Source organism: Anarhichas minor, unplaced genomic scaffold, assembly GCF_050575085.1.
Source record: "Anarhichas minor isolate MPS153535 unplaced genomic scaffold, ASM5057508v1 ptg000003l, whole genome shotgun sequence".
Lineage (NCBI taxonomy): Eukaryota > Metazoa > Chordata > Actinopteri > Perciformes > Anarhichadidae > Anarhichas > Anarhichas minor.
The window spans coordinates 16,197,873-16,269,666 of record NW_027466449.1 but is presented as its reverse complement, the minus strand read 5'-3'; the positions used below and the strand labels follow the sequence as shown (position 1 = coordinate 16,269,666).

The 71,794-nt window shown below is 42.7% G+C and overlaps 2 protein-coding genes across 3 annotated transcripts; one reads left to right on the top strand and one right to left on the bottom strand.

Moving 5' to 3' along the window:
- Positions 1 to 14,033: 14,033 nt before the first annotated feature.
- Positions 14,034 to 38,723, bottom strand: LOC142958856 (fibulin-2-like). The gene is made up of 17 exons (XM_076099843.1): positions 38,668 to 38,723; positions 34,992 to 36,433; positions 26,590 to 26,704; positions 26,029 to 26,158; positions 24,984 to 25,179; positions 23,959 to 24,177; positions 23,146 to 23,256; positions 22,511 to 22,615; positions 21,612 to 21,743; positions 19,375 to 19,512; positions 18,464 to 18,604; positions 18,088 to 18,216; positions 17,424 to 17,549; positions 16,939 to 17,055; positions 16,722 to 16,850; positions 15,684 to 15,807; positions 14,034 to 15,032 (listed from the first exon to the last, which is right to left on the bottom strand). The coding sequence occupies exons 2-17, from the start codon at positions 36,337 to 36,339 to the stop codon at positions 14,675 to 14,677; spliced, it is 3,618 nt and encodes a 1,205-aa protein (XP_075955958.1). The 5' UTR covers positions 36,340 to 36,433; positions 38,668 to 38,723; the 3' UTR covers positions 14,034 to 14,674.
- Positions 38,724 to 44,972: 6,249 nt separating this feature from the next.
- On the top strand, positions 44,973 to 70,124 carry nup210 (nucleoporin 210). Of its 2 annotated transcripts, none has more exons than XM_076099830.1 (40): positions 44,973 to 45,583; positions 45,884 to 46,023; positions 47,461 to 47,592; positions 48,241 to 48,337; positions 48,521 to 48,671; positions 49,096 to 49,228; positions 49,361 to 49,519; positions 50,479 to 50,547; positions 50,650 to 50,756; positions 51,199 to 51,339; positions 51,456 to 51,593; positions 51,808 to 51,963; positions 52,285 to 52,483; positions 53,360 to 53,505; positions 54,512 to 54,724; positions 55,447 to 55,620; positions 56,217 to 56,409; positions 56,669 to 56,775; positions 57,201 to 57,305; positions 57,828 to 57,929; positions 58,578 to 58,706; positions 58,928 to 59,055; positions 59,149 to 59,284; positions 59,383 to 59,445; positions 59,899 to 60,078; positions 60,163 to 60,243; positions 60,386 to 60,517; positions 60,796 to 60,954; positions 61,274 to 61,365; positions 61,499 to 61,673; positions 62,253 to 62,428; positions 63,530 to 63,750; positions 64,067 to 64,203; positions 64,858 to 64,972; positions 65,523 to 65,669; positions 66,677 to 66,927; positions 67,013 to 67,217; positions 68,043 to 68,162; positions 68,468 to 68,545; positions 68,938 to 70,124. In XM_076099830.1, the coding sequence occupies exons 1-40, from the start codon at positions 45,417 to 45,419 to the stop codon at positions 69,030 to 69,032; spliced, it is 5,649 nt and encodes a 1,882-aa protein (XP_075955945.1). In that variant the 5' UTR covers positions 44,973 to 45,416; the 3' UTR covers positions 69,033 to 70,124. The 2 variants fall into 2 exon arrangements, with proteins under 2 accessions (XP_075955945.1, XP_075955942.1); XM_076099827.1 differs by having other exon boundaries at positions 68,040 to 68,162.
- The last annotated feature ends 1,670 nt before the right edge of the window (positions 70,125 to 71,794 follow it).

Here is a 71,794-nt window from a genome sequence, read left to right as displayed (position 1 = left end):
AGTGTCGGTGCACTTTCACCGACTACACGAACGCGTCCGCCTCTTGCTGCCTGCTTTTTTTCTGTGCGATTTTTCTGTCCGTGTTACCTGCACAAAAAAAAACTCCTGACCCACCAAGAAGATGCCCACAAAATGATATCAGAGATACTTCACACAGCCCTTTGTGGTGAACTCAGCTCTAACCAAAACATTCACAGTTCAATAGATCCTCTTGTGAACGCTGTAAGTGAGATAGAGGAGCCTTCCCGGCACTGTCACAGCTTTAATGAGCCTTCACACAGGGAGAAGAAACAACAATAATGAAAGACTACCTTAATGAAACAATGACTGGGGGTTTTCAAATTGGGATTACCCTCTCTCATTAAAGACTCATAACTAAGATCCATTTCCCAAGCCATCTGATTCATCAACTGCTAAACTATGCCAGAACAAAGGTGGATTTCATAATATCTCACACGTAACAATTAAAATACACTTCATGGGAATAATAGGAATATTGAAAATAACAGGGATGCATTGTGCTTTCAGATCAATGATGCTACCTCTAAATGGGCAAAAGCCCCGACGACAAAGCTTGAAAAGCTTCCTCAGCTTATAGCCTTAACCTTAATAGTGGCACTGTGGGGACACAACATAGAATTAAATGTAATTATGAAAAAATGTTTCCAACCCAAAGAGGTGCCTGTGAGAGGGAAACCAGTGAAGCTGTATTCATTTCACACAGCCCCCCGGGTGCTTAGAGGATATGGCAGTCCTTTATTGGCAGCTGTTTGATCAGACTAACGGCGCTCCTTAGCTGAACCATATAGCTGCAGGTCTGATCTAAACTCCTCATCAGATTCAAAGGAGACGCCGCGTCTCCAATGCACTCCAGGCTCCTTCCATAAACACAGCTGAACTATTCTTTTGAGCGCTCCTCGCTTGTTACTGGCCTCCATTTGTCTTACGGAAAGCGGAAGGAGTCTCAACCGAGCCCTGAGGAACACCGCCGGGCTTTGAAGCAAATTCGACATAGTGGTCAAACAGTGGAAATACAATTTCTGGGTCTGTGACATGATGCCATGGGGCCCAAAAAGAGATAATTTCTTTCCCCATAGACTTACATTGGACGTCTGTAACTCAGCGGATACACTTTTTTTTTGCGTGAAAAAATAGCCAAATAGAGTTATTTTGAGCCAGAGAACAAGGCTGGACCAAAGGCTGGGAGGTGGGATTAAAGAAAACGTGAGTGTTTTCATAACAATGAATGGGAGCCCTCCTCCAACGCTGTATCCTCTCTTCAAATCCATCAATCTCAGAACCAATTCTGACAAGGGATAAGCCTCTGGGGGCAAGGAGACTATACTCAGTGGGCCAAGACTTCCTTTTCCTGTGCGCTGCTCATTTTTTAGAGTACGATTAGCAACTTGAGATACGAGACCAGAGTTGGAGTTGAGATACGACGTGTACGACCGGATTATTTCAAAAGTAGCCAGTTTACTAATTTTAAACAAATAAAAAGTGTCAGACGATGGCCGTTGGTTTCCCAGATTGAATTTTGGATGATGTGTTCCGCCTCTGTTGCTCTCCACCTGCATTCAACCAAAGCCTGCTCGAACGTGATTGGTCAACACATACTCGGACTACAAACGGTAACCAGAACTCTTCCGACGCCAAAATCTTGTCCCGTTGCTTCCAGGTTCTACACGTGAATGCAGAATCTGTTTAGACAGCCAACAAACGTGGTACAGTAGATATGACATAATCTTACCCGCAGTGTGTCACTGTTGTATCTGCCAGTAAGGGTGTGAAATTTTACCGTGAGGGCATCTGATAGCTCGTAGATCGATTGTGGCTGATAGTCTTCTTGCAGTGCATTGTGGGAAATAACAGGGAAAGTAGAGGGCAGCAAAAGAAAGAGAGAAATAATTCACACTGAATGGAGGTGTAGCTAGCATGGCTCTGTTGTGGGTTGATCAGGGTTATCAGAACCATAGTAGATGACCGATAACTGAGGTGTGGTGTTGTGTAAGTGTGTGTGTGTGTGTGTGTGGGTGTGTGTGTGTGTGTGGGTGTGTGTGTGTACCTGTGCGATCTGAATGACTGCACAACAAAGAGTCTGAATGGATTTAGTCAAAGCTCAAACTCTGATGCAGCTGCATTCCGGGGGGTTTATGATGTGAAACACCAAAGGAAAGGAAACAATGATCACATTCATGGGTTGTCATTTTCTTCCACTTTTATCTGAGGAATTTGTTGAGTTTTGTTTTTTCCTCCCCCTTTTGTTTCATAACGTAATGCGTCCACCTTATCCAAAGTGGGCCTTTGTTTGAAGACTATGTTTAAAAAATACTAATAAAGTGCATTACCTCTACAGTAGCATCCGTACTTGCATAAAAGGTAAAGATGTACTGTAGTTATGTACATAGGCCTAAAGTATTTCATGTGCATGGATTTGAGTGTGAGAGCCTCTTAGCTTAATTGAGAATCATGCAATAATGTACTTTGTATTTTAGTTAAAATTTCCATTAAATAAGGTGTTTTTAGTTTTGTTACTCCACTTGGATTTTGGCCTTCAGCTTGCAGAATGACGTAGGTGTAGAGTTTCTTCTTACATTAATCTACTGTGCTCCCCTCACATCTGAAGGTGACGACATGTACCTGTGACCAAAACGTCTTTGGACGCCAATCACAGTCCAGTATGTAATTTACACAAGTGTGAAACTTCAAGCCTCTAATGCACACATACTGAAAATGGAGTTTTCAGTGAAATAGGACACTATGCAGCAGTCAAACTTTGAAGTGAACAATATCTGCATATTCATAGATTCAGGATCTTTCTTATTTTTACCAAAGTAATTATACCTTTTTTTGTGGAAAAACCATATCAGACACAAAATATAATTCCAATTAGAGTATTTTACACATCTTAAAACATATTCAAATGACTTAGAAACGACCTATTCATCATTGTCCTTTTTTTTGGAGTCGTAGGTGTTTTATTAAAATGGGGAAAAAACAGCAGAAGATTGAAGAAAAATGAGAAGAGTCAGATGTGGAGGTGAATAAAAGCTTTAATTTAGTTGTTTTTATTTTGATAAACTTTGTTTTATGATACAAAAAGTTACAGAAAATGCAGTTTTTGTGTTTTGAATAAATTTGCAGCCATTAGTTAAATTGGCCTCTGCATGTTTAGCTCTCATGTTAGCAGTAGAGTGCTGCAGGGATGACGCATTTTAGATCAACCTGGAAGTTAGAATCACATTGGTTCACTCGACAAAAAGCCAATGGGATTTTGGATTATTGCAGAAAATAAGCTCTGTGGCAAACAAACATTCATGATGCTTACATGTTCTAGTTCAAGAAGATAATCTTCACAAATAAACACCACTTTTTAGATTTTTTAAGCGTGAATCTAACAAACTACATCACGGTCGCATGACTTCAGTGTCACCACAACGAAGCTAAAGGCGGACAAGTCAGAGTCATGATGTTTAGTCTCACATTTCACGAGTGGGATATTTACTAACAAAATATGTAACGTAGATACAAAATGCTAATGTCTCTTAAGCTAACCAGAGACCTTATTTCAGGCGTCTAACCAAAAACTCATTCAAAAAATGAATTGACTTTGATACGAGGGAACCAAAAGGGCAAAATTGCTGACTCATTTCTGGGTTTAGGACTCATTCCTGCAGCACTCTATAGTAATATGTTAGGAAGGAAAGAGCAGAAAGCCACTAAATGTTGTTCTGTGGTACTGGTCATCCCAAACATCTCCATTAATTTGTACTGAAACAACATCCCCCACTTCTAACTGCAACGCTATGCCATTGGATGCATTGTCCTCAAGATCTGTGGATGTGGTGTTACGGTCACCAGCCGTGACCGTGAGACGTCCGTTCTTTACAAGTCTCATAATCATACCACTATCAGTGTGTGCTACATGGCCAGTAAATCTGAAGTAATACACTCCTCTCACTGGTGCAGTGAAGTAACCTAAAACACAGGCAGAAAAGAACAGTCACAACTGGTAGAAGTGAAGAATGAAGCCAAGTGGCCAAAGGAACACGATCAGACTACCTGTGTTTGGGTCGTAGTGGTTTCCAATGTTGGTGAAGACATTTTTGAAGGTGAGTGGAACATACTCTGAGCTGCCAGTGTTACCTTCACCAGATGTCAGAAGGGAGGCAGAAAAAGCCACTTTCCCCACTGTGGCAAAGTTAAAGAACACACAATCAATTCTGAATTACTTTACGTCGCCTTCTTCCTGTACACATATACTCACACATGCACAAAGCACAAACATTTACCTTTATTGGAATTCTGAAGTTCCTGCAGTGCAGCATCTTGTCCTGAAATCATGACAAACATTCATGACCATGTGCACACAAATCATCACACAAATCATGAACCCTTAAAGGTGCTAAATGTGACAGTCAAAGCTTTAATATGGCAGCAAACAAATAATGTATGTGATGTCTACCTGAGCCGAAAAGTCCCTCTTCCTCTGTGTGTGTTTTAATCTGAGCTTCTTCTTGTGCGTGCTGTTAGTGCATGTTTGTGCATGTGAGCGTGCACTACTGGTTAGCAGATAGCTGCTTCTCTGCGCTGCTGTCATGTAACTGTTGCAGCTGGTAATGCCGTCCCGACCAACGGCGTTGTCGTGGAATTGAGCACCAACCCTCTGGTTCCCCCTCAGGTGAACACCGTTAGGTCTGTCAGTACTTTAGCCTTTGTTTGTACTGTTGGGGCTAATAGCAGCATTAGCTGCGAGACGCTGGCTCAGCCGTCGCCATGTTGAGAGCCGGTGAGAGGCAATAGAAATGCTCCTAATCTTTAGGGCCTGATCAGAGAGAGAGAGCGTTTTGCAGTTTGTTGCTTCTTCTTTTGTTGTTGCATGAAAACCAACGAATGAGTGCTAACAAACTTAATACAAACAATGAACTGTACGCTACCTAACAATAGTTAGTAGAACACAACTTACCCAAAAGTACCGCACTAATTTGCCGTCTGCTGTTTTCTGCTCAGATCATATTATCTACAGTTGTTAAAGTGATAGAGCTGCTGGTATCAATGAGGGAAAAAACCGCAATAATGTTGAGCACGTCTCCGCTCTGAGTTGAATTTTTTCCAGCTCGAGGATGCTCCTTTAAAATCGTCAGGACCATAGAGCGAAAATGACCGAACGAAGCGCAATTACAAAACGCTGCCACAGGATCCTGAAACGCGTTCTGTCTGATCTTTACCTTCCTGCTGCTTCTCCAGCTCCTCCACGTGGTGTTCACCGACTGTCAGTCGTTGCTGCAGAGTGCTGAGCTTCTGCTGGACGACTGCAAGCTGTGCAGCTTGAACTAAAGTGACAGAAGAAATGTGACAAAAAAGTGGAAACATGGAACAAAACGAAAATATCTCAGTTATGTTTGGCTGCAATGTGTTTACCGTCATTCTCCATCTGCAGTTCATCTGCCAAGCTCTCAGCAGCCGTCATCCTGGCCTCCAAGGCTGCAACAAGACTGCTCATGTAAGCTCAGCTACATCTATTTTGTTATAAAGCCACTTTCCCCACTGTGGCAAAGTTAAAGAACACACAATCAATTCTGAATTACTTTATGTCGCCTTCTTCCCGTACACATATACTCACACATGCACAAAGCACAAACATTTACCTTTATTGGAATTCTGAAGTTCCTGCAGTGCAGCATCTTGTCCTGAAATCATGACAAACATTCATGACCATGTGCACACAAATCATCACACAAATCATGAACCCTTAAAGGTGCTAAATGTGATAGTCAAAGCTTTAATATGGCAGCAAACAAATAATGTATGTGATGTCTACCTGAGCCGAAAAGTCCCTCTTCCTCTGTGTGTGTTTTAATCTGAGCTTCTTCTTGTGCGTGCTGTTAGTGCATGTTTGTGCATGTGAGCGTGCACTACTGGTTAGCAGATGGCTGCTACTCTGCGCTGCTGTCATGTAACTGTTGCAGCTGATAATGCCGTCCCGACCAACGGCGTTGTCGTGGAATTGAGCACCAACCCTCTGGTTCCCCCTCAGGTGAACACCGTTAGGTCTGTCAGTACTTTAGCCTTTGTTTGTACTGTTGGGGCTAATAGCAGCATTAGCTGCGAGACACTGACTCAGCCGTCGCCATGTTGAGAGCCGGTGAGAGGCAATAGAAATGCTCCTAATCTTTAGGGCCTGATCAGAGAGAGAGAGCGTTTTGCAGTTTGTTGCTTCTTCTTTTATTGTTGCATGAAAACCAGCGAATGAGTGCTAACAAACTTAACGCAAAAACAGTGTGCAAAATGCGTCACTCTCATTATCGACAATTACAAAACACCGCCTCAGGCCAAAAGGCGCTCCGGCTGATCTTTACCTTCCTGCTGTTTCTCCAGCTCCTCCACGTGGTGTTCACAGACTGTCAGTCGTTGCTGCAGAGTGCTGAGCTTCTGCTGGACGACTGCAAGCTCTGCAGCTTGAACTAAAGTGACAGAAGAAATGTGACAGAAAAGTGGAAACATGGAACAAAACGAAAATATCTCAGTTATGTTTGGCTGCAATGTGTTTACCGTCATTCTCCATCTGCAGTTCCTCTGCCAAGCTCTCAGCAGCCGTCATCCTGGCCTCCATGGCTGCAACAAGACTGCTCATGTAAGCTCAGCTACATCTATTTTGTTATAAAGTGAGTCCTTTATTACAGTGTACCTGTATTCTTTATCTCCAAGGCCTCCACTATGCTCTCAGCAGCTGTTACTCTGGCCGACAGGTAACTCAGCTCTACTTTCTGCTCCACCACCATTTTTCTCAGATTCCTCAGTTCAAGCCAGACAATGGTCTGATGCACCAGCTCTTGTTCACCTCCATCAGCTTCAGTCCCGGCCCTCTGTGTCTGAGCCGTGTCATCGTCGCTGCTCTGTGTCTGAGCTCTGCAAAGATGGCAGAATATCAGTACCAGTAAGAACACAGAGGAAGTCTTCATCTTCGTTTGGCTGTTTGCCGTCTGTGGCTCAGCTGTGCACTTGAATGGCCATTTATGGGTGTGTGCGAGGTCAGATGTGTCAGGTGGGTGGTGGGTCTGCCAAAGCTGTGAGAAAGCAACACCTGTAACTGTGAGTTACATGGCAGGTGGTGGAGATAAAAAGGATTGTGACTTTAACATACAGTGCATTTTCCTAAAATGGTAACCAGCCATGCTGACAGTGTTCTGCCAAGGTTTTGAGATATCAGTCAGCAAGTTCTTTGCCGCCTCCTCAGTACAATGGAAGTGAAAAATATATTTAAACTAGCATTACCGCTCACTGGTCATGTTGCAGTTTACATCCATGTCTGTCCAAAATTTCATCACTTCATCGTTCTATACCATTTGTGTGAAATTGTCATAATTAGCATATGACTTCTTGAGTTACGTATTTTAGGAGGTCACAGTGACCTTTGACCTCCAACTTGAAATAACCTTCAACTGCCAAATAGAGTGCTGCAGGGGTGACGTATTTCTGCAGACCAACCCTGGAAGTTAGCATCGCACCGGTTCCCTTTACAAAAAGCCAATGAGATTTTGCTATTCGCTTTTGGATTATTGCAGAAAATAAACTCTAATGCCAACTGTCATGCTAACTCATTACCAGGTTTAAGGACTCATCCCTTCAGCACTCTATTTGAGGACATTCCCTTCAGGCAGTGGTCGCCAACCCGTCGGTCGATCTCGGAGACTTTCCCTGTCGCTCTCCAAAATAAAATAAAAATAAATTCAGAAACACATTGGGCCTCATTCTCGAACATTTTCTGAAGTGTCTTCTGAAATGTTTTCGTACGGACTTCGGAAGACCAACGTCAGAAAAGATCTCCGCCTGATTCATGAACGCCTGAAAATGGGTTCTGACACAGCCGAAGTGTTCTCAGCTGTGCTCCCCGAATGAGGATTCTTAATAAATTGAACGCGCGTTCTCGTGCACCTGGATTTGCATACAGAAACGCCCCGCCAGCTCCTTATAAGGGCATGCAACTGAAGAGACGTGTGCACAGTCGACAGACTCCACAGGCAACGCGAAAGCAACTTCAGACTGATTAAAATCATGTCAAAAGCGGAAAGCGAGCACCGGTCGAGTAAACTGAGACCTAACTTCACCGGTGCAGAGGTGCAGATAGTGTTGCAGAATGTAGATGTGTCCTTACTTACATTAGTTGCACTGACTGAGAATTTTGTCAGTGTTGTGTTGTAACTTCAGTTGATAAATACAACAGTTAATATTGGAAGTTCATCCAGCCTGCTCATTGCAAATGTGTTTTTTCTTGTTCATATTGTGTGCGGTTAACAAATAATTTCCTTTTTATGTTGCACTGAAATAAAGTAATTTAGTGTGTTCTTGGTCACATCAATTTGAAAGCTGGACCAAAGTGTTTGATTTCATTCAATTACAATTAGGCCAAATAAAAAGCCTCAAGTTGTAAGTACAGTCTGGACAGTCTTTTTCTCTCAACGCCTCAATAGGTAGATCTTGCCTGTCACCAAGGCAGAGGTCAGGGATCTTGGGCTTAAAAAGGTTGGTGACCACTGCCTTAAGGCCTTCACAAGAACGGACCTGACGGACGGACAGAAACGGTGTCCCTGTTACTATAGTATAATAATAAAATAATCCACAGGGCACCCTATGCATATATGCATGTGTATTTGCACTATATCGAGGCAGAAAACAGATAATCTCAAAACCTGGCCGAATAAAACCAAAGCTAAAGCGATATTTTTGCAACATGGGTAAACTGAGCGATGAACTAATTTCATTGCCACACACAAACAGTGTCTGATATAATTGTCCGCTCTGTGTCAGAGAGGAAAACATAACTGACAGGACTCAGAACTCATTCTCTGTCATACCTTTGCAGTGACACTGTATCAACATGATAAGACTTTCCACTGGTGCTTTTTTCCCCCTTCTGTCAGCCAGGAAAATGGCTCTATGTCAGGTGAAGTTGTTTTCCAGAATCAACTGGATCTGGAAATATCTCAAACACCTTGAGTGCAAGCGGGCATCCTTAGAGTTCCCTAGGCTACCCGCAAGCTATTGTGAAGAGTTGGGGAAATTTCCCACTGCAACAAGACCATTATCTGGGCATGTTGCTTGTGAGTCATAAGCGTGTGCATCAGTGACAAGTTAGACAATTAGACAGAAATAACAACAAATCAACCTGTCGTTAAAAACAATAAAATAGTTCTTGAAGCGTATAAAGTGCAGAGAATGACATGATTTATGCTGATTGCTGCTTGTGTTTGTGAGTAAGAATATTGAGCAGCTGTCAGTCAGAAAGAAACTGCTCATCAGGATTCACACCAGATAAACACACTGACATCAATCTAACAAAACACAGCCAGCGTTGAGGTGGTGGGGCAGGAGAACACAGCTGAGTAGATATACTGTACGGTTTCATGTCTAATAATTTAAGAATAGGCAGAATACAATCTCCCAGAATCCTGTTCTCACTTTGCTTTCTATATAAATGACAGACCTGACTTTGCTGAAGGGGTGAACACAAACAAATGTACACATCCCACAGAAGTTTTAAAGAAGAGTTTTTTTGGAAAGAGAACACAGGGTTTTTCTACCCTGGTGCCGGAGGGGCCAGAGATAAAGAGAGTAATAGTTAGACTGCGGTCACATCGGTATGCAGACAGTCATGAAAGCAGCACAGTACCTGTTGCATCTTGCAAATTCATTTGCTGAATATTGTGAAATTTCGCCACTTAAATTGGGGAGGCCCTTCTTTTTTGATCACAACTCAAGGGATTGGTGGTAGGGTTAGATAAACACAAACGGTTCGGATTACAGATGATCTACCGATATACTCTTGTCTACTGATGCATTATCATTTTCATCAACATCATCATCATCAAAGAGGCAAATTTAATTATGATGTCTAGATGCTGAGGACTGAAAAATGGCACCAATGATTTAGTAAAATCTGGTTAAATATCAGTTTGAACTCAAGTGCATGCCCTGTATAAACTCTACAATGCTTATGTTCTAGTTCTGTCCTCATCAATACACCATTGTCTGATTTTTAAACTGGATTGTATTAGTTTAAATAGCCTACATGCATGTATCCCTGGTGCCAAACAGCTGGTTGTTTAATCGTTCACCCAAAACAAGGCTAAGAGTCTGCAGCCACGCTAGCTAGCCTAGCTAAATGCTAACAACAGCATGCTAACAAGCTAACAATAATGCTAACATGCTTACATTGATAATGCTTAGATGCTGATGTGATGGAGGTAATATTTGCACCTGTCATGGTGACTACGTCAACTTCTTATATATAATATATAATCTGGACCAAGTTTGTAGACCTGCTGACATTTCTGCCACTGCCACCAGCATAGAAAACACATTTCTCACATGTGTTTATCAAACTTAACTTAAGCTTGCTTTTATTTACCCAGCATTTTAGATATTGCACTGCAACATTTAAAAATGTAAAGCTAGAAAATTAAGTCTAAAGCTTGTCTTTGAACGTCTCCCTCAGTGGAGTTTAGCTCAGCTGTCATCATGTGACCTAACCGTGGAAAAGGAATATATTACATTTAAAGAAACAGCAAAATAAGGCTTATTGTCCAATGCCGTTAGCACCACGAACTGATTTATATTCACTTCCATTGAAGTGGGTTGTCAGGCATATCTTAAAACAGCTACACATCCATCCAAAACTAACAGCATGTCTACACACCGAGAACCTTTTTTTTTATTTTACACTTTACAGACACATTTCATACTATACAGCCCCACAAATGCATCCGTATGCCGAGTTAGTCCATACAGTACAACCAGAAACTAAATAACACGGTTTGTGGTGTCAAAAGTCACACATGCCGAAGATGTCTGGCATTACATTCTGTCAGAGTGGCAGTTAACAAGGCAAAGCATCGTCTGCGGCTCCTCTCCCATTGGTCAGAGAAACTGTTTCCAAGGTGTTGACCTGTGATTAGGACTCCAGTAAATCTTCCCACCCAGGGAGCCTTTGGAGAAGAGCTTCGCCTCAGGTCGATACGATCCTGCAGGGATGAGCTTACCTTTCCTCTGTATCTGCCCTCGGGGCTAAATCTCTAACCTGGATCTAACTTCCCTCTGGCCGCCTCACGGGTCAGACTGGAGGCAAAAAAGTCATTTTTTAAAGGATCGGTTAGATTTTTCTCTGCATTCGGCTCGATCGATTCCATTCCAAAAGGTGGAATATTAGGGATGTGGTGCAATATCTGCTGAAGTGTGATAAGATGACACCTAGTCAGAGCTATCAGGCGCCTCAACGTGGCAGGCAACCTCACATACCTTCCTTCATTCACCTCTCAGGCAAATTCCTCTCTCGTTGTCTTTCTGTCTGCATTTCTCAGCTCTTTCTTTCTTTTCTGAAGGAGTTAAGACAAACTTGAAGTCTGTTCTTTTCTATCCTTAAGTTTAACTTTAACAGATGTTTTCTCCGAGCTCGCCCTGTGCCTTTTCATTCTCAGGCCACACTGATGTGACCCAAACCATGGAAATCATATTTGCCGCATAACCTTTTGATAAACTCATCTATTGTTTACTTTTCGCAGACCGAGCTCTCAGAGGCAACTCTGTTGTCTCCTGATGTAATCGAGCAGTTCAGGCAACGATCAATCATCACAGTTCCACTGTCAATATAATTGCTTATAATAGAAATGTTGACACATAACATAATCTACAGGAATAACTCTTATCTGCGGTGCAGGGACGCAAATTGACCAATCACACAGGCTGTGCTTCAAGACCCACATCTGACCCAGCCAATCACATGGAGCAGCGGGAGTCCGGGAGGTTGAGTCTGCTCGCTACTGTAAGAAGTGGGCTTGACTGCAGGTAGTCGACCTCAGCCCAATCTACTGATGCATACTTCCCCCTGTTTATGGCAGGCAGGGAAGAGGGAGCGCTAGCCTGTGCTTGTCTGCTGCTGAGAATGCCCATTAACGCTCGGTTTCCCCTCAGGTGATGACCACCTGAGCTATCAAAGACACACCCCTCACATCACCCCCCCCCCCCCCCCCCCCCCCCTGCCTTTGCTCCGACCTCCACCCAGATAAATACTGTACAGTCGCTTGTACAGTAGATTGCAGTGTATTTATTAGCTATTTTTTACATCTTCGTCATCATTATCATCACCATTTCCTTTTTTTGATTCAGCACAGATTGACAGAAAGCACAATTTTAAGTGTGTTTTTCAAAATATGTGCTCTTACATCTCAGACTCGAACCCCAAGGAAAATGGGCCACCGGTGCAGGATTGTAATGAGCATCTCTGGGTTAAAAGGAAACCAGTTTGGGTCTGACACAATGGGTTAACTTCATCCAGTTTTCACCAAGTTTCTTTTCATATTACTGGGTTATTTAATAATATATTTGGATCCAGTGAACAAGTTCAAGTCTTAACACCAGTGTACAAGACTAACCCTCAAACCAACCCAGTCCTGGGTGGTTTTTAATGGGCACTGGGTTTCAGCTAAAAAACATCTCCAATGTGGACGGAGTGTCTTGTTTAAGGGCATGTCATCATTTACTTCTGACAGAAGGGAAAGTATTCCCCACTCTTTATCTTAACCCAGATTTCCCCAGAGCGTCCGTCACGTCCCCTGCAACCAATGACTTTGACGCAGAAATTCTGCCGCATCACATCATTAAAGGCCTATGTCTAATTAAACAAACTCAAGATCTGTTATAGTAGATATCTTTGCAGGCCTAGTGAGCTTTAACAAAGTGAGTACAGTCTCTTCTGTAACGATCCAGTCCTATAACTCTCTTACAGCCCTTCTTCATTTGTCCGGGACATTTCAAAACTTCCTGTCAGTGTCCCTCAACCCATAATAGATGTGTGTATCTTCCCCTGTCTGGGATGCGTGATTCACTGTCCCTGAAACACAGCACCACCTAATCTTGAAGAGCAGATAAAGCTAATTAGGGGAAAGAGACATCAATCACAGCTCTAGGGCTCGTTATGTTCTGTGCATACCAAGAGTGCATCTCACTCACTGGGTGTGTTTGAAAGCTTGAGCCAGTCACACACACACACACACACACACACACACACACACACACACACGTAGCTATTATTATGAGTTATGTCGGGAGGAACGTCTTAGACTCGAAGACTGAGAAAGTATTGAATGTTTCCTTGTTGTTGGGAGTAACCGGCTATTATCGTTTTCACCAACTGAGGAGTAAGGGACTGAAATTAGGGCAGAAAATCACAGAAATCAGTTTCTTTTGTTGGAGTGACCTTTGACAGTATAACTCATCTGGGAGATCAGCAAACTGGCGAGCAGCTCTGTTGGGATGTGCAGCACGCATTAATACAGCTGTCACAGAGACACGCACACCCTTTCCTATGATTACAGGAGGTCTGGGAGGTTCACTGAACTCCGAGAAGGGGGCAGAAGATCACCTCATAGCTTAAAGAAGAGCATATTACAGCATATTAAAAAGAAAATCACACTTTAAATTATTTATGCTTCAACTGGCTCAAATTTCTTCACTATTAATAATAATTCGGTGCACCTTTCTCTGTTTTTTAAGGCTTTTTCTGTTGTATAAGTTCTTTGGGAGGAAGCCAAAACACTAGGGTGTAGATCTGCTTTCATCCTGTAGGTGGGAGTGTAACTCTTCACATGTTACAATCTGCAGGGGGATGGAGTTGCTGGAGCCAACAATATGTTACACAAACATACAAGAGGACTGTAATCATTTCAACTTAAGATATCAAACACGATCATTGCTTTTATTAGCCGTCGTAAAATGTGCGAGCGTCAATCAGCCGTGTGTTGATGGATGGCGCTCGTGGTGGGTTCACTAGCAAGGTGTGAACAGGTATGTAAATAGGCATGGATATCTACTGTGTGACATGCCCCAACAAGAGTAGATTATATAGTTTAACAACTTCACAGAGGAGTAATGTTCACTACAGCAGATATAAGCTGCGTATAATCAGAGAGTATAAGTTTGTCCAGTGAGAATTACAAATAATTCCTCCTTATAAATAAAAGTAGTCAATACTCACCAAATCACATTGGTGTTTTTTATTGTTTTACTAAAATACTTTGCAACTTGTAAATCTAGCATAAGAAATATAATACATCCATTTATAATGTGTCTGATTACAGGGATACAAAAATACACCATATAGAGTCAAATTATATAATATAGAATACTTCGAAGACAAAACAAAACAAAAAGCAGCGCAGGGGGAAAGAAAAGAGACATAGTCGTTTCGGCATTGTCGTGGAAACTCTTTCAAAACAATTTCTTCTGTTTTCACCACAGAGCAGAATGTGAGCAGAGATCTGGGAGACAAGTCTCTCAGCTTTAAGCCAATGTTATTATTTGGGATTCAGATTTGAATGGCTTTTTGAGAGTATGGAATGTGTTTTGGAAATGAATGACATGCAGAATAGCAATTCAAGTGAGAAATAAAGAAAAAAAAAGATAATTACAGACTTTTTTATGCAATTGCGGTGAAAGCAGACACTGATGTAAAGCAGTTTCTTTCTGAATATTCTACTACTCTAACAGCAATGTTTGGATATTAACTTCAACTGGAGGAGAGAGTAACTGCTCAAACCAATCACGGCAGACAGTGGTGCACTTTATGACGTTAAATAGTGATAGGAAAAGGTCCTTAGTGGCCACAGCACATCTCCAACGGTTAGAGTGAGTTGGCCGTGATGAAGACGAAGATCTTGGCCTGGAAAGTGGTAAACGTCCCCTGTCTCCAAAGCTTCATCTCCACGTTAACTGAGAAATCCCGCGGGGCCTCAACCTGTCGATTTAAGTACACGGCGCCCGTGTAGGCGTTCAGCTTCCGGGTGCCGAAGTAGTTCTCCTCGTTTCCCTGCGTGATGCTGACGATGACGTTGTCTCCCGAGTAGGCGGGGGAGGGTCCGATGCGGAAGATCTGAGCGGGGATGACGATGTTGGACTGGAAGCTGATGTAGTAGTAGGTGATCCTCAGAGGGGAGTTTTGACACTCCAGGTAGTTGGGACAGCTGATCCGCTCACAGCGCCTACAGGGGACGAAAGGATGCCCAGGCAACTTTATTTGGAGGGCACTCTTTAAACAAGGCAATTCAAAGTACATGATTTATTATCTTATGGGGTCATAAGATAATATGATGGGGTCATCATCAAATCAAAAATAATCTCCAAAAAGAAGAATGTACATGAATTAAGCTGATTCCGCACAAATTAAGAGAGATAGACCTTTATTTATTGTGAAGGAAATACTTGTAGCAAAGATTTCTCAAAAATTACATCAAAAAAATAAAAGAGTAATAAATATAAAGTGCATAAGAAAACCAGTGCCTACTAGAATAACAACAAAAGATGCATATAGTTAAATAAGTAAACTATCTAGAAAAGTAATATTGTACATGAGCAATGATATTGATTATTAATAATAATTTGCATTTAGTAATAAAAAGTACTATTGTACATGAGCTTGTGCGTGATATCAGTTAAACTGATTGATGCCATCTAATGCTGACTGTCCTGATCTACTATAAACTGATTTCTCTTGTGATTTTACTTCCTTACCTCTTACAAATATCCTCCTTCATATGCATCATACAAACATAACAGACTATCAAGCCCATGAAAGATCAGTGAGGCATCACATTGATCACTGGAATGGATTTCTAACTGACTTAATCGCTTACGTGTCGGACACTTTGCGGTAGTTGGGTGGACAGTCGAGAGAGATGCAGCGGTACCCTCCTTGGATGTTGTAGCAGGTCTCAGCAAGAGAGCAGTTCTGGGCCCCCGTGGCACACTCGTCGATATCTAAAGCACACAGTTAATGCACAAGGGCTGGTTTACTGCCTGGAGACGAGGAGAGGCGTGTTAGTCACGGCACAGTTGAACTTTTGAGGAAAAGCCTCATTGCGGAAACATGTAAGACAAGAACTAGTCCTCGTGGGGGGAAACTGCTCAAGGAAGAAGAAAAAAAATGAAATTAGCAAAACAATATTTCAAGGCCAATAAAGTTTTACAGTCCGTGTAATTATTGAGCCTCTGTAAAAGTACCAATTAGATTTATCTGAGCATAACCATCACTATACACTCTGTGAAGAGTTAAATGGGTGCTTTTGAGAATCCGGAGTGTATTTGAACCGGGGTGAGAATAGTCACACAGCAGCTATTTACGCCCGGCCAAGTTGAATATGATAATTAAGTTAGCAATAGTTAGGTAGCCGAAAGGCTTTGAGATTCAGTAGTAGTAGTTGTAGTAAAAGTCATAGTATAGTATAAATAGCAACAAAGCTTGTGTACGACAAATGTTGTGGTGGATGAATGGGACAGACTCAAGACGATCACTCAGGATATTGGTGTTTGACTCCTGTGAGAAGTCTAGTTTTTATTATTTTCAGTTTTTTTATTATTATTATTTACCATTTTCGAGTTACAGTTTGGTTGGGTTTAAGAAAACTAAACATGTGTGCCCGGGCCGGGCGCCGACAACATTGTTGGCTACGGACACCTGCGTGCTTGTCTCTGCCATGCTGTATACACACCCGGGTGTAAACAGCCACTTTGGCTATCCCTCCCACGTGCAAATAGTATTGTTGTGCTCTGACACCTGCGTGCTGGAGCTGAGTTTCAAAGCAGAACGCAATATGGTTCACTTGTAATGAAGCAGCTACATAACAGCGAGTGCATGCATTGTTTTTTTAGTTTTTTTAAGGGTTGGTATTCACCTCTGCAAGAGCGTCCGTTTGGAGACATGGTGTATCCATATTCGGGACAAGCACACTGGTAACTGCCAGGAACATTCACACACTTGTAGGTGCATAGATGGCCGATGCTCTCGGAGCACTCGTCCATGTCTGGACGGACGACAAGGAGGAAGTAAGTCACGTGAAAGTGATTCATAAGCTAACATGTACATTAGTGATGTGTCCTAGCGTGCCCCACCTTCACAGGTGTGCCCGTCCTCCCTGAGGTGGTAGCCCTGTCTGCAGTAGCACTGGTAGGAACCATAGATGTTGGCACACTCCTGACTGCATGGGCTGGCCAAACACTCATTCACGTCTGGAGAGATTAGAGGTTGGAGCTCATTACTGTCACAATTCGTTTGATCAAAGGATTTCCAATGTTTCCATCCTAACATATAAACACGATGTTGTTATGAAGCCAATTATGTTTTTTTTACTGGTTTGCGCTTGAAGGCACGGCATGATGTAGAGTGTAACACTGACACCCATCACCGCCATCCCTCCTCAGCAACATGTATCTAGGAATCTGCACTGTTCCTGCACGTACACAAAAGCTTTGCACACCAACAAAGCACGTTCATACACACATATTTTCACAAAAAACATACAACCACATGCACCGACACGTACATACACGGACGCACACACTCAGGCAGGCGGACGCTGATACACACACACACACACCTTCACAGTTCTTGCCATCGCCGGATAAGCGGAAGCCAGAGGTACACGAGCACTCAAAGGAGCCCGGGGTGTTCTCGCAGGTCTGGGCACACAGGCGGCCCGGGTAGCGCCAGCACTCATTTACATCTGAGAGGAAGAAGCAGTGTCATCATACCTCTGCAAGTGTGTACTGCATTTGTGTGTTTGCGCGCCCGTGTGTGTGTCGTGGGCGCGTGTCAAACGAGAGAGTGCGATGTGAGGCGGGCCAGCTGCCTGCTGATAGTCTAAACACTTGAGCGGAGTCCATTATTATCAGAGTCACAACACAGTGAATCACAAAACAGTGGGAGCAGCGGGGGCCAGGGACGGAGTCCTCTGCTGCAGGAGACATGATCGGCCCGGTGGCTGCCGCAGGAGCCAGCAGCAGAGCCTGGGTAACGGCAGCAGCTCTACTGCAGAATAATAAACAGGAGCTGCCAGAGTGGGCAGGCGAAGACGAGGGGTGGCTGTAAAGTAGTGTGAAAGGTGTGCACAAGTGATGGAGGGCTGAGAGGAGGGAGAACAGAACGAGCAGGGGAGTAAGGGCAAAATATTTAAAGCACCGCTTTTAATCTCTCTAAAAAAAACTTGCATTTGCATTAATGTGCTTCTTCTGCATGACGGTGCATTTAAATGTCCAACCTACCTACACACATCCTCCTGAATGAGTCATACTGATAGCCCGTCTGGCATTCACAACGATAGGAACCGGGCAGATTGTGGCACAGCTGGCCCTCTCCACATCGATGCAGACTGCCCTGACACTCGTCCACATCTACGAGACACACATGAATGGAAAGAAAAGATGGAAATGAGAATGATGACATTCAGCTGCCACCACTTCATGAATGAATTCATGTTTTGTTGACTCTCCTTCATGTGTGAAGTAATATGATTTATTCTCTGCTGCACTGGAAAAAAAAAACAAAAAATGATGCTCTTACTTCAATCACACCTACGTCTTCAAGTCTGTATATCAAAACCGTTACACATCCTTCATGTGTGACAACTACAAATCATACCAACGCATCTGGATCCGTCAGGACTGGCGTGATAGCCGCGGCTACATATTATCTTCCTCTGGCAGATGTAGGATCCCACAGTGTTGATGCAGTTGAATCCCAGGCTACATGGCTGGGCCGAAGCGCCACACTCGTCAATATCTGTTGCAGAGAGAGAGAGAGAGAGAGAGAAAGAGAAACAGAGGGAGGGAGACGAAGATGAAGACAGAGTGAAGACCCAAAGGCACAAAGGCAGGGCATGAGAGAGCAGAGGGCCGCTCTTTAGCCACACCGAGATATCAAAGCAAACGCACATCACACAGTCGCATTCAATTCGGTTAACTTTGTTATGTGTGTGCGTGTCTGACATTTTCCTCAATTCGCTCATTTCTCAGAGCATTTTCTCTTGCACTCCTTTTCACAGGGGCGTCGGCTGCCTCGACATGCCCCAGTTCCTGCCCCTGGGGGCTAATTCCACAGCATCAGTTTGTACTGGAGGAGGACAGAGAGTTGGCTTTCATCCACCCCTCTGCAGCCCCTAACAGCAACCTGTCTGATCTCCTGTCTGTGTGGCATTTAACCCCTCTGTCACCGAAGCCGCGTCGATTCACCTGCAATGGCGTGAGCTACGACCTACATGGACTATGATTCACCTGTGGGGGAATTTAGTGCTCTTCCTGGCTCATTCACTCACTCTCAAAACAAACAAAAAATACTGATGTTAAGAAAAACAAAAGGCTGAAGCCCCTTGTTTGCTTGCTATATACGATTTATCCCTCACACAGTGTCACATATTCATTCATTTGTTTGTTTCCCCCTCAACAAACATCAGTTTATTTCCTCTATTAGCACAATTAAAACCAGAAACAATATGTATAATTAAATGCAACCTCGCTGTGATAGACATCAGCAAAACCCCTGATTTTCCTCACCCATACAGTTGCCCTGTACGTCCCGGTTAAAGCCCACAGGACATCGAGGTTTGGGGTTGCACCGGAACGAGCCCTCGGTGTTCACACACTCGAAACCGATCCCACAGTTATGGCTCCGCTGCACACACTCATTGATATCTGAGGAAGAAGAGGAATAAATGAGCTCTTGAGGACTGAGTAAATGACTAATTGCATTTAAAACCCAAAACAAATGATATCAGTTTCAGTCTAATGTGTTAACTACAGTGCAAGCTGCAATATACATTGTAATGCCACATTTCACCACTGAGTGGCGCTGTGGTTAAATGGCAGATTGTACAGGTACTCACTTTTCATGCTGCTCATCTGTCACAAAGCTTTCCCTGACATTGCTCAAGAAGTTAATCAAGAGTAAAAGAATCGTATTTCAACTCAGGAATCTTATCTATACAATCAACCAAAATGGCCCGAATTATTTCAGCTAGATGAACACACCTAATGAGTTAAAACCAGCAGTGGCCCTCTGCAGTGTGTGAAAGAATATTGCAGTATTATTCCACAAGAGTCCTCTTACATCTGTGGCCGTAGGACGAACCGAAGCTGGAGGGAAATCACAGTCTCAAAGAAACACAACGTGTGGTGCATATGTGTGTGTATGTGTGTATAATGCACGAGCGCCTTGTATTTTCAAGCAGGTTTGCAGGATTTTATCTCCGTAATTGCTGTATAGAGGCCTAAAACAGCTCTGGGAAGCAGCCCTGCTGATATCGGGTCGGTCTCTAAACAGCAGTGATTGAGCATGTTGTTCCTGTCACAGAGTCGGCAGGAGCTGAGGGAGCCCCACACCGACAGAATGATACATTTGGCTGAAATGCCATCAAGATTCTATGTACAAGGACACTTCTTTATGAAAAGAAAAGTTGTAGACAATTTCAAAGGATTTGGGTTCTTTTCAGCCACGCTAACGGCATGGCATGGCTTTATGCAGAGAAACGTCGGTTGGGTTGCTATTCAACTTCAAGGACTTGTGATTCCCAGACAATGAATCCTAATGACTTTGGTGATCCCCTGACTTTTAGAGATGAGGTTTAGAGATGTGACTCTGTCTGAAATATCTCAATGACTGTGATGTAATGATTGCCATTACATCACCCCCCCCCCCCCCCCCCCCCCCAGGACGAATTGTAATAACTTTGGGGATCCTCTGACCTCTCATCTAGTGCCGTCAAATCAAATGTTCAAGACTAAATACCTAACGAAAGACTTTCCCATCAGCCTCAGCGGTGCTGATTACCAAACGCTAGCATGCTGACAAACTAAACTAAGATGGCGAATATTTTTAGCTGCTAAACATCAGCAGCTTAGCATTTGTGAGCATGTTGCAATGCTGGTGTTACAGCCTCACAGAGCTGCATATAGACTCTTGCTCTCGTTTGCCTCTATTTCTAATGCTTTGGGGGGGTTTTTCTGTCTTTTTAAAATATTTGTGTTAAATATATTCTGGCAATTGAATGAATAGCCACACAATTTTTCCATGTGTGGTAATGTTGCTTCATTTGTGAGAGGAGGCAAAAGGAGCATTTCACTACAGTCTCTTATGAATAGGGCGTTTTGTTTTTTCTCCGCACTGTATGACGACGACCTAAAGTGGCAGCTGTTTGGAAGCTTCAATTAAACATACTTTCTTGTTAAATGTTCATTTTGCCTGATTGAGCATTCTTTAACTTGACAAGGAGCTGCAGATTAGCTGTATTTCCCTCGCCTGAAACCCATCTGCAGTAGCAAACAGCACTTACAGCACATCTAAAACTCATCTCGGGGGTCCCTCTTCCTGAACACTGCTGCTGCTCTGTGAATGAGACCTCGGCTCAGCCACAATTTATGGGGCATGGAAATAATGAGAAGTATTGTGAAGTTTACTATTGCATCTCAAAGTTGAGCGCCACCCACAAAGGCAAGCCAGGCAGCTCTTTATATTGAGAGTTAACAGCAAGCAAATACTATGGAAAGACCTCTCTGGAGTACTATTTATTTTTATTATTCCTCTTTGTCTGTGTGCTCACATGAGAATTTAAAAACTAAAAAACTAATTTTCAATACTTACTTTCAATGGGTGGTCTAAGCAATTGTTTGCCTGAACAATGTGTTTTTCCGTACATTGTGAACATGCAGTAATAGGAATGCTCTCCTGCTGGTATGAACAACATATTCACTGCGGGTGGAAGTGAATACTACGACGCTGATAAGAGGCGGTGTACCTTCACAAATGCCGTTGTTGATCTGGTATCCCGGGGGACAGGTGATCGGTCTCTGACAGATATAACTCCCCGCAGTATTCACGCAGCGCTCACCCAACTGGCAGACATTCCCGGACAAACACTCATTTACGTCTGGATGTAAAGGATAAAAGACAGTTGTGTGAAGAGAGAAAACAAATAATGAAAAGTGCACGCTGGATGAATAGGTGTAGGATAAGGAGCCGTGGTCTGTGTGTAGCAGTCAGCGGTTAGAAGCGGATTAAAGAGACAGGTAGGACCCTCTTCTGGGAGAGAGATTAGGGGCAAAGCCACGAGGTATAACATCCACACAATGAGAAATTCGTCAACACACTGAGCTACTCTCTGGGTCGCAGCCCCAGTTTGCGGCTGACAAGCAGGAGACGGACCAGTGGACATGGCTTAACTTAAAAATACATCCCCAGGGAGACAGCTTAGACAGAATAGAGCAGGAGCTTATCAGCCTCACAATAAAACAGCCCACCACCATTCTGAGAGGAAATAAAGGATAAATATGGGATGCAGTTGGCCACGTTATCGGGATAATGCATGGATAGTTGAGATGATGCCTCCGGTAGAGTCTCAGTTCAGGAACAACATGATATATATATACAGTATATACAGTATATATATATATATATTCCAGAAAGAAAAACATTGTGACGCAGACCTGCACATCTAGAGGCCATGATTAGAGGAAAATAAGAATCAATGGCAGACAGTCATGCCAAGAAACTCTCCGCGACTGGAAGCAAACTACTCTGACTGAAACTAAGAGCCTTTTTTTTTCACTTCTATAATTGCACGAAATTTCCACATGCCCTGCTGGTGTGATGTGAAGAAAAGGTTCCCAGCATTACAGCTACATTTTAGTTCCTTACCCTCACAGGAGCGTCCGTCAGCCGTCACCAGAGAGAATCCTGGGAAACAGGAGCATTGTGGCCTTCCGCCCACTGAGGTGCAGTATTGCTCACATGGGCCGTTTCCTGAAAATAATACTGCGTGGTGAGGTTAAAATGAAATATTCTGTACTACTATTCCACACAACACCAACAGAGGAGAGCTGGTCGGGAGACAGAACATGATTTACTGTGTTGCAGGTTGATCCCTGACCTGGTCATATTGTATTTCCTACTTTTGGCCCACAGTGTGGCAGGCCCCCACCCTGGTGTCATGGAAACCAAACAAGACAAACAAGACTTGACCCCGCGCAGATTATGATACGGAGGAGAACTGGTGAGAATGAGCACCCGATGCTGAAAACAAACTAACCTTTGTTGCTATCTCACCACTTGTGTTTGACATTTTCAGCACAATTACAGCTCACGATGGAGGGTGAGTTTGACATAATAACATTTCAATCTATAGCAGCCTGTGCTGTCCTCTAAACATAATTTGGCTGCATGAAGAGGCATGCTCCAGTCTCCCACTAAGGCGTAAGGTTGACCGAATGTGCTCGTTGTGGGCTGTCGGGCCTGCAGCTCCCTGTCCGCTTATTAAGCCGAACGTCTCTAACCTTCACAGGGGTTGGATGGGACGGCGGGCTGGGTGGGAGGCGGGAGAGGTGAAGTGGGCTCCACCGCCGCTCTGTCGTCCTCCTTCAGTCTGTTCTCCTCGTCCACCGTCTCTGCAGAAACATGAATAACCCCGTCACAGGAGCGAGGATTTACACTGCAATCAAGAATTGCAACTCTCAGTCGTCTGCGGTCTTAGTTAGAGGCTTGAGCCGACGGTATGAGGCCTAGTAGATACAGATGAGAGATGTAATATCAGAGAAGGTGAGACAGGAAAACAAGCTGCCTGGAGACAAACATTCGGTTTTATTTTGTGAGCCCCAACCCTCACTGTAATTTGCTGGGAGCTCTGACATTAGTGTCCTGTTGAGACAGGCTTGTGTTGGTGAAAGGCACTGTTGATTAAAGTCTGCTGCACTGCAGGCAACATTAACTGAAAATACATCGAAAGCGTACACCTGAGCGGACCTTCAGTTTGTGCAAAGAGTGATTTACAAATATGTTTTTTTTCCCCTTTAGCTGAAAAAGCTTTTCGACGACAGCAGAGATGTGATCGGGTGAGCATTGACGTCGGTACAGGAAAGGGATGTTAGTGTGTGATTAAAATAACTATTACTAGGCAGTATCAGGGCTGGCAGACAGGAAGGAACTCAAAGAGACCAGGAAAATAATACACTGTGAATGTGCAGAGAAATTAGAACGCGGACTGTAAATCATATTTTAAGGAGCAAATGGCACATTTCCTGTGCTCTAACATCGCTGGAAATGTCTGCTAGCGCCGTGTGACAAAATACAATCGGTGGTGTTCATTTTACCTTGTGCACAAGTGAAAGCATCCTCTTGCAGCGCGTATCCAGGGAGGCACTCGCAACGGTAAGAGCCTGGCGTGTTGACACATCTGTGGTGGCAGATACTGCCCTCGTATATCAGGCACTCATCCACGTCCTCAAAATCAACAGGACCCTCCACTGCATTCTCCCCGTCCCGATCCTCACCGATGGAGAAGGCCTCTTTAGGGTACGGGCTGTCGGATACTACAGCACACAGAGAGAGAGAGAGTGGCAATACAACTCTATGATATGAATAAATGCATAATACTGTTTAACATAGTTTTATAGCTTTCCTGAAAGCTATAAAACATGATGGCCACAACGATTAGGTGGATTTATTTTCTTGTTTGTTGCAAACACAAAACGTCTTAAATGAGTTTGCAACGCCTTGGATGGGCTCTTAAAAATACACATGCAGCACGGCAATATGCAACAATACAAGTTACAATAAGATGCGCAATGTTCTGATTGATAACTTAACGGAGGATGTCTTGCTGTATTTCTCATGTTTCATCCCAAATGCCGCAATCCCAAATAGGCTGGGCAAAGTGTTTGTCATGAGGTGGAAATAGAACCATAAAAGAGAAAAGAAAAAAACCTAATGAAAAGCACCTGATCACCCATGATCAGAAGGCAGATAACTCTTCGTTTTCACCTTGTAGTAGCCAATTCAAATCAGTGCAAGACTATTTACACCAACATGGTGATTTACTAAAAAGGGATTAAATGCAATGCCAGGCAGACAGGCATTAGATCTCTTAGGATTAAAGCACAGGGGTGAACTAGACTACTATACTTTGTTCTGGGAGGCCAATGAGGCGCAACCTTTTTCAGCAGGGTTGGGGGATCCTACTACAATGCTTCCTTTCAACGAAAATGGATTGTCTATTTGAAATCTGTGCTTTTTCCTGGCAGTGCACTGGAGTGCATTACAACAACACCCTCTCCCTTGGCATGGAGCATGCAATGCATTCACATTCTGGCGTGTGTGTGTGTGCAGATGACAGTACTTTTTTTGGGTTGTGGAGTGGAGTCGAGAGCGGGCCTCTCTCTGACGGAGTGCCAGCCGTCTTGATTGCTGCTCTCCTCCTTCTCGCAGCATGTCAGAAAGACGTGTCTGCAGTGGAAGCCCAGGTACTGGTGGGCTTGACAGCGATGCCCCTCACGGAGAAACTGCAGCCCCAGAGAGCAGCAGTCACAGCACTCCTGCGGGTCACACAGTTAGTCGTTTCACATGTATTCATGGATCATTGAGCTCTCTAGAGTAGCCGCTGTACATTCTATGAGAAGGATTACAATCAGCGGTCCATACTGTTTGCATGGTTTGCTTTTAGCGTGTGATGTACTGTGGTTGTAGATGGCCTGATATTACTTAATCTACAGGGGTCCCACAAAAAGGTGATGAAAACCAATATTTAACAGCTGCACTGCAGCATAGCGTCGATAATGGGCTCATGCTGCGCAAGGGCCTCTGAGCAGATGAGTAAGTATCCTTCAGCACACGGGTCACATGGCAAATGTGTGTCTCTGGGAGTCTGGGCGACCACAATAGAGTTACTTAGTCACTGTGACTTCATGCACATTGACCGCCATAATAGCCTTGTGTCTACTGCTGCTAATGTTTTACCAGATTAAATTATCAGGCCACGTTTCCACTATTTCACAAAGGCCAAACAATTGATATCTGACATTTCCAAATGCTGAGGTCTGCTTTGAAGCTAGTGAAGCTTCAGGACTGTGGGAATCTTCAGTTGCAATTGGCCCTAAATCATTTTTACCTAAATTAAATAAGGTAATTGAATAACAGGGAATTGGCACAACAGCAGTAATGCTCAGGGGAGGTATCGTGAATAAAGTAGCTCAAACAGAGAGACTCTCACTGTCCGGCTACAGTACCATCTGTGTTTTCAATTCTACATTGACGAATGCATTCATCAATCGCTAATTCAGGCTGTATTAGGCTTCATTTTAAAATGACAATGTGATTATGTTTGACTGTGAACCCAGTAAACTGAGTTTGCCCTTTGGGAGGGGTATCTGATCACAGATGCTTGCCTTGTAGGAATCAATCCCACATTTGTCGCTGGCATCCTCTTGACACATATTTCCAGCTCTCGCTGCGTTCATTCCAGCCAAACACCGGCCTTCTCTGAGGGAACCGCGGCAGCACTGTTGTTGGGCGGTCCTGGCAGAGAAAAGCAGAAAGGAGAAAGCACTGCCTAAGTGTTTGGACTGCAGCCCTGACAGAAACAGTGAGTATGGTTAGCTGTTTTAAAAAAAATGTATGTGCATTTAATCAGAAGGAAAAATTTTTATCAAAATCTTAATAATTTACCAGTCAAAGGTCCGAGGACCGTTCGGCGTTTCCAAAGAAAAATCTACTTAAATGTGACTGATCTTGAAATAAGAAATAAAAAACCCATAGTAGCAAAACATTTCATTGCACATTTTAGTTACGTCACTTTACTAAATCTAACTTGTTAATAAGTCAAATTAAGTGGATAAACAGCCAACTGCCTTTCCACAGAGGACTATTTAAGATGATTTACGGTTTGTTGTATTTAATTATAAGAATTAAGCTAAATGATCTGAGCGGGCGTTTAATAATGGCCTTACCAGCAGATGGAGTGCCTATCTTTTGCGGGTGGCTCCATGTTGTTGCAGTGACCATTAGCTGAAGCCCACTTCTCCCCTGTCTCACAGCAGGTCTTCAACAGCTCCTTGGCAGGAACTATAATGAAACACAAACACCCAGTTCCAGCTTTATCCCACTTAGTGCAGCCATGTGTTTCAGAGGAATGGCACAAAATAATGGTAACAATGTGAGTTCAGCTGGAAGAGGTAGGTTTAACATTTCCCATCATGGATTCCCATCAGTGAGATGCTGTAAAATGTGGTTAGTGCAACTGTATTTCATCTTTGGTGCAACACTCTTGTCTCAGACTTAGACTGCACTGTAAATAGCACGTACAATGTGTGTTTTTAATTTCAGTCTTCTCGACTCTGCTCTCACTTACATTGGCAGGGAAAAGTATGTAACCCAAAACTCTATAAAACTACTTTCAAAGTAAAATTGTCCTACTTTTTTGTTACATCCTGGCTAATCAGAGCTGGACCAGAGTGAAAGAGGAAAAATGTAAGAGTGTCTTTTCAATAACAGAGCAGCGCATTCCAGCTTTGATTTGTGGCTCCTGCGCTACTGTAGAAGACACAACTCATGACATGCATGTCTTAACAGTCACACCATGCAGGACAGAATATTTGTCTTTCTGGTTTTACACCATCTGCAATCTCCTTTTGGTGTTTTAACTTAAAGGTGCAGTGTGTAGGATTTGGCAGATGCAAACCTACTGAAGCCTCTCCCGCCTGGCGGGTAGGATAACTACAGCGGTCGACCCAAAAATGTGAAAACGTGAATGACCCCTTTTATGGGTTTGTCTGTTCTTGGTCGCTGTAGAAACACGGCAGCAGGCTCCATGAAGAGGACCCGCTCCGTATGTAGATAAAAACGGCTGATTCTTAGGCAGCAAATTAATATTTTAAGGTGATAATACACTAAAGAAAACATACTTAATAATAATAATATTATATTCCATTTCTGCTCCAACCAGAAGTAGACTTAACCCTCCTAAAGTAATGGATCATGTTTAGTCAAATGTCTGATCATATTTTATGTGATGACACTGGCCCCCACAGGATTTCTGATCATTCATTATCATGTGAAAAAAGAGAACCAGAGTCTACAGCCGAGCTATCGGCTCTGCGAGGCTGTACTTAGAGCTACATGCTAATGTCAGCATGCTAACATGTGTGAAATAACAATACATTTTCTAATTAGCTCTAAACACAGAGTACAGCTCAGGCTAATGGGAATATCATTAGTTTTGCAGGTATTTCGTCATAAACCAAAGCAAGTTTTTAGTGCTTAGCACTCGATGAAGTCGGGGTCATTTAAGAGATTACATTTCATCCTATGGAGAACATAAAGGTGTCTACCAATTGCATGGCAATGCATCCAAGGGGATCCCAAAAGTCAGTAGGGTTCATCCTATGGGGACCATGAATACCTGTTCAAAATGTCATGACAGTCCATCATTTATTTGCTGAGATATTTCAGTCCAAACGAAAGTTATGGACCGAAGCTTTAATTGGTCTCTCACAGCACGGTCTGTTCCAACGTAAGCCTTAAATGAGTGTGGGGGTCACTCAGAGGACAGACCAAGTCCTCTTAATACAATCCTAAATACATGAAAATCAGCACAGACATCTGAGAGTGCCTCAGGTCATTCTAACATTTCAACTTCCACATCCACTTTATTTTTGTTGAAATGACTTTACCTATACATAACAAGACCAAGGCAATTACTCAGACTAGAGCAGTGCATAATTTAAAGGTTTAGACAGGAGAAAATCTAAACCTTGAAAGGCACAATGACTCTTTGATACATAACTACAGCATCTGTGCCAACCGTGCAGTGCAACAAGTCCCCTTTGAACCCAAGTGAATGTATATTAAAAGACAGAGAACATAATTACTCTTTCTCCTCCTTTTGCTTCCTATTCATTTTCTCCAGGTGAAATCAGTTCCCCCGTCATGAACATCACACAGATTTGCTCCGTGTTTCCATTCACAATGTGGGATGTATACGGAGTTAAGATACATACAGTTTGTCACCATGTTTGCAACGGATTTAGTGGATGAAATGACTTTGGAGGGAAACAAACATAATCACTGTGACGTCAGCCGTTTTGTGGACTGCGGTTTTTGAAGCTTGGAGTTTGGCATTTGGCCGTCGCCATCTTGGTTTTTGGCCGTTGCCATCTTGGCTTTTTGCCAAAGTTGTAAGATGAAAACAGGGAGAACTCCCAGACTGGACAACACCGTGGCAGTGACCTGTCAGTCACAATGTAGCCCCGCCCTAAAGCATATCCTGCGTTATCGTCTATTCTACTCTAAATGGGACCATAACTCACTAAATGAACATCATGCTTCTGATAGACAATCGGCCTTCTTTTTACAACAAGAGGAGACGCCCCCTGGTAGCTTTTAGAAAGAAAGTTAAAGTCACCTTCCCATTGGCTTCACTTTTCAGAACCGAAAGTTGCAGCCTGGATAAACTATTTTAGCCGAGCTTACCAGGTCTCTTCCTGTCTCTTTGACAGACCTTCTAATTAAGACTATATCGCAACTTGTTCCATTCAGCAGCGCAATAATTAGCTAAGTTGATTTATTGTGCTTGCACAATGGATGTAAAATATACACTTGAAAGGTGGCTGAAGAGCATCTCTCTGTTCCGGGCCTGTCATTATACATTTCCATCTGACTAGCATTAACACCAGATGCTTTGCTCTCGTCTAAATCCAAAACTGGTGACATCACACCCTTTGAAAATATGAAGCTAGAATAACAACCAAAAAGGGCAACTCTCAACATGTCTGGGGGTGTGATAAAGCAGTGCACGGCCCCTAATCAACTCTTGTGTGTCTTTTCTTTTGTGGACTTGGCAGTGATTTATAATACAGGTGGGCCTGAAGAGAACATGACCAACAACGTGAACAACAGCTAATGCCAAAGGTCCATGACATACAAACCCACGTGGTTGAACATGTCAGATGATTGATGCTGAAAGCTTTACAGCATGTCCGTGTATGTGTGTGTGTATGTGCGTGTGTCTGCAGTCCCGCATTAAGCTCGGGTGGGAGTTACACAATATTCTTCTCACCTTCAACATGAGCACTTGCAGAAATATTGTGTCTTTTGAAACACATAATCACCGTCCAAAAACAGCTGGATATGACCTAACAGGGAGGGCTCTCCTGCTGTCATCATGACTTCATCTTCAAAACGGCCAATTCAGGTTTCAATCATTGGCAGTTTATGTCTTAATCTCCCTGAGATTGCGAGCCAACATTCGTGTGATCCATCTTTTTGTAGTCTTAATCGGGGTTAAGGTCAGTTGACGCTTCAGTCTTTGATGGTTTCATACAGCATCCTCCAATCCAATTACACCTCCTTGTGGTAAGAAAACCTGAATTAAACACTAACACACACATTGCCGGGAGGATTTATCACTAATGATGCATTGAATTACTGTGATTTATAGCTTGCATTTCCTTAGGATGCCACACATGTCCTTGACACATCCGAGCACGCACGCACGCACCCATGGTGTTTTTCTAAAGTTCCTGCTAGGCAACATCAGCATCTTGCATATTGCATATATGGTTAATATACTTGGTTAAGTATATTCCACTGCACGCCTCTGAACAAATATTCTCCGAAGTAATCTTGTAATCTGAATCTGTCTCCCAATTGCCTCATTATGCCTTATATGTTTAAAAAGTGCGTTCACAAACCAGAACACAGGAAATTTGCTCAGTTCTTTCCAGAGGAAATTCGTCCAAATCCTGATTTTGGACCCGATGGATGAAAATAACACAGCAGAATAATATAACCTAACTGGTTGGTTTTACAAGCCTCATTAGAAGAAACTATTTTCTGCCCTGGAAATCATTTTATCAATGAAGCATTAATATAAATGTAAGATTTTGAATAAAAAGGTTTACTGTGTTTCATATTCAGAGGAGAAAACATTAGCGACTGCTTGCATTGCAAGTCCGAAAAACATTTGTATACAGCTGCACTTTGCCTGTATGTTAATGACAGATCTGTTATTGTGCTGCAATTCATCACCAATCGCTCTCTAGTTATACATTTGGTCTTTTTTATGAGTGGTTTCCTGCATCTGGCACAGATGTTTTTTTATTTATACACAAGGGTGACATTTGGATCAGGCGGTTTTTCAGTAAGGACATGTTGTGGATAAGAGATACGCCAAAATTCCTGGAAATTACCTGGAAGGCACCCTAGATTAACCAGAGAGCACTATCTTCTTCAAACTGATCTACACAGTAGTGGTACAGCAGGAATGAACTCTCAGACGGGAAGCTCTGGAATCCACCCTCCTTTTAATGCTATAAGGAAAATTACACATCAGCTCAGCCTACTCCCATATGCAGCATGACTGTGACAGTACTGTGGATGAAAACAAACATTTCTTTAGTTATTCCTCCACAACTCAGAAGATTTGCATGCTTCAGTTTAATCATTTTATCCATGTCTAAGATTCAATGTTATGGTTGGTGCTTGGTAAAGTGGGAAGTTACTGAGGGGAGAATGTGTGGAGGTGTGCTTCAGATGAGATGATTACTGGGAAGATCGGGAAACGGGGTAATCACTCCGGCTCATGAGGGAGCAGTGAGTAGCGTCTGGCAATCAAGCCACAACAGTGGTCTCATTCATCACATGGCTATTATGCCGCTCACAGGTACAACCCCCAAAGAAATCCTATACCAGGTCCAGCCCCCCACCCCTTCTGAGCACACACTGCGTCTGGTTGGAAAGAGCGAGAGGCAAATGCACAGATTGGGCCACTGCAGAGGCGGATGATTTATGTTTACAGAAAAATGGTCATGTTCTTGTTATTCATGCCTTCTCTTTTCCTCTCCAAAATAAATTTGGCATGTTCTACTAATGGCGTTGATAACAGGAATAAGTCAAGGCCCTTATCAGCTGTGTTGTTTTCCTGTCTGTGTTTTAACATGTCACCACAAATCTCCAATAGTCCAATGACCTTCACCAGTGAACCAGCACAGTGTCATTCCATCCTACATCCAGTTTGAGCTCCTTATCCCAGGAGAAAAACATATCCTGCTTTGACTTTCAAGTCAAAACTCTCTTCCATGAAGCGATAATTCCCAAGGGAATAGCTGGACGTTATCCTAATGCAGTTATGGATGTTGTGGAAAAACTGTCAAACTCAAAGTCTTTTTTTCTCCCTGAATGAATAGAAGAGTTTCTAAAATTGGCTCGCACACAGTTTCACATTTTACCCAGACTTGACTTGAGTCTGTAGCCCTCCTTAACAAAATGTGTCATGGCAAACAGCAACAAACAGCCAATTTCTAACCTATATTCTCCAACTGTGTGCTGGTAAATGAACTTGACAGGCACCAGCATACTCAAGGCATACCTATGGAGGCCAGGTGCTGAAAGAAAAGAAACGTCCTGACAGGTCCCAACAAAAATCACAGTGTTGTAAAGAAGGGTTAACAACATGCCGCAGATTGTGGTTTGCTGGACAAAACACAAAATTAATTCAGTCCCTGGAGTGGGGATGGCTAATAAAATCCACTCTTTCATAATGCAGTTCACTCACTTCATAAGGGAGTATGTTAATATAGAGATACTTGTGCCATGAGGCCATAAAGTATTGGTAATTATGATGTAATTAGGTTTTGCCTATACCATGAAGTTTATTAATCAATAACTCTTATGGAACTGAATGAAATTTGATTAATTAAAGCATTATGAGATTAAGATTATGGGGCAGAATTTTTAGACCTATTGTATAGATGTAATTTAACATCATACTTTGATATTGTAGGAAATTTGGGTTTAGAACTGTGCTTTAAAGAATTATAATGGAAGTGTTTAATGATTCATAATTAAGAAATCATAATTAGAAGTGTTTAAGAATTCATAATTAGTCATAAATTAGAAGTGTTTTAAGAATTCATAATTAGTCATAATTATAGGAGTGCTTTTTATAGTTAGAAATGTTTCTTAGTAGAATTAGTAGCACCTCTTACAGGTGGATAATAATATAGCACATACTTGGGGAGTACCAGCTATGCTTGCAAAACGTGTGAAGTTTTTGCCAAAAGTTGCAAATCCTTATCTTTATATAGAATCCAATGTGTATCATAGAAGTGTTAAACCATAAAAGACAGTCATTGAATGTATTTAACTGAAGAGTAGGGACAGCCAGCCATTTACAGACAGGCATTTCAGGTCATACCCGTGCAAGGGTCCTGCGAGAAGGAGGAGCCAGCTGGATTCAGCCAATAGGAACTACGGACATTATGGGATGTTTTTTGAACTATGTAAGGCGGGAGAGAAAGAACTTCCGGTCACTTGCTCCTGTTCCACTGTGTGGGTGGTGACGCTTTCTGGGGTGAGGCGCGAGTCATATTTTATGTAACTGTAAATAATGTACTTCACTTTGCAATTGTTTTAGCTTCTGAAGTATTAAATACTTTTGTTTATAATTGAAACCGGCTGACTTTGTGTAAGAGGCTGGATCACATGCGGTTTAACCACAGTCTAGGAGGTCCCTGAATCATAACAATTTGAGACATATTTTTCTCATATTTTCCAGTGCATTGTCATCTTCTAGACATCCTAGTAATCACTTCATCATCTCCTTTCCCTCCTGCATGGGGCCTGTGGTAGATTTGTCCCGAAGGGGGCTGATCTGTTTGAGAACATGCTGATAATCACATGAAGGATACAGGCAGGATGAACAACCCTGGAGCTCTCACCAGAGCAAAGTGGGGAGAGAAAATGAAATTTCAGCTGCTCTTAAAGGATTTATCAGATATATTAGCAGCACACTAATGTAAATATACCACAGGGCTTAGTATTATTTGCTACTTACAAACCACTAGGGAAATATAGCATTCTCTCAAGTTGAATGCACGAAAATGAGCATGTACTTAGTATTGTTCTTTTCTCTTCCGAGTAAGGTAGATAAATGCTATCCAGGGAAAACAGACTTTCCTTTAACAATTGTTTTTCCTGGACCTCTGCCAGCTAGGATAGAGTGATTATGAATTCCTCTTCAAAAGACAGGATGTGAGAAAAAGAAAGGGATGATGTCTTCGGAAATAATAACAGCCTAACCTTGTCATTACTAGGCTGTAAATCATCACACTGTGATGTATTTTGATGTGGGCATTGAACGAATCAAAACATTTGATGTTTCAGATTTCTTTTCAATTCTGTTGCTTTCAAACACTTTATTCAAGAAGAAAAGTTAGGATCCTGGAACTGGAATAAGAGTGGAACGAACATTGAACTGTTTTCCGTGATCGTTCGGCTAGTACAAAAGAAAATGGCAATTATTGTTAGTTGTTATGGTGTCAATACACGTCAGTAGGGCTGTAAAGTGTTGTAGCAGCTCGCCAGGAAGAGAGCGGACACAGCTCCGGAGACAGATGGCTGGTTAGTTAGCTAGGTAGCTTGTCCTTCTCTGAAGCGGCAGGGGAGTGAGGCGGAGGGACGGCGGGACCTGCCACTGGCCACCAGCCTGCCGTTCGACTCAATTTCTGTAACCAGTGTAGCATTAAAGCATGGTGGAATTAGCACGCTAACGAGCCAGTTGTTCACTAGTTAGCTAGCTAGCTTGCTAAGTCCACCATGCTTTAATGCTACACTGATTACTGAGAATAAGCCGAGCAAAGATGTCACTCATCTGGCGATAGCAATGTGCTTTCCTACGCTGTGACAAGAGTGTGTGGATGTAGCATTAAGTTGTTCAATTTTACTCATTTCCTCCGGCTCTCTATGCTTCTTAACGCTACCACCCCACTGCTCGTTTCCGTCGTTAATGCAAAACCTCACCTCAGTGAGTGTACGACTTCTCGTTGTCTGTTTAGTTCATATGGACGTTTGGCCGCCACTGCTACGTTGATTTGAATAGGAATGTCCGTTCTACTCCTATTCTATTTCTATGGTTTGAATACTGTTGATCATAAAATATGCTTAAAAGTGCATTGTGTAGTATTTGGCGGCATCTAGCGATGAGGTTGCAGATTGCAACCAACTGAAACTTCCCCCATGTGCCAAGCCTGTAAGAGAAATACGGTGGCCGACGCAAAAATGTGAAACGTGAAAGGCCCAATCTAGAGCCAGTGTTTGGTTTGTCTGTTCTGGGCTACTGTAAAAACATGGTGGCGGGCTCTTTGAAGAGGACCTGCTCCATATATATACATCAACTCATTCCAAGGAAAACAAAAACACAACTAATGTTATTTTCAGATGATTATACACTAAAGAAAACATACTTATTAATATAATATTAATATTGTATTCCATTTCTGCCAATAGATATCCCTAAATCTTACACACTGCTCCTTTAAAACTCTTTGAAATAAAACGTTGTATGATAACGTACCTTCAGTGTCTCCCTGCACATCCTGAGAGTGGTAGTTGTAGAGGGTTGTGGGTTGTCTTTGAGGCTGCTCTCCATCCTCCCTCATCCTGACTGGAGCTCTGCTGGTGGGATTGAACTGTATAGTGGGATATGAGGTCTGCTCTTCTTTACCGAGTGGCTGGCTGGGCTCCACTGTCACTTTTTCTTCTTCGTTATGGCCGCTATAATGGGAGCCACTATGACTCCCTGTGTGACTGCCCTGACTGTGTTTATGATGGCCAGAGGGCCTGGTCCCCTTGTTTGCATGGGCGGTGTGTGCTGAGTCTTTTAAAGTGTCCTGTGTCACTCTGTTTCTGCCACTGTTGGGTCTAATGGTCCTTTCCCCAAGTTCTTGTTGCGGCCTGTGGTGCTCCGTGGTCACTCTCTGTGTGGTTGTTGTTAGCGTTGTGGATGTTTCACTCTGCTCCTTTGTAGTCGTTGGATCCATGTTATGAGTGACCTCAGCCTCACTGCTGGTCTCTGGATCAGAACTTCTTTGTGTCTCCCTGAGCTCATGTCTCCTGTCATCAAGGGAGCTGAGGGAAGTGGAGCTTGCCGCTGGGTAAGTTGGTGGTGCTGTAGTAGATTCCAGTGGTTGGGCCAGATCTTGGATAGTGGAAGATGTGGGCCCTTCCAGTGTGTGGTCATAATCCTCTGTGCCAAAACTGGGTGGGTCCGGCTTATACAGAGGTAAAGTGTTTCCCAGTGCAAGCTCGGAGAACTGTTCTCCGAGAGTCATTTGTCGGCTGTTATGACGGCTGCTAATGTCGCTCAAAGGGTTGTTGTTCTCAGTGGTCGGCTTATTAGAACTACGAAGGTCACAGCCGGGGATAGGTGAACACGTTACCCGTCCACCATCATTTGGACAGTGGCAAACCTGACACCGGTCCTTCTGAAAGGAGTGTCCCGCATCGTACTTCTTGCTGCCATGGGTACAGCCAATTTGCCCACATTGCTGACACCCATCTGCAGGCTGTACAATTTCAATGCAGTTGGGGGGAATTTCAGGGCACGGAATAAAATTACAGCTAATCTTCCCACCTCCCAGAGGACAGACGCATTCAGTGCTTCCAAAGTCCACAAAGTAAGCTTCCCCCTCTGGGACTTTCCCTTTCCGGAAGCCTGCTCGGACACAGTCATAGTACTGGTAGCCCTCACAGGTGCAGCCCCTTTGAGTACAGGTGGGGCAGCAGGTACCCTTCTCTAAAACCGTTCCGATGCAGCCCTGCAGAACGGGACAGTCCACACCTGCGCAGTCTTTCTGGCTTAGACAGGTGTCCATGCACAGAATCAGCCAACTTAAAAACAATGTTGCCGTCTGAATGTTCATTTTGCACAAAAAAGTACAAGAAAAAGAAAGAAAAGTAAGAGTCTCTTCAGGCTTGATTTTATTCCAGATGAGAAATAATTTTGTGTCTTTTAGCCTGTGAGAGTAAACAGTGGTTAATATATTTACAGTACAAATGTCTGACATTCAACTTGATAACAATCCTATTATTTTTGGTTCATTTTCACAGCTCAAAAACACTATATTTTAACTTAATAACCATGTCTGCTTTAATTTGGCCACCTGCCAAATGTTAATTTTTCCATGCCCACTCGTTTGGCACCACAGCAGGGGATGGAAGCTGTGGTTTATATTTGATTGCACATGGAAATGTGGCCAAAGATATAAGACTGACTGAGAGAAATATGTACAAAAGTAATCCAACAAAAATGAAGAAAAAAAACGAGGCTGAAACAACAAAACCTCTCGTCTATGACAATGTTATAGTTTGGTATACAAAAACAATGTGCTACAGGACTGCTTATCTGAGTTATCTTTTTGCAGCATATGTTAGTGTATTCTCATAAAATGTTTTGCAGGAATATGGTGGGGATGTTGTGCAAATACTCTATAGTCATTTGAGTCCATTGTTCATTGCTGCCTATAACAGCTGTGGAGTGTGCAAACCGTGTTCTTGCAAGGATAACGTGATAAACAAACTAGAGAACTAGAAGAAGTACTGTTATAACAAAATTACATATTGTAATGAATAAAGTCATGTAAAGTATGAATGGATTTGATGAGGTTACTGTAGCTTTTCGTTGTGCGTCAAACTGCACAGGGACAGAGTGGCAGCACAAAGTTAGAATTTGACAGGCTTGATCCTGTGAGACAGTGAGGTGACTTCAAATCAGGGAGCATATTGAGAACCAGGTGTTTTCTATTTCACTTTTCCTGTTTTTCCTCGCTTGCTTTTGTGCCAGTTGCCAGAGGCTTATGTGACATTTATTGCTAAAACAAGTCTAAAGAGTCTGGTTTAAAATTAGAGATAAACTCAAAATCGTTCTGCATGACAAACTTCTCTCAAGACATTTTCTGCTGAAATCTTTCTCACCAATTATCACATTTCCCTCAAACTGCATGTCCTTGGAATAGATTCCCAAAAGAGGAGCAGCAACAGAAAGAAATGGATAAGAGATGTTTACAGATGACCTTTTCCCTCCAACTGAAGCTGCCTACACTTGCTTTCTTGGAATTATGGAGCTCCAGATGCCAGTATGACTTATAACTCCTGATCTTTTAAAAAAATAAAAAGACATGCAGGAACCTGGTTATTTTACCTGACTGTGTGCACACTGGATCCAATTATAGTGTGCTGAGCAAAACATGCAGTGCATCTTTGAAAATAATATAAAAAGTAGGGGTCTTCCAAAATAAACACTGTACCTTCTCTTCCCTCCTAAGTCGGGCTCCAAACAAAAGTGCACTGCAGCTCTGTTAGAGTATCAATGATGTCTTTGTGTCTCTGCAGGTACAAAATCATTTCACCAGATCTTGCGGTCTTTAACAGGCACATGGCCCACTGCCAGGCTGAGTGGAACTCTGTCGAGCTCTGTTTGTCTACAACATTCAGAGTGAAAGGGGAAATTCAACACATGGAGAAAAAAAAGGCCACTTGGTGATAATGAAATCTGATGGACTGAGAATGAAACTCATCTGCCTCTAAATACCTTGATGGGGCTGTTTTGTGAATGAGAAGTTAATCTGTTGGGTTGTTCGTTCAGCTATCAGCTCAGGCAATGTCCCACAAAGCATTTCAAACAGCGACTGTGTGCCTTGTCATCCCAGTAGCCAAAAATTGACCTTTATCCTTTTTTTTTTGCTCACTGTGAATCGCGCGCGCACACGCACGTGCAAACACTGTTTTCACGCAGCTCTGGATTCCTGAAACGACGAGAGGACACGCTGATACCAAAATATTCCAGTGAAGGATAATAAATTAAAAAAGAATGACTCGCGTGTTTGAAAGTGCACGAGCTCGCTGTCGAATTGGATACTTCAGCAACAGTTGTGGCGATCAAACCATCTGCGTTGTTTCTCATCGTGTTACAGAAGCCGAAATCAATATGTGGACTTTAACAGTCATAAGGCACACATTAGATAAAAGCATGTAGGACAAATAAAGTGCGTATTATAATATATCCAGGAACCGTAGATTATTTTGGCAACAAGAAAGAACCTCTCAAGCAAATATCAAACACTATAAATATGATTGATCCCATATCTAAATATTTCTCCCTTACGTTCACATGTTGTCCAGTGGAAATTATCAATAAATCAAATTGTGCATTAATATCGATTGTTTTTATCCATAGAAATCACGTTGCCTACCTTGCGTCTCTGACCTTGCGGCGCTGCTGTGCTCCGAAAGGAAACTTGTGCGTAAAGTTTGTGCCCTGACTCCGACTTTGGAGGCTGGGAGCGCCCTCCCTCCCCCCCCTTTTGTGTGTGTGTGTGTGTGTGTGGGGGGGGGGGGGGGGGGGGGGGCGGGACAAACTTCCATAGAATTATTTCCAACTTTCGAAATGACTTCTGTTCTCATTTTCTGCATCAACAATCATCCGAAATACGAGAAATGACTTAACAGCGAGTCAGTGGAAATTGTGTCGTCACTATAATTGTCATGCTCTCAAAGTTAATAGCTGTGAAGAAGAATATCATGATCAGAAGACATAATGGTGCCTCTCTGGTAATATAATCTTATAATTATGTTACAATGGCATTCAAGTGACAGAATTGTAACGTTTATGTACATTTGTGCATGTTCACAAATATTGATGTTTAACAGTATAGATACACAGCTTCCAATTAGGTGCCAAATTATTGACTGATATGCAATTTACTCCTGGAGAAGCCACGCTGATAAATACATCAAGCTCATACAAACATCACATGATGTTTGTGATCTTTGTCAGCAGAGCTTTATGGATAGGCTAATTGTATTAGCTGTAATTACTGGAATGTGATATACTGCATGGCACAAGGGTCTGTCCTAAAAAGACTGCAGTGAATTTAATCTTTTTGACATCTCATCCAGTTTTCTCTTAGTTTGATCTTCAGGATCACTGAGTCACTAATAAATATAGACAAAAGCTCCCTCATGAATTGACTGATCAGGCACATGGGGTACTGGGGCCATTGATCACTTTGTCTCAGGGGTCTCCCTTGACTAATCAGTGACAGCGATGAGTCAGTGGCCCTATAATTAGTTTTCTCTGTTCATTAGAATCAAATGCATGCGCAGCTGCACCAGTCACACACTCTGAAGACCCCCTAGATGCTCATGAACGTCTCTCCCGATTGAGTAACGTGTTCATCTCTCATCAAATTCACAATTCAGGTTAAGAATGACTCTCCTTTTTGTACCGTTGTGACTTGTTATTAGCGCATGGATTGAACGGACGTATATAACCACTCCAAGTCTATGTGATCACATATATATTTATACACATTCAACAACAGCTGTACTGATTCTAAAACACAACCAACCTGACCCTCTGAATAGTAGGCAAGTAAATACACCATCAAAGGAAACCACATTTTACTTTATTCTACAGATATTGTACAAGGTTACATATATTTGCCCATGGCCACCTGCGGTGACATGCCTGTCGCAATAGATTGTCCTGTTTTCTTCCAAATACTACTTCAGAAGTTATCCCTTGTGCCAACATCGCTTTCATTGTTCACTTTCAACAGTATCTACATGAAAATAAATCATCTCTGTAACAGAATATACCTGTTGGTTGAATAGAGATGAATCCCTAAATGCCTCATGTCTTTAGAACATTTGAGGCCCCCCTGACTCCAGAGAGATGTCCTCATGTCACAGTCAGGGACCAAAATGACCTGTTCCTCCCACAGTAGTTAACCTCTCCTCACTCTTCTGGGGCCGGAAAGCCTCAGTCCAGTAATGTCTCTCAGCCTGCGAGATAATGTCATCTGACACGCATTGATTTGGGAGAAGGTAATTGCACCCCACTCTGTTGTAATTTCTCATTCATGCATGTTTGAATGGTGACTTATGCCACTACTAATTGCCAAAGCCCACTGACTGCAACCCTGCCTCGTAATGATGTAGCCTAATGGGCACTTTGTCCGTTTCACACGAATATTGAATTAAAGTTTAAAGTTTAATACACCGTGTTTATCATTTGTTCTCCGAGGAGAGTGAAGTCACCGTTGCCTCAGTTCTTCTGACGATAGCTTTAATATTCTTCAGGGTTTTCATTGAAACTGATGCCAGTGGTGATGACATCATTGTCTACTTGGGCCCACTAATGCAGCAGCAGTTAATGTTATCTGTCCATTGTGTGATACATTGTCCTGATCTTCTGCTTTTGTTTAAACAGGTGGGTAGAGCCTCGTAGTGTTTGTTGTAACCTTTGTTAGGCCAGAGAGCTTTAGTGGGGTGATCTGAATTGATAGATCATCCCATTACAGAATTAGGAATTACGCAAGAATACCAGAAACAAGTACACAAAGTGTCACATGTGGTAAATGAACAATTAGTGTTGTAGCTTCTCAAACATGTTCTCCATCGACACGCGTATGCAGGTCTAAGATGAAGTGGATAGAGGAAGTCTTTAAAGTGAACCAGCAAAGAAAGGGCACTGTGGCTCTGCGGGTGTGTGTGTGTGTGGGGGGTGGGGGGGGGGGGGGGGGGCTACACCACGAGAAATTAGGAGCTAAATGTAATGTGGCGAAAGTGAGACTCCCCACCTGTGTCTTGTAAAGACTTTCCAGGCTGTAGTTAAATGGCATGTCTGCACCACAGCATACAGCAGCATGTGGTCTCAGCTCCGTTTTACTTCTCCATTGAACATTTAACATTTAAACGTGCTGCGATATCAATAACATGCATGTTAAGAGGTAGTTCAAACCATCTAATGTCATAAACTAGTCTCAAGTGGGCTATTTTCTAATATAATTTGGATTGATGTGAATTTAAATGAGAAATAAATTTATTTAAGCTGTGAATAAAAAGTAGCTGTCGGGCACGTGGAAGCACTTTGGCAAGATTACACCTCCATTGTCCGTGATCATGAATGCAGAGAGCTGCAAGTGTAAACCCACTCAGCTACATCCCCCTAAAGCCCACACCATGGAAATGGCAAGGGAATTTACAGCACGTAGTAAAGACTGTGTAAAGGGATTCAACAATAAAAGCACAGCTCTGTAGAACTGCCCTAGACCAGGATGAGCTGAAAGTGAAAAGGTGTAAGATGTTAATATTTATTTCCTTATAATTGATGCAAAAAATAACATCAAGTTCTTAGATTGCTGAGAAAAACTGCAGAGTCAAAACCCTCTGGACATCCGCAGTCTTATCCCACACAGAGTTGTACAGTAGTTATCATTGGAGCTCGTCCCACCTCCTTGACATTTTTTCACATTTTTTGGAACGCACAAAATTGCTCCCAGAGGCAAAATCTGATTTCACTGGATAGCAACACCTTATTTTATGCCTCCCTGCAGGCTGTTTTTACTGCACCGCACACCTATAGTTGGTGAAGCTGTGTACTTCCCAAACTATTTGAAGCAGTGACCCCCCCCCCACCCACAGCCGAGTACATTTCTGGTGGCACCAGCTGAGAACACTGCCATTGAGTACGAGTTAAAGTAAGTGCCATTGCCTCTCTGCAACCACTTGTTTGGACCAAGCGAAGCATGGTGGCCGAGAAAGGTTCCCGACTTCACACCAGGAAGGACGTGACTACTGATGCATGCCAGATAACTTGAGTGGAATTTTAAAGCAGCTGCAGCCATTTGTGACAGAGGAAAAATATTTTATGTGCAACATATGGGGGTATTGCTGCATGCTTTTTTTAGAGGTGAAAGTCTTTGATGGTTTCAGGTGTGGTATATAATGCAGCACCATTGCCCAATATAATTATATGCATTGGAAACTATCAGTAAGTTTTAAAGCTTCTGAATGTTTGACTCACCGAAAACACATTAAGACAATTTAAAGATAATTATTTCCAACAATGAGAACTTCCCCTTTTTTATCGGATATAGTTAACGGTTGCTGAATTTCATGCCTGTCAGATTTGGACTTATAGGAAATCACATTAAGATCCATCCAAGGCCCAGAAACAACTTTACATTACAATAACTCCTGCCCTTTGAATGAGTTCAGTCTGGTGCTGCACTTTGTGTTGTCTAGACACTAGCCTCCATGTGCAGAGAGACTCAGAGCGTGACGTTCAGTTATTGTTTTCCATGTTCTCAGACGTTACGTCATTCACTCCTGACATCAATTGTACGTGCACTGCCCATGGATCGGGTGCAAAGATGAAAACAAATGTAGGACCGAAGCCCACATGGAGCGGCTTTGCCAAAATGAATGAAAGTTGTGCTGTCTTCTCGGGTTTCATTCTCAACCGCCATCATTGTCCTGAGGAAAGATACGTCATTTTACTTCAACCCAAAATAGCCCGAGGAAGTCGAACTAAGTTGGAGCGGCTGTCACTTTTAGACCATGCTGCCTTACACTTTGAATATACAGTTCAGTATATCATATGTTTAGGTTGCTGCAGTTGTAACTATGTGGTTGCCATTTAAAGACAATTGGAAGAAAGCACCAGTTAGTGACGTGCTTTCATGGCTAAAGCACTCTGACTCAAACAATATGTCACCTTTGGCACAGCGCAGCGTTACCACAGTGTATTTACTCATCTCTCTGTGTCTGTAAAAACAAGAGGCACAAACCAGGAGGGGCACTGCTACAGTAACTTCAAAGCCGATGAGAGGATGGATCAAAAATACTGCAGCCAACTCAGAATGTATAATCAACATTCTGGTAACAATTCATGTTCCATCTCAGGACCAATTTTAACGCCAGAACATGATCTCACACACAAACAGACGAAGGGGGAATTTGGTTTTTAGATGTTCTTAGAGTTTGGCTCTTGATTACACTGTCTAACATTTTGCACAGACATAGTCTTTTCAACCAGTGTTATTTTGTTAAATGTTGCATTGTTTAAAGGACACTAATGGTATTTCCCTTTTTCACCCATATCTCATATAATGAACTTGTCCCCTACTCCTTGCTGTCATCCATGTCTGGTAGAAAATAATATACTAGTATAGCTGTCAGTGACACCTAGAGGTGAAAAGGTGTACGTTGCATGTTCTTGACATACTGCTGAAGAGCCAGACAGCCAGACTGTGGGTGCATCTAAAAAATAAAATGCAAGAATGATTGGCAGCCAGACGTTCATGATGGTCTGTCCTGTTCTGCTTATTGATATATAGTTTGATATAAAGCAACACAAAATCAATCATACTATACAAGACCTATTCAAATACTTGTGGCAGCCAACTTCTAAATGGTGTGCACCTATTATTCATTCACAATGCAGAGTGGACATTTCTTGTGTAGAAGGGCAGGCAAATGTTTGATTTCCTAATGGCTTTCATTTATCTTACGTGACCAGAGTTGACAGAGAGGTAGATCTATTGGCTGAGTGTTAAGGATTGGCCAAACAGTTAAAGTTATCACTTTGTGACTCAACAAAAACTTTTTTTCTTTTCCCGTGTTAGTTCAACTCCATGGTCAGTCGTCAACCATTGATACTGGTGTCATATTTGATTGCATTATGGTGTTAAAAAGTGTATCCACCACTCCAGACTCTCAATATACAACACGACTACAAGAACCTTGAATTCTATATTAGAAATGAACACACGTGTCTTTGACACAGAGTCAATAGAAACTTCACATTAAGCTGATTGGATACATTTAAAGGGCTTTTGTGTTGGATTGTATTGTATACATGTAACTGGCATTGCTTCGACAGGGCTGTAAGTGACATTTAAAGTTGCTGATCTAGGTGGTGGCCTCAGGGTTCCCCAGGAGGAGCTAGAAAACGTTGCAGGAGAGAGCGAGAGAGACGTCTGGAATATCCTGCTAAGTGACCCGGCCCCGGGTAAGCAGAAAAGATAATGGATGGATAAATGGATGACCTTGATGTGCCAGCAGACAGTATCTGGGGATCACAACCACAATCACGTTGTGTAGCCTGCATATCGTGTCATCATCATGTAAAACGAAAAGCCCAACATTGCTTTAAATAATGAAAAATATTAATTTCATTTCATATCATTTCAGTCAATTTTGTAGTTTATTGGTGCATATTCACAAAAACAAATGGGCAATTAATTAAATCACCACAAACCAAACACACTTTAAACAAGGAACTTTCCTCTGGGGTGCGCTTTTCTGGACTATTTGGTAATCCATGATTACAGTGTGGGGTGCTTCCATTCATTTCTATTCCATTTGATCCCATTCAATTCAGTTCAGTTAAATTCAAATCAGTTGTCGAAAGAAACATTACACTTACATTATACTTGTTTATAGTACTGTTATCTGTTTGTTTGTGCACTATATTTTATTGTACATTTTAATATGTTTCTATTTTTTGCACTATGTTGATTGTTGTTGATTGTTTAACGTTATGCACCGCCCACCATGTCAAATTCCTTGTATGTGCAACATACCGTGGCAAATAAACGGTTCTGATTCTGATTCTGAAACCCCCACACTGTACCTTTAAGAAAGAGCGTCATCCTCCACGTTGCCGTCCTGTCTATGACGTTCACACACTCCCGCATGTCCACTGAAAGTCCAATTATTGTTAATGGCGGGTATTTGTATGTGTATATATATTTAAGTTATTGTTTGCTAACTGTTTACAGTAATATAAAACGTGGGGACTTAAAGTAACTGTCGCTGTTTGTTTCTTCGTGGATGAACAAAGCGGAAGGAGCTGAATTGGGAGGACTGAGGAACATTGTAACGTTAGCTTAACTGTTATCGTCATGTGCCTCCTCTCCGTTATCAACTGACACAAACTGAAACTGAGCAGGAAGCCAACAGCGTGTGTTTGAAATAGCTTCAGTAGCGATGTTAGCTGTCTCAGAGCCACAAACCCACTCCTACTGCACTAACATCGTACTTAATATGACGGAGGAAGAAGTTTAGCTAGTAGATAAACTCGGCGTTCATTCATTCATTCGACCGTTAGAATCTCTGCCAAATAAATCTCCGCTTATCTCATGAAACGGAAATGATTTCGCTAAAACTATCGGCGTTGTCGGCTTTGCTGTTATTAATAATAACCGTTATTCGAGTTGACGGTTCCTCGAAACTGAATATTCCCAAAGTGCTGCTACCGCTCGCCAGAAGTACAAGAATTAACTTCACGTTGGAAACTACTGAAGGTTGCTACAGATGGTGAGTAGAACGCTAAACTGAGGAGGGTGAGCTGAGGCCATGCTTTGTGGAGTAGTGTCATATTACACGGGCTATGTGAGGCCACATGGCACACTTAAACAGTATTACGGTACTACACAGTTCATGGCTCTGTGTGCTAAAACAACTTAACCCTGGATTTCTTTCTCTTAGCTGTTCTTGCGTTCACCTTGTAACACCTCCATGTTTACAGTGAAGCTGAAACCCTCCAAGAGCTATACTGCTACTCCACTTATTTGCATAACCTACATATATATATTTGTTCTGGTCGTATTCATCCAGGTCTTCCACCAGACCAGAGGTAGCCAGCATCCAGGCTGTGGATGAAGAGAGCGGCAGAGGCTGCTCCAGGAGAGCTGTTCTCCAGGCTCTCTCCACCCATCCCTCCAGGCTGACCAGCATCATTCTGGCTGAAGATGTTGGTAAATACATGGTTGCTTAGTAAACACAAGTAGCTACCTCAAGAGTTAGGGAATTAATTTGTGCATATTTGGTCCAGTTGTATGTTTTGTAAGTTCCCTTTTGGGGGGGTAAATGGATCAGTGGACAGAAATATTTCCAGACATGCGTGTATGCTAGGTCCCTAAGTGGAAATACACTGGAAATGATTTTGTCATGTTCAGGTTTTCGTGTTTTTGTTATGCTGAGAATGCACAGTGCTCAGTTGATTTGCTCTCTGAAAAATGCATGTTTTGCGCTATGATCAAGATGGTGCAAAAGCAGAGCATCTGAAGTCAATAGTGCACTTAGATCAGTACTAATAAAATGTTCTTTATCAAATTTTTACGAGCTGAATGAACGATCACTACCACAAATTGTTGTGATTTATTATTGTATAGAGGGGAGTGCACGGCAGCACTCTCCTCTATACAATAATATATATATAATATACGGCAGGTATGGCTTTCACCTTGTACGTCTGTGTGTGTCGTGGGTTTGAGTACTTTGCCAGGTGCTCATATGTCTGTTTGTCTGTGGACAGATTTTGTCAACGCACTAGCCTCACAACCGTGTAACATGCAGTCACGAAACTTTGCAGGTGTGTAGTTGAGATGAAAATGAAGGCCGTGAGCAGCATCACATAAGCCTAGTCTGTTAAGTGTTTTACAAGAATACTTAAAGGATTAATAAAAGCTAGTAGTACTGTAGGTAAAGCCAACGAACGTGGTACAGTATGTAGGGTATAACATTTAAGTACACGGTGTGATATGTGTCTGTGCTCTTATTCCCTTCAGAGTAGGAATTCTAATGGTCATTCTGTTGCACAACACTTTTTTTCATTCTTCCTTCCTCTCTATTGTGTAATGCTGGATGTCATCTGTTGCCGGTGGCACTGTTGGCCAGTCATCGATGGCAGTTGTGAGCATTTACTTTGGAATAAGGAAAATCAGACACATTGGCCTGTACATGTTAAATGTCTCTTAGTACATTAAATAAAGTAGACAAAGTAAGACTATCTGTTCAGATCACAATCGCTGACTTTGAATGTGGCCTAACATCGCTCCACTGGTTTAAAGGTTAACCAAAATGTAATCTGATATAACCTATCGCTCATGCAACGGCCCACTTAGCCGACCAGAAGAGCCACACAATTAGATTTTGACTGTTAACAGTAGAGCGTTGTGCCCGAAGCAGAGGATGCTTCAAAGCTCTCGCTCTCCGTTGCCTTTTCCGCATCAGAGTATGTGCATAAAACATTGTTCCGCTTTGTGCCTCAACAACAAATAATTTTCCTCCTTTTTTTAAATCAGTGTTCCTATTAACCACCAAGCCATTTATTTTTGAGAATTTCTTGGTTTGGTGACAAATACAGTATGTGTTCTGTATATGATGCTTTGCCCCCCCCCATTCATTTGCAGTTACCGGACATGTACTGCGGTGTGACGCCATTGTCGACATCATCAGTGATATCCAGATAGTGTCGACCACCAGAGAGCTGCACCTCGAGGACTCACCACTGGCACTCAAAATCCATGCACTGGACTCTGAAGGTGACATATACTGACTCATCACAGGACTAAGTGGTTGTCATTACATGCTGCTGCTGGTGGTATTGATAGATATCACCCTCAGGCTATTAAGAATAATTTACATCAGTACCTGCAATATTACTCCGTGCTCGTGTTGCAACACGTCCACGCTGTATTGTTTACCTGCTGCTCTAAAGACTTCTCAGAGAAATGACTGAGCTGGCTCTCGGCTGCTACTGTGAGGTGGCTGTGTTAGTTCTGTCCGACTGGTTCCATTTAAGGCAGACACACTTAGTTTAATGAGCTGCAGCTACAGCCCGACTCTTTCTGATGATGGCTCCAGGGCCCGTTGTTGTGTTTTAGTTTGCTTCGGCCCAAAAGTGCATTTGGGATTCTTCAGATGGAGTCGATTGCAAAAAGGGCGGCAAGTATCCTGTAAGGAAATGCCTTTTTGTTTCGTCGCAGCTAATTCGACTGCCGGGAGCTCTCAGACAATTGTGCTCCCGACCCATTATACATTCAAGTATAGTGACCTCGGTCATATAGCACAAGTGGAAAGGTCTATGCAAAGATGTTGTGCTCCTCACCAAAGCTCACATGTGTTTGGATTTAAAGTTGTGAGTTAAAGAAACAGCAGGTCTGACTCTTTTTCCCTTTTTTATGTTGCAGGAAACACCTTCAGCACCCTTGCTGGTCTGGTGTTTGACTGGACCTTAGTGAAAGATGTAGATGTGAATGGATTCTCTGACTCTTACAATTCATTACGGTAGGCTCCCCCCCCCCCCCCCCCGTCTTAATACTGCATTCAAATTCCACCGATAAGTAGTATGATGATACTTCTTTGCTTCTCTTTCTCTGAAATCAAATCACTTTTGAGGTCAGATGCGAGGTGCCATACTGAGTTGAGTCTCAAACGTATGTCCTGATGCGTCTCTTTTCTCTACTGAAGGGTACTTAAATTCTCAGAGTCCACCTACACACCCCCTGGACACATATCTGAAATGGAGCGTGTCGGGAAACAGGGCGATATTATTTTGGTATCTGGACAGAAAACAGGACACGCTAAATTGAAGGCCAAATTAGAAGAGTCATTGTATAAGGTAAGCAAAAGATGCATGTCTTGACTGTTTAAATAATCCACTTTATTTCCACAGTCATGAGTTAGCTTGTGCCGTCTCTCTGTGACAGCTTATGTACTGACAAGCGGGCGTCTAAATTAGCAAAATATTGCATGCTAGTAATGAGTCCTTCTTCCTTATGTATGATGTCACGGCAGTAGTTTTAGCCTCCATTGCTGTCATCAAGCTAACTTTTTACCTGAGAAATTATCCCGATAAGAAAAGGTTATTTTTAGTAATATTATATAGAATATTGAAGAAATAACCAAGAGCCACTTGCCATTTTTAAATGTATATGTTTGAGTTATATATTTATATTATTGAACACTGCAGGCAGCGTGTTGTGGTTTGTTAAGGCGGGAAGCTGAAGCGCTGTTGTTCTGTAACGATGGTAAATGTGCCACAGGATGTGGGCGCCGCAGAAGTCAGACTCTTGATTTTAGAGAACATCCTGCTGAGTCCTGCGTATGACGTCTACCTGCTGGCGAGAACTTCCATCCGATACAAAGTCCTGAAGATACGACAGGGCACGATCACAGGTCTGACTCGGTTTCCTGAGGAGTTAAATCCATTATTTTGACTTTTACGACAGCTACTGTACCGTTTCTGGAGCAAACTCGCAGCCGGTAACGTTCGAGCACCAGTTTAATTCCCGTGTTGTGTTTGTCCAGAGCTCTCGATGCCTTGTGATCAGTATGAACTGCACGTTCAGAACAGTGTGATTGGCACTGATGGAAACCCAGACGTTGCTGTGGCCAGTCTGGATCAAAGCATCTCCACAGTTACAGCAATTCAGCTTGGACACATCAACGTGTTGCTGGATCACAAGAGTATCCTTCTGACAAGTCTCACTCTGTAGCTGTTATTATGATGCTATTCACCTTATTCTGTGCCTGAACCAGGCTGCTTCCTCTTTGCTTCATTTTATAATCTTACTTCCGTTTTAGAGCGGAAGTGCGATTACTTTGCTGAACGTATTTTCATTTTTTATTTGCCACAAACTGTTTATTTGATTTGAATCATTTTTAAGGTGAGAAAGTAACTGTTTAGATTCCCAATATGTGATTAGTTTATCCAAATAACACCTATTTGGAAATTTACACTGATTTCTTTGGAGCTGTGAGAAGCTGGTCGGCATACAAAAAGAAGATCAACAGTGGTTTTGTAATTACTCTCACTGCCCTGCATGTTGATCAGCTGACAGACAGGTTGGTTTAATTCACTCTGGAGGTGAGGTAGTATTTATGAAAATCTGTGCAGACCTCTGTCACCCTTTTGGCAGTGAGAGTAATTACAAAAACACTCTTGACATGTGTCTTTGTATGCCGAGTCCGACTGGAGGGTGTCGCGATACGCTTCGGTTCCTTGTAGAGGATCCATCTATACCAAGAGACATTCCGTGGTTATTAAAAATGTCCTCGGATGTGATTTCAGGCAATTTTCCACACGTGGTCCTCCCAGCCACTGATTGCTGATGGATGTGGTAGTGTCAAACCATCCGATCGCAGCGGTGTTGCTGCTGCATTTTCCCAAATAGCATTCATTGATTACAACGCTACAAGCGCTAAACTGGAAGAACGAATACAGTTGCGTTCGAAGCGGAAGTAAACAAAATGGGAGGGGCAGTATAATGTGAATAATGTACTGTACTTACCAGCGAATCTTGTTTTTCATCTGTGTGGAAGTGGAGAAGTACTAAGAAGTATTCTGCATTTGTCAAAAGTCAAGAAGTTTAGAGCCGCCATCGTCAATGGTCCAATGCTAACTTTCCTTAGCAGCATCTACTTAGGCCTTCGGATGCAAGGAGTGTCTCGCCTGCCCAACAGCACCCTGTACGTGGTTGAACCAGGCTACCTAGGTCTGTTCCTGGCTCTTACTATTGAAAACACGATGGAAGTATTTCATAGTGTTTATGTAAAGATGTAGCTAACCTCTGTTTTCATTGTAATTTCACTTTTAGGTTTCAAAATTCATCCAGGAGACAGCTGGGTTCTGGAGACAGGCAGAGTTTATGATGTCCTCATCGAAGTCTTTGATAAATCCGGCAACAAAATTCACGTGTCTGATGTAAGTGTGCTTCCGTTAAGTCACTGTTATGTGTTAAATCATTTAATTGTACATCTGTATGCATGCTGTATGCAAATGAGTTCATCTGAGATCAAGTCTGGCCTGGTTTGTTTTTATCAGTGGCGTTGCTCAGATAACAGAGTTTTTTGAATTGGAGCTTCCTAGTTCCTATATAGTGGGAAACTAACATCTTTGAAACACATCTGGCAGACATTAGAAAGAGAGATTTAATGCACTTTGAGCCTTCCTTTGTCAACCTATGAGTTTTTTTAGCTAATATTTCAAAACTGATGAGAGAACTGTCACCATTGAAGTTTGAACAAATCAAAATCTTGACAGACATTAAGAAATATCTCCCGAGTCTGTAAAAGTTTGGCGCCCTGCTTCTATTCTCGAGTCCTACAAAGGTAGTTCAATAACCTGCGTGTTTGATTTTCTGCAGAATGTCCGTATTGACACCGGTTTCCCCTCCGAGTACCTGGAGCTCCTGGAGTCTTCTGTGAATGGGTCGTATCATCGGGTCAAAGCGCTCAAAGAAGGCCTGACTCTGATTGATGCAACCCTCAAAGCTGTTGTGGATGAAGTGAGTTTACTTGGAGCGTTGACCTTTTTCAGTCTGAATGAGCTGGAGCGTCATTATTCCGTTTACCTCCTGCTTCTTTTCTTGATCATTTCCTGTTGGCCTCTGCTCTGTTTCAGACTGGAAGGATCCATGCACTCGCCAACCCGGTGCACAATGAACAGGATGTAGAAATCTACAACCCTATAGTTCTTAGTCCCAGTATTCTAACATTTCCATGGCAGCCCAAGGTTGGAGCTTATCAGTACACAATACAGGTAATTAGTCCTTTTCAGGATGAAAACTTGGTGCCTGAATGGGGTTTTAATCTGTCGTTGAGCACATGACACCTTTTTTTAATTTGTTTTTAGCTATTGTTCATATTCATACTTTGCCATAAAGCTCTAAATGAATGTTTTTTTTTTACCACTGAGAGGTGTATTTCTGGTGCATGTAATGACTTCTCTTTCTCTTTCCTGGTGCTTGTGGCAGGCGACAGGAGGAAGTGGAAATTTCAGCTGGTCTTCCTCCAGCACAGCTGTGGCCACAGTGACCGTGAAAGGAGTGATGACAACAGTGAGCGACATCGGCGTCAGTGTCGTTTATGCTCATGATCTACGCAACTCGCTTCACTTTGGCCAGATGAAGGTAAGTTGACCTGTGAAACAACACACCTGTTAAAAAACGAATATGGCCGTATAATAATCCTGATTACTTTGATCACTGGTTTTTATAGTTCATGATAAGTGTCGAACTTTCAGGAAACAAAACTGCACTTCAGCACCTTAACGCACAGTAGTTTGAGTAAAGTGTTCATCCATCACACAATCCACTTATAAATATTTAAGATTAAACATTCAAACTCTCAAAGTGATTACTACAAAAATAGGTCCACGGGATTTACATTTACATTTTCCTCTCATTCCCAGCCCTCCATCTAAATCTCTCTCATCCCTCTTCTTCTCTCAGGTGTATGTGGTCGAGCCCGTCGCCATGGACTTCGCTCCTTGCCCAGTCGAGGCCCGGGTGGGCCTGGTTCTGGACCTGCCCCTCAGGATTTTCGGCCTCCTGGGGGAGGTGGAGAAGGAGCGGGTCATGTTGAGCGACTGCTCCCAATTCGACCTGCATGTTGAGGAGGAGAACCACGGCGTCTTCCAACTGCTACACGGTGAGTGCGGCTGATCTGACGCGGCCGTGTTGTGATGCAGCAACATTTTCATGAACGCGGTATTCTCAGCAGCTGGTCTGCTGTCGTCCCGTGTTGTGGGTGAATTCACTCATGGATTGCAATTATGGATTTGCATTTAGTTAAGGTCGCTAACCAATGGATGCTCATTCAGGGCACTCATTCATTGATCACTCTGTTTAGTGTTAATCAATGTGAGTTATGACTGATCACGACTCTTGTGGCCAATTGAACATGCATGTGATGTGAGCATAAGTGAGGAGGGTAATCATGTTGCTCACTTTTGCTACTGAACATGTTTACTGCCCTACTTACTGAGTGTGTTGTTTGGGGGGGGGGGGGGGGGGGTATTGCAGTAATAATGGTTATAAAAATGTAAATTATTACTGTAATCTTCCTAAACTCTACAATTTCCCATGAAAGCACAAGTGTGAGGAAAACATCAGTTCACACCTTCAACTGCAGTTTGGAAGGAAGAATTGTAGAAACTATATTCTCCTGTAGACAAATCTGTATTAATCGGTTACCCGAACAAACCTAAACTATATGTGCACGATCCTCTCCATCTCCCTCTGAAACTTTTAACGATTTCATGGCTTTCAGATTGTCATTGCAACGTTTTATCTCTTTCAAAGTTCTTCTGTTAGCAAGATTCACAGTTTTTAGTTTTGGAATCTTGTATTATTAATCAGAAGCGTGGGCTGGCACATATAACAATACTTCTCTGTACTCCAGTGTGGTTTAAGAAGGGAAGACAAATGAGTACACCTGAGTGAACTATTGGAGCTATTTGTACATTGTCATAATGCATTCTTGCTCACTCTTTGGCTTCCTCCGACTCTCATTGTCCTGATCCAGGGCGGCTGGCTCCCGGCCAGGAGCACTGCAGTGGGGTGAGAGCCAAGGCCCTGGCCCCTGGCTACACCGTACTCACTGTGAGCTACACCCACGGCAACGTTCATCTCAGTGTCAAGATCACCATCGCTGCCTATCTTCCTCTCAGAGTGAGTCCAACAGTTTATTTGCTCATCTTGAACTTTTAAAACAAATCATTTTGCTCTCTTATTGCATATTTCTCAAGGCCTCCAGAATTAATTTCCTTGTGGATAGTTTTTCGGTTGTTTATTCAATAAAATACTTTACACTTTTTCTTTTGTCCAGGCTGCAGGGTGTAATTATCTTAAACTTTACCTGAAGTCTTTGTTGTGATTTGCTTTTATTCTTTCAACTCACCTCAAAGCACCAATTAGCTTTTTCTCTTTGAAGGAAACAAACTCACTCATGCACATTCATACACACAGACTCTCCTTACAATCAAGGCAGGAATGCGATGATCAGCGGGTATTAAACATCTTCTCCTCCTGGGTTTCCTCTTTGCATTTTAATTAAGCATTGTACACTCGCTACACTGATTTGTTTCCTACACCTGGGCTCCAGCACTGCGCAGTAATAGAAATCACTTCAACTGTTGTGGTACTGATGACGTGTATTATGATGAGTTGACCAGATCTTCTGTCATGAAGCATTCTGTCACTCCTGAACCCCCCCATATCTGTGGTTTTCATGCATATTATATTCAGGTTATCAGTGCAGTAACATGCCGTTTGATGCACCACTGTTGAGGTCATGTTTTTATCATGGGAGTGAGAAGTATTCTTCAAAATAGCGCAGACATTTTTTGTTTCTTCACTTGTTTTGCCTTGGCAGCTAAAGGTTGACCCTATTTAGTTTATTTTCTGTGAAATACTGCGGATTTCAGCTGAACATTTCCCCAGTTAAGTTCCCTTGAACACTAGAATGTCCAAGCAGATATACATAAATACCTGCTTTCCTTTTTTGACTAAGATATCTTTCCCTTTGGTCTCCAAAATGTCCCTCCATGACATTTTGCACATTTATTTTCTGCATTTTTACATTTTGATCCCCCAAATCTGTTGACATTTGTAAAAGCATTTCATTCCGAAAGTGTCCTGCTCCAACATTTCATAATAAGATAATGTTGTTTGGCAGGCGATCGACTCTGTGGCCGTGGTGACTCTGGGATCTTCTAAAGACATGCTGTTTGAGGGCGGGCCCCGGCCGTGGGTTTTAGAGCCCTCAAAGTTCTTCTGTCACTTGAGCGCCGAGGATGAGGCCAGCGTGAGCCTGACTCCGACCGGTCCCTCATCTCACAACTATAACCAGCACTGGGTCAGAGCGACCTGCAGGGCCCTGGGAGAGCAGGTGAGATCTGATGAAACCATATTGGGCCTCCCTCACCACAATCTTCCTACGTCTGTTCTTGTTTATGACAATTGTCCTAACGACATGATCTTAAACCGCAGAATTGTTCTAACGTGTGTTATAATGATGAATACAATCGTTCTCATAAATTGAAGGCTTGAGCCAGTTGATCCTAATTAGCGTAGGTGAACGCCATGCCGACCCCCATAGCAGGGTATGAGACTTCTGGGTCGTGTGCACACACAGAAAAGAAAAGTTAAGAGAGAAATCTGCATGCTTTAAGATATTGTGATCTAGTTTATAATGTACAAATCCTAACTGCATTCAGAGATTGTTTGAAATTAGAGAGAGCAAGTATGACTTTAGGGGAATTGGTTTGTTTAAAACAAGGAATTGAAAGTAAGTGGTTGACTTTGGAAATAACGCTGATTTAAAAAAAAAAAAGCTGTGATTATTAATATTTTGTGTGAAATCTTTGGACATTTGTTTTGTTTTTGTAAACCTTTTGGGTATGATAAGCTTCAGCCTACACCTAAATTGCACGGTTAGATTTCATATCTTCCTACACCTTGAGAATAAATGCAATAGCTTGAAATACTGTCTTTATAATCCACCAATAGTTATTCATGATCGTGTCCTTGCTGCATTACTGTGATGGCTCCCAATAGTTCCGACTGTAGTATTTAGTTGTCCGCTTCAGTTGTCGTCTTGTTTTTCTTCAGGTGCTGGAGGTGATGGTGGGAAACAAGGCCAGCGTGACCAACCCTTATCCTGCCGTGGAGCCGGCGGTGGTGAAGTTTGTGTGCGCCCCTCCGTCTCGCCTCACCCTGGTCCCAGTTTATTCCAGCCCACAGCTGGACCTGACCTGCCCGCTGCTGCAGCAGAACAAACAAGTGGTGTGTATGCGGTCCCTTCACGGGGGGTCAACTAGCTTCACATTGCTGCCTGAAGGCCTTTTACACACTAGAGGCGTGACGAATAAACAACACGGGAGTGCGAACTGCTCACCTGAAAATATTCATACAGGCAGCGATGCAGATTAGTGAGCTGCAACACTATTTCAATAAGGATTCAATTGATTAACGCAGGCAGAGGACCAACTATCCTATTGACCCAGAGCAGATCTATCTGAGCTAAACTGTTGTACAAAGCCTAAGCTACTGTAAGCTATTTTATTGAGTTTCCTGTTAGTGAAATGTAAACACTCTGTGGAACAGAGTATATGTCCCGGGCTTTTATTGTGAAAGGTAATTACGGAAGGAGTGGATCTGGTCTGCGCTGCCTTTGTCGATGTTGAAATGAGGAATAAAGTTTGCTGTCTCGGTTTAGACTACGGAGCCTTTGTGTTGTTGAACACTTTAGTGTACATTGAAGAACTTAAAAAATACGAACACACTTAAGCTCCTGTAAGATTGTTAGGAAGTACCCTTAACTCAATGAATGGAAGCTGAATGTTTGGAAAATGTTTTGATCACGCCACCTTTTTTTCTAGGTACCTGTTTCAAATTACCGTAATCCCATTTTGGACTTGGCTGCTTTTGATCAACAAGGAAGAAAGTTCGACAACTTCAGCTCTCTGAGCATTTTGTGGGAATCGACTATGGTGTCGCTGGCCAGTATTGAACCCACTTTACCCATGGAGCTACAGCTGTTCGAGGATGACAACAAACAGATGAAGCTTCACGGTAAAGCATCGTGACTGGATAGTGGGTTGTCGGCAAAACTTAACTCTTTTTTTTAGGAAAGTAATGAGGCAAAGGCCGGAGAGAAAGCTGAGGCAGGATTTCATTCTAAGACAGCGGGGGCAGACGGGGAATGATGCATTCACTTACTACTGGGAATACATTTTTTGTCTTTGCCGTCTGTTTCTATAGATTAGTGATGACAAAAAGTTTGGATTGTTGTGTGTTTTAATTGCTGTTTTGTTTCTGTTATCCGTGACAGGGCGACAGACGGTTCTTGTCCATCATCAAACAGGCATTGCTGCCATCACGGTGACAGCTCTGGGTTACCAGGTTTTACATCTCGCAGCAGCCAAAGTACCCAGTCCAGTAAGTGACTCCACCACTAAGATGATGTCAAAGTTTCTCATTCCCTTTAAAAAGCAGAAGCAGCTGAACGTTACTCAAAATATCTGTTGATCTGTGAACATTTTGCTCTCAGTCAGATGAATGTCGGGTGAGTTTTGTTTTGATTGACTGAAGATGTGACTGTGAAAGAGATGATGTCTGTTTAAATACATGTGTAGTTTGGAGTCAGTGGGCAGTAATCCTCTTTGAATAAACATGCGCCTACAAGTGATAATTAAGCTTCTTTTGGTCTGCTCCGGCTTCATCTTACTTCCTTTTTCCATTTACACACAGATTTGCCTTCATAATCTGACAAAACCAACATACTGTATTGTATGTTGGTATAATATTTACATTTGTAACCATAACACTAATTCATTTTCAACTCTCCTTCTTCTTCTGTACAGTATGTCATCTTGATGCCTGTCTCAGCCACTCTGGAGCTCCTATTGGTTGAAGATGTGACGGTTTCTCCTGAAATAGTTACCATATACAACCACCCAGATGTGCGGGTAAGGGACACATTGATCAATGCTGAGGCATCACGTACATACCATCTCTTTACCCCTGCAAGCGTAAAAACTGACGGAGACGTGGGCTTGTTTTACTAAAAGTAAAACTGCATTTGATATTTCATCGTCAAGTTTATTACTTTACAAGCAGAGCATAAATGGAAATTGATTGAATCACAACTGAATGAATCCAAACGTTGGTAATCATTGCTCCGGGCACCGTGGAGTCTTATGTCCCTCCTCCCTCAGTGGGCCTCCCTCTCCTAATCCTGTGTGATATAGGAGCTGTGTTTGGCAGGTGTGGGGGTTAAATAACGGCTAGTGACCTGTGTAAGAGGATTTTAAAGAGCGAGGGTGGTCAGAGGTCCCCTTTGATGTCTCATGCAAGGCTATGGCTGTCAGGAAAAAGAAATGACAGTGAACTGGGGCGGTTTTCTGAATCTCCCAACAATATGTAATCATTTTAGTCTTCAAATGATTTTCTACTTTGTCACAAGGAATTCATTGTGTTTCGTTTTCCAGGCGAACTTGGCCCTGCGAGAAGGATCCGGGCACTTTTTTGTCAACACCAGTGTTAAAGGGATAGCGAACGTGGTATTCCAGGAGGCCCAACGAACAGCTCAGGTAAGACGCAACATCTGGACGAGGGTTACAAAGGGCCGTGACATTTCTGGTCAATTTCCGAAAGATTTTCAAGGGATGTCAAGCTTGGGAACTTCTGAGTTTTTGCACAGTTTCAATATAAACTGGTACCTTCTTGAATAGTGAACTTATTTGGGGGGGAAATAGTGCGAGAGCAAATGCTAGTTTCTGCTAGCTAAAGCTTTTCTTTTTTTAAACAGTGGTTCACTTTAAACCCCAGGTTTGCACACCGCCCACACTGTAGGCCTCACATTTTCAAAGTACCGTTAGCCAAGCTAGCTAGCTAGCTAACTCACGCGACACATTTCAGACTGTATGTATTTCACAAATAAGTCAAGTAAATTTTATTTAGATAGCCCAATATCACAAATCCCCTCAAGGGGCTTTACAATCTGTACAGTTTACGATACCTTTTGTCTTTATACCTTCGATTCGGGTAAGATTAAAACTGTGTTCACGGGAACACATAATTATGATATTGTACATCATACTAAGGATTTCCAGTGAATCCATAAAGGTCTACTTTAATTCATAAACCAATCGGGATTATGGATTAAAGTGCACCACTACTCAAAACTTCTCCATTGATTCTGAGTTGAATGATCCCTTTGATTTGCTGTGTGTTTCCAGGTCTCTCCCGTACACCCAGGGGAGGTGACGGTGATGGTTCATGACCTTTGTCTGGCATTTCCAGCACCTGCCAAAGCCACAGTGCACGTTTCTAACATCCTGGAGGTTTACGTGAGAGTCGTTGACAAGGTGAGTTTCAGGGCCCGTTTCCACAGCTGGATTCGATGATCCCTATTATCAGTATCACACATTCCTAAAATGATGTCTAAACACTATGATCGTCTGCTTCTAGCACATCCCTTCCCAATTTTCATAAAAGCCTGTCTTGAGTTAGCATCATTCGCTTTGCCCTGCCTGTGAACCAAAAGGACTATTTCCCTAATGGATGATGCCATTCGTCTGCATTACAGGTGGAGATTGGCAAATCTGTGAAAGCTTATGTCAGAGTCTTGGACGATAATAAGAAGCCCTTCCCAGCCAGCTATTTCCGTTTCATGAATCTTAAACTCAAGGCAGCTTCTGCAATCGTCTCTCTAAAGTAAGTATTGTGAAACCTGTTGTTTGGGTTGAGGATGTAGGAACTTGCGGGGCTTCATGTACAATCCTAAATGTGTTTTTTGTTCTTTTGCAGAATATTAGTGGAGTCCACTGAAATTGATACAGCTGTTTTCGTGGTGAAAGGTGCTTCTATTGGTCAGACCGCGCTATCAGCTGTTGTAGTGGATAAAAATGGGAGAAAAATTGCATCTGCACCTCAGCAAATTGAGGTATAATAATTCAGTGTGAACTTCTAAAATGTCAATTCCAAGTTTGACTCTTGCATACACATGTTTATATAACGTGTTTTTCTTCTTTTTACTTTTAGGTATTCCCACCGTTCAAACTCATCCCAAGGAAAATTACCCTGCTAATTGGAGCAATGCTGCAAGTATGTATAATATTGATGCTTAAGCTTTGTCTGGAAACAGCTGGCCTCAGTTCGTCTTGCCAGAAGAGTTCATCTGGTCCTCGGTTTATCTTCCAAAAGAGCTTCCTGCCAGAAATCTTCTGGAAGATAATTTTAGCCTAATAGCTCTTGGTTTAAACATCCAGCTCGCCTTTCATTTTCCTCAACTTGTGCGTTAATTTGAGAGCATTTACCATCCATCCAAGAGGCCTCCTAACTGCTGATCATTAAACTCAGTAATACACATGCACTGCACGTTACTCGTGTCAGATATCCACCAGTACTTTTAATACATAAAGGATAACGTCTTTCAGCACATTATTATCAGACCTTGTATTGATGAAAGCTGTTGTCTTAACTGTCAGTGTGTCAAGATCAGTCATGTAAGAGTCATGCTCATTTCTTTCTTCTTTTCCTTCCTGCCGTCCTCTATAGATCACATCTGAGGGTGGCCCTCAGCCTCAGTCCAATATCCTTTTCTCTATTTCCAATGAGGACGTAGCTTCTGTTAATGGCATTGGCCACGTCAGGGGTGCTACCATTGGTAACGTCACTGTGACTGGACTGGTCCAGGCTGTTGATGCCGAGACTGGGAAACTAGTCGTTGTGTCTCAGGTAAATATGTAGATATAGTAATGTGGACTAGCGTATCGCCCAGTTAGATTTTACAATAAAATGCTTATTATCATGTGTCCACAGGATCAAGTAGAAGTTGAGGTTGTGCGATTGACGGCCATTCGAATCAGAGCACCTATCACAAGAATGAAGACAAGGGCACAGGTCGGAATATTTTGTAGAAAATGACCCCAAACCTAAGAATTCCTTCTTACAGTAGCACTGCAATTAACTGTAAGACAGTTAATTGAGTTCTCTCTATGGGCAATATTGTACTCACTAACCGCCTTCTCTTTTCCTTTTCTAGATGCCCGTATATGTGATGGGTCTGACTAATAGTCAAACACCCTTCTCCTTTGGCAATGCTGTGCCTGGCCTCACCTTCACCTGGTCTACCACCAAGAGAGACATTCTGGATGTCCAGCCAAGACACATTGAGGTACCCTGCTCTTGATTGTTTCTTTTGATATCGCATGCAGTTTCTGCCCTTGAACCGATTCTATTTTTGTCTCATGGTGTCCCTTTGATCCTTTTATCAGATTGATTTAAGATGTGCTGTCCCAGCATTGCATTATGATTAAAAATAAACAGAATCTGCCTCGTCTCCGCTTCCTTGTCAGCCCCTGCCTTGTTCCTGCTTCCTCGTCACTGTTGCCCTTTTATTTAATTTGCCGCTGCTATTTTTGCCGTCGTCATATTGGCGCCTGTCTCCTTCAGGCTAACGTGGAGCTGCAGTCGGAGCACAACTTTGGCATGAGGGTGACTGGAAGAACGAGAGGGCGCACGGGGCTGAAGGTGGTGCTCAGAGTTACTGACCCCAATGCTGGGCAGCTAGTGGGGGATCTACAGGAGCTGAAGGATGAGATCCAGATCCAGGTACAGCACTGTGGCTACATCTCCTGAAAACAGGCATCGCTCTAAACATTGTATCTCTGTGTCCTGAGCACCAGACTTATACATACTGTATGTGCAGATATTTCATAAAGACCACTGTTATGGACTGCGTTGCATAACATGACCGTGTCCCCCTGCTGCTTTGTTAACTATGTGAAGCGATAAGACTGCAGATTAGTCGGAGCTGAATGCATCCAGCTTCAAACTGCATTAAACTATGACATGTCTCGTGTCCCTAAACACCAAAGAACGATTAAAGCCCTCTTTTTAATTGAAGTTTCAACATTTTGCTTTGATCAAGGTCTATGACAAGCTACACATGCTTAATCCTGAAGTAGAGGCTGGGGAGTTACTGATGGCTCCAAACTCAGCCCTCAAACTCCAAACTAGCAGGTGAGTAACAAGTGCCTGCACAGTAGCTTCTGTCTACTCTAAAAGCATGTGGATTTCCCCAACAAGTTTCATCGCAGAATAACCTGAAACCTTTGCATAACTTGATGCCATTGTGTCTCTGCATGTCTCACAGGGACGGTGTGGGGGCTCTCTCTTACCGGATGCTGGATTGCCCCGACCAGGTTGTCATCGCTCAAGTGGATGATAAGGGCTTCCTCTTCTCTGGCTCTCTTACTGGCATCTCCTCTCTGCTGATCACCTCGCAAGAGTCCTTTGGTGTCAATCAAACCGTCCTCCTCGCTTTGAAGGTCCGTTTGAGAGCCGCTGCCTGAAGCGTGTTTCAGATTTTAGGTTTTAAAAGCGGTATCTTCTGGGTAGTCAAAGTGAAGTCGATTTCAAGAACACCAATGGATGTTTGGAGAACAATAGTTGTCTTAATATCGGAGACATTCACATGTATGTTTGTGATTTCTTTTGTTTTCCAGTTTTATATAGAATTCTTCCATTTTCTGTTATTTTTTCATATGTTCTGACTTAGCAAAAATATATAAGGCATATTCTGATATCCTATATTTTTATGTTGAAGTAATACTAGGCAATCATTTGTCTTAGTTTGCCCCACATGTCATCAAAGTCAAATATAATGGTAAAATGATTTAAGAATTTGATGAAAAGGGAGTTCAATTGTACTTTGAACCGTTGCATAGCCTCTGATTTGACTTAAGACAAGCAGGACAATAACGTTTCCGGGCAAAATACATAGTTATTGGGCGATCCTGTTCTATGTAAACCAATGGTCTTAACAGTAGTACTGACCCTTGAAATGACAGTTGACATTGTCCCTGCACTTACTGAGTGTGACTCTGGTTCTTCCCTTCATTCCTCAGGTGGTGCCTGTGTCCTATGTGCGCTTCAGTACCAGTCCGGTGCTCTACACGCACACCAGGGAGAGCCTGAAAGCCTTGCCCCTGGGCACAGTGCTCACCTTCACTGTCCACTTTCATGCCAGCACGGGAGAAGCCCTACACAGCTCCAACTCCCACCTCACGTTTTCCACAAACAGGTCTGTTAACACACACTCTATAGCTACTTTAACACTCAGTATGTTTCTGTTATTAACCTTCATAATTCATCCATTCATAAACGGTGAGGCTCAATGAGTGACACATGACTTCTAGACGGGCAGAGGGGGGAGGACGATATGTTTTGCGATTTGCTTAGTGCTCCAAAGTTGAAAATGTATTTATATATATATATATCTCGATCAACAACTAACTATAGTCTTTATACTTCTATCAATATCTGTAGAGTATAACCAGGGTAGTAGAGGACATGGCAGGCTGCACTAGCAGTTCACCACATTTATTTACTGGGCTGTTCCTTCAACCTCATTTCAGATGGAGTTGTTTCCACCCGAGTGAGTGCTAAATGAATGGGAGGAGTGTTGGGCAGGGCGGAGCACTGCTGCCCTCCCGATGAGGGACTCCCTCATCTGTCTGCACAATAAATTGATTCTATTACCTTGTTCTCCAGGTGCTGACAGACAATTTTGGGGTAAAAAGTGTAAAAGTCAGAGTGGTAAAGTAGCCGTGGGACTAAAGGGGCTGGTCTGTGATTAGATCCCACTCTTCAAGGAGCCCATTGGATTTTACTGCTATCTGAGGGGGAAGCAGTTTGGCCCTATTTGTTCAGAACAGATTCTTTGGAGACGGAAGCAAAAAGCAAAACATTCCTTCAGGGGAAAAAATATAAATATATAGGAGGTTGTAATTGCAATAAGCAGTAAAAAAAACACCACTAAACTAAGAATGTGAGACCGTTTTTTACAAAGCATGCCAAATAGTAATAGTATAGTAAGCTCTCTAATAACGACAGTGCTATCTATGTTTGCAAATAAGTTCCTTGGAGCGACCGTTAAGGAGCGCGGGAATGAATAAAGGTTGTAGATGCGAGGACTCGAGGGGTTGAGCACGAGAGGACGAACGGAGGGTCAAATGGAGATAAATGACGGGCCCGAGGGTGTCGCAGAGAAATTAGGTGTAGTCTTTGTTCCTGAAGCTACAATAACTTCCTATCAGCCCATATTTGACGTCTCTTAATGAATTGTATTAGAGGACAGGTTGATGAATAATAATTCATCCTGTACCTCTGTTCTGACCTGCAGAGATGACTTGGTGCAGGTGGGGGTGGGGCCCGGTAACCACACTCTGACGGTGAGGACGATCAACGTGGGCCTCACTCTTCTTGCTGTGTGGGACAGTGAGAACGTGGGTGTGGCCGACTACGTTCCGCTTCCTGTCGGGCACGCCATTCACCCGGATGAGGCCCACAGACTGGTGGTGGGGGATGTGGTCTGCTTCACTGCCCAGTTAACCAGCCCAGATGGTGAGAGACGTGCTGATCTGTGTAAATGTCTAATTGATCAGAAATTAACAATTTTGACCAGAAAGACGTTTAGAAGGTTCATACTATCTGCTTTTTTTGTTCCTCAACAATCTTCATGCAGTTAAATGTTATTGTATTTCTTCACTGTGATTAAGTGGAATCACAATATGTCTGGTGCTGCATTTTATTGAATTTTCTTTTAAGTATTAGGAACCTATTTATCCTAAGTGCATTTTGATTTTAGTCGAGATCTTTACCTTTTATTAGCCTGCATATTCTTTATATTAAAGCTGGACATATCTTCCCGTCCCTGCAGGTGTTCATGGGACTTGGAGCTCCTCGGCTAATGGCGTTCTTCAGGTGGACCCTAAAAGTGGTGCAGCAGTAGCCAGAGACTCTGGGACAGTTACCGTGTACTACGAGATACCTGGTGTTTTGAAGACGTACAGAGAGGTATGTTATATGTAGGCTGCACTTACTATCATAGCCGCCATGCTTCACTGACGGACCGTTTCCCTTTTTGTAATGACGACTGTGATGAATGAGCTACAAGAAACGTGTTGTAATTATGCACACGGCACGCCTCTCTGGTTTCTTTACGTCTACTGTCGACATCTCTGTTCTTCTCCACCAGTGCATCAGTCCTTCAGCAATATATCATAAGAACAGAAATACAACAGCTGTATAGTATATCCATCATCACCTTTCAGTAACGCATTGTTTCTGCCTAATTACGGCTGTTGATTCTCATACATGATGGAGTGTGGAAGGGATTAATGGGCTCTATCCGGTCATGCTCCTGAGCTGAATGTTACGTACTATTCTATATGAATATTTCCAATTAGCAGAACAAGTGATGTGATTTGGTGCACGGTGTTTTATCTCAGACAGAAAGGTGCTGACAAGCCTTCTAACGAAATGAACTGAATGAAGGTGTAGCCGTAATGTCACGTTAAACACTCGGCTGTTTTTAATTAGTTTAGTTTCACTGTCTGGTGTGATTGATGTAAACAGTTAGTTGTGGATGTATTGTGATTCATTCGAGCACACACCTGAATCCTCTGAGGATTTATTGGCTCTTTTCTCTCTCTCCGTATGGTTCTGTAGGTGGTCGTTGAAGCAGCGACACAGACGGCTGCTACGGCGCAGGCGACACCTGTGAGGATCGGCAAGGAAACAAAAGCCCTGCTCTCGACCAGAGGGAGCGGAAGCAACCTCATCGGTACTGAACCGACTCTGTTTCAGGGAAACGTGTTAAAAGAGAAGTTGAGGATTTTAGGAAATTCACTTAATTTGCTTTCTTGCTGAGAGTTACATGAGAAGATTCTTACGTCCGTATTGTAAATAAGAAGCTTCAGCTTGTTAGCTTAGCTTAGCACAAAGACTGGAAGAAGAGGGAGAGCCAGCTAGTCTGTCTCTGTCCAACGGTGATAAAGTCCACCTACCAGCCCCCCCAAAGCTCCGTGTTCAACACGATATATCTTGTTTGTTTAATCTGTACAGAAACCAAAGTGGAAAATCGAACAAACAAGATACAAAGTGTTAATTCGTGAGATTTAGAGGTGTTTTGTTACCTTTGGATAGTGCCAGGTTAGCGGTTTCCACCCTTTTCCAGTCTTTGTGCTAAGCTAAGCTAACCGGCTGGCTAGCTTCATGTTTCATAGATATGAGATTGGTATCAATCTTTTCATCTATCTCTTCAACTGTTGACTTGATTTCATAATGAAGCAGAGAGGGGTGTGTGTCTGATGCCGGTGTGCTCTACCATGCAGGAACCTGCTCCTCTGCCCAGACTGAAGCTCTCTCACAGCTGCAGCCAGAAACCTCTGTCAGCTGCCATCTCAGCTTCACCAGTGATGCGATTGACTTCCCCGCTAATGACGTCTTCAAAGCACACACCAGCTTTGACTCCAGCATCGGTGAGGTGGATCTGAATTCAGACCAGAGAGTACATTCATGGTCAAAGAAGCAGAGAGTCTTTTATATATTTGTGTAAAGGCTGTGAGCAGTCGCACATCATTTGGCAGTATTGAATCATGTCGTTATGTTCAGATCCAGTGCATTTGGCTTTATTTACTCCTGCAGCACTGATGGGATTGGATTTATATGACTCGTGTTAATTTGGGCGTCCTAGCAGGATTCAATCCTGTAGCTTTAATTTTGGTCTTGGGGCTGTCCTTCCTTTTTACATTTAGATCACGGACTGTACATTTTGAAGGCGTTGGTTGAAAACTACATCGTAGCACCTCTTAATTAACTGTCCATGCTTAAACATTTTCTTATTTTTTTGACATTCACATCATTTTCGACCTTTTTAGGAGTGTTCCAAAATAAAATGACTCTGAAATCCAACCTGGGTGCACAGTTTATGTGTACGCTCTGCATTACTGGCAGGAAAACACAATTTACAAGAGCAGAATCGATATCTGCGTTGCCCGTGGAATGAGTTTAGCCGGGACTATAAAAGGTGTCCAGGTGATGTATTGAACCGAGGAGACTCCCTGTTGCCTGAAAGCACTGCTCTAATTGTGTTTGGAGTTTGGCACTTCACCCCAGTTGTTGCCTTAGCTCTGATGGGATTCACTGTGTGTGTATACAAGGCTGTAACCACTGAGCTGGATCGCACTGAGGTCCTAATGGAAGCATTTGGTTGTGAAATGACCCTCCCTGGCAGTGTCCACGTTGACACTATGGATCACACACTGTGAGATCCATAGTCATTCTCATATATTTTTACATGTTTCATTTGTTCTGTTCATGGTAGCGCACAATAACGGGAAGAGATAATGATTCACATCCCTTATTACACATTTCATGAGCACAAAAAGAAAAACAACGTATTTTACCTGCCATTTCTTGTCCCAAATGCACACATCAATAATTCATCTTGAGTCATCACTTCCACCTCTGTGAATTCTTGCCCCAGGCTCCTACACATGCTCCATAACATTGCAGCCAATGACGGACCAACAGACCCGTGTGCTCAGCATGTCCATGGCCAACCTGCTGGTGAGGGCCGGCCTGGAGGGCAGCGTCTTCTCCGGGGAACAAGACAGCGCCAGGCTGCCCATAGAGCCGGGCCTCTACTCCGACCAGACGGAGCTGCTGCTCTCAAACCTGCACCCGTCAGCTGAACTCACCGTCTACGGCCCCGCTGCTGCCCTGTCCAACACGGAGGTCAGGCCAAGCGATCGCTTCTAGTAGAACATCTAAGAACAAAGTATATATAGTATGTGTATAACACTTTTCCACACCTGTTTAGGTGGTGTCTGCTTCTCCCAACATTGCTGTCCAAGAGAGTGAAGTGCACCAAGGCTTCCCCAGTTTCTCAAAGTACACCATCAGCGCCGTGGACCCTCAGGCAGCGGTCTCTACCTCCGTCTCCATAAGCAGCACCTCGATCGGCCTGCGTATCGTCATCCCAGTCTCTTTGATCCAAGTGGCTGATCCCAACGCTGCCAAGCTAGGTGAGATATCCTTTCAGTGCAAATGACAAGGCACTGGGCCTCAAGCCTCAAGCCTGTGTTGCTTTAAGAATACTGAATGTGTAAGTGAGGTCACAGGAAAGGTTGTCGGCTGTCACCTTTTCAACAGAAATAAGTTTGGAAAAAATCTGAAATAATGCATTATCGCTCCCAAGTCATTTCAATGCAAGCCACGTAGCCGAATCCGAAAAAGAATCATTCCTGGTGCCTCCAGTAATACAGCCTGAGTCTTTATCCACAAGCTTTCCATCCATGGTATACTATTCTAACTTCTCTGTCACATCACTTCTCAGAGGGTTTGTTGTCCTGATTAATCGTTCAGCATTGCTCTCTAGTTTTTTTCCTCATTTTAAGTTGGCAAAGATATCAACATCAGTAGTATTTTACTGAGGACAACGGGGCATCCACTGGTTATTCTAGGAACGTCCTGCTGCACTTATACACTGATGATTTCATCTGTGACTAGATGATTTCAGATCATATATCAGAAATAAAGAATGTCCCTTATGTTTGTCACAGTAGTTTGAATTTCGATTAAAAAGTGACGGCCCTAAAAAGTAGTCATGAAATAGAGAAAAGGGGAACATGTGTATTGTCATAACTTCAGAATTTAGCTATTTTTCTGCGTTGAGTTCTTTTGACAACAGGTAAAACTCTGTGTATCAGCTGACATTAAAGAGTGAGTCGTATGTTCTCAGCGCTTTGAAGAGGTTTTGACGGCTTGTTATCTCCTCTCTCTCTCCCTCCCTCCCTCCCTCCCTCCCCCTCTCTCTCTCTCTCTCTCTCTCTCTCTCTCTCTCTCAGCAGCTGCTCCTCCAGTTGTTTTCACTGAGGGGGGCCACTCCCTGCACAGCTTTATCAACTGCTACCAGATGATGTTCTTCACCCTGTTCGCTCTGCTGGCCGCTACAGCCATCATCATCATCGGTGGGTCACCTCACTACTGTAGGAAATGCATGTTCATGCATGTTCTTTTATATATATTTGAAACTGAATGCCTCCAACTTTGCTTGGTCAGCTTTGTCTTTCATGACAAAAGGAATGAAACAAGTCCCTTCAAGAATGAAGTATTGTCATAATATGACAAGTCTGTCTTCATCCGTGGCGCTCACAACTTGAAGCACCTAGAAGTTGTGAAGGAATTGTGTTATTCCCAAGAGTTTAAATACTGAGCTCTTCAGACACTTTGATGATTTGTTTTTGAAATGTGTTTGTGTTTTTATCCCCTGCAGTCCTCCACACTGTGTTCAGCCCAAGGGAACAAACGTATCACCCCGCCTTCATGCAGAGGACGCCGCCGCCCGTCTCAGGTAGGACACGTCACTGTGACGCTACGGCTGTAAAGCAAATAAAGAAACCTCAAATAGATTTGCTCGCCCATTGTTATTTAAAGCTCATTTGGATGTTAAAAGAATTAAGGCATTGCATCAGTCCTCAAGTCTCTGGGGTACATCGTGAATGTCTCTGCCGCGCTGTTTGATATCACGATTTACAGCCAGAGCTCCGGCTGCTTCAGTATGTTTGGTAGAGATCTACGTTACGGTTACTAATGAGGCTGCTCATTTGTGGAAGTGGTCTCTTTTTAAACTCTGGCGTATTTGAACAGCCTCAACTGCTCCACTTATTTCTTGTTTGTATTATTTTCTCTTTCTGCTACGGACGCTCTATTTATTACTCTATATTATACGTGGCTGTTTTTCAGGTTTGGACTCTCCAGTAATGAATTCCTTCAACCGCACGATACAACCGAACAGCAGCCCCAGGTCGCGTCTCTACTCTCCAGACTACAAGTCCTGATAAAGCTCTGTTCTTCAGAAGCAGACCACCACAGGCCGTCAGTGCATTTTGAATGTGCCTCTGTCCCTCAGTGCGAATGCTGAGGGATGTGACTGCGAAGTCTCAGCTTCACTCAGTTGTGCTCACGCGTTGGTACAGATGCTTCAAAGGAACTTCATTTTCAGAATAGCGGATCAGTTAAGAGCTGAGAGATGTCAACGGAGCTGTTTTCTCTTTGTGTGTATATTTTTGTGTGTGGAAACATTTGTCTTTTTTTTGTGGTTTTCCATAGAAATGGCTTTTATACGAAACTGCTCTGTTTATTAACTGACATATTTTGGAGAGAAAAAAACAAACCACTAGTTTGTGCTTTAAATAAGGTTGCTTTGTGTGTTTGTTCACCCATTACTTGTGTGCTACTTAATATATTTAATGCGAAATCTGGTACCTCAGGAGGTCCATGTACAACACAAAACTTTAACTTGAAACTGTTTATTTTTCTGAGCGGGAAACATACTTTTGTTTTGTTGTAGCCGATACATTTTGTGAAGTGAAAGCCGTCCACCTCGTAGATGAAGAACCCTTCAAATGTGCATAACCCTAACTGAGAACAGGTTGGTTTATTATTGTTCTGGGCATTTCTTTACGTAACATTACTGTTTTATTTTGAGCCATAATGCATGCAGCTCCAGCTTGAGTCATTACTGTGAACCAGCTGGGGAATGTGAACCATCATTCAGCTTTTATCCCAGCGTTGCTTCAGCGCAGAAGAAATGTGACCCGGTGTCATTTCTGAGATGTGATGTTTCTCTTCCACATTTGTTTTTACCCGAACACATTTCCGGGAGGAGATTCGTGCAGCACTGTGCGTCTGCAGAGAGAGTGTGATATTTTTGTATTCAACAAGGAATCGTATTTATGTTAGCTAGTGAAATTCAGTTTTACTTTAAGATGAGTACGTGATGATCAAATGGTTTCAGTGCTGTTCTTTTTGTCATGCTTTACAACCATATCTGAACAGCTTTCAGCACATAATGAAGATGTGCAAGTTTGTTTGCTTGTGTGATTATGCTCTTGCCTTTTGCTAATTAAAGTTTGTACTTATCACGTTCAGCGCCGGTCTTGTGATTATTCATCGGAAAAGTTTATAACTCTAACTTGAACCGTTAAAATAACACTTAACAAACATCAAACATCTTCCCACCGCCGGACAGGAAGCATCTTTTAGTTTTTCTGAATAACTTGAAATACAGATGTAGATCCAGTCTGAATTAAATACTCTAGCTTCGCTTCAACTTGCAACACTGAATCTGTCACTCACACCCACTCAACCTGCAATTTTTCAACGTATCCGTGAATTAATTTTCTGCATCAGCGCCGTTTCATTTATCTCGTCTGTGATGCACTTTATTTTCCTCCTTGTTGACATCTAATCCATCTCTTATTCAATATAAATTTTTTTCTGAAGTTTTCACAGTTTCATTGTTGACTATTTCTTACTCTGGTTTATTGTGTGTATGTGAAAAAAACAGATGTAACTGCTCAGTAGAGGCATCTTAAGAAAACTGATTGCAGAACAAGAAATTTAATTAGTAAAGCAAGCGAGGTAAATGTAAAGTTCCTCTTTACAGAAAGATGTTGTGTGTATGCGATGGCTGAATTCCCGTTTATCCCAAAGCCTGTACTCTCATCCCAGTCTGACGTGGTGCACACAACCTGAGGGGATGAGGAGTGTGTCTGGCTCTCTGGCTCCCTGAGGATGTGTAAAGGTCTGCGACATCTGATCAAATATCTCCCATCTGTCTGTGACGCTGCTCTGGACAGCTGTGGTGGCGCTCCGGTCACCTGGCTCATTTGTATGCCCTCAGCAGCCGTCTGCATGTCAGCAAACGCTACACAATCCCAGATAGACGAGCGGACTGGAATGTGCACCGCAGAATTATTTGTCAAGCAGCAGAAGAAGTGTGATGCACTTCTGGGCCAACACCATCTGACCGAACTTTTATTTATTCTGGGGTCTGTTATTTAGGGCTGCAAATAACTTTGACTTTTTTTTTTTAGATTTTTGGAAATGGGCTTCCATAGCATTAGACAAATTGTCTCATGAATGTGATTTGAAGTTAGCTCATGCATGCAATTTTGAAAGGCTTTCATTTTGAAATGCTACATCAGAATGTCCTGATTATCCTTAAGTGACACTCTGACGTAGTCTACTATTAATCTAAAGTGAAACTATTTTGTAACTATGCACCATTTCCTCTAAAATCTAATCTGAAATTTGACAAATTAATATTCAGTGAGGTGGACACTGAATGAGACCGGACAAGAATGGTAAGGCCGCTCCCTCGGGATGGGGTGAGAAGGTCCCTTCTGGAAAGAAATCTGTTTGTGAGAGAAGACAGAAGGTGCTGTTATGAGCCCATGAAAGCTCTACACTTCGGTCATTTATAACTTAGAGGAACTGGTTTTAGTGGTGGATATTTAAATGGCTCCCTTTGGTTGAGTAAGTGTTTCCTCAATGGCAGTGTAACGAGAGAGGGGCTGACGTTCATGTTTCAAAATCCATTTTGAAAAAATGACACAAATACCAGTGCAAACCTAATCAAGCTCCCGATGTTGCTGTTTTAAATTTGTTGCAGGAGCACCACTGAGGAAACTCCCTAACCTATTTCGTTTTTGTATTTATGACTTTAATTATGTATCATAGGAATACCAGAAAACTAAGTCAAATACTTAATTGCCCACGATGTTCCCTCTCCACCCGTGTGCCAATTAAGATCCAT

Excerpts from the sequence above, each read along its gene's own strand:
- LOC142958856 (XM_076099843.1), bottom strand. The coding sequence starts at position 36,339 with ATGAACATTCAGACGGCAACATTGTTTTTAAGTTGGCTGATTCTGTGC. Across the intron at positions 25,180-26,028 it reads GTGGGATTGATTCCTACAAG|GAGTGCTGTGACTGCTGCTC; the intron begins GCAAGCATCTGT and ends TGTGACCCGCAG. Across the intron at positions 17,550-18,087 it reads ATTCAGGAGGATGTGTGTAG|ATGTAAATGAGTGCTGGCGC; the intron begins GTAGGTTGGACA and ends TCTTCCTCTCAG.
- nup210 (XM_076099827.1), top strand. The coding sequence starts at position 45,417 with ATGATTTCGCTAAAACTATCGGCGTTGTCGGCTTTGCTGTTATTAATA. Across the intron at positions 46,024-47,460 it reads CATTCTGGCTGAAGATGTTG|TTACCGGACATGTACTGCGG; the intron begins GTAAATACATGG and ends ATTCATTTGCAG. Across the intron at positions 60,955-61,273 it reads AGGATGAGATCCAGATCCAG|GTCTATGACAAGCTACACAT; the intron begins GTACAGCACTGT and ends GCTTTGATCAAG.